Consider the following 72,089-nt stretch of genomic DNA (forward strand, 5'->3'; position numbering starts at 1 on the left):
ACGTAGGTTCACTATATACCAAGTCGTGTACACATGCAGGTTAACTATATACCAAGTCACGTATATACGCAGGTTCGCTATATACCAAGTAGTGTATACATGTAGGTTCGCTATATACAAGGGCGCGTATAATGTACACATGCACGTTCATAGAAGGAAAGGCACGTACATGTCGGAAAACTAAGTTTTGGTCTCTGGTATTTGGTGCATGGTATTTGGTTCGAAGTATTGACCCCAGGTATTGGGTCCAAGGTATTGGTCGGACTACGTGGTTTTGGACCGTGGTATAGAGAGAGGCCTAAACATATATAAGGAGAAGAAGGTCATTAGGCCAAAGTGCAAGTGTGAAAGTGATGAATATCTGATAAAGGGTGAGATCTAGTATGCAGGTTATGGGTTTGTGATGCTTTGCTTGATCTGGACCAAGGATGCACCTATGTGGTTGATGATGGATGATGGATCGGGATCATAAGGCTTGGAATGTATTATCATTATGTGGATTAACCATGGATAGACTAGATCTGAATTATTGACACATGTTTTATTGTATAAATGTTATGATCTAGGTATGACTAATGTCTGGTATAGATGTAAAGTTCTGAGTTAATATTTGCAGATGTGTACGCAAGTTCGCTTTGGTAAAAGCGCATATACACATAGGTTCGGCTCATCAGAGTCACATATATTGTTTGAAGTATGATACTTGAAGTTGCAGATTGGATCTGGTTGTTGTTGGAGAGTTCTGGGTTATGCTCTATGTTCTAGTGATTGTGTTTTGATGATAGGGTTTCATTGATTCAATATTAGGTGATTGGTTGATGCAATAGTTGTATTGCAGTGGTGATTGATTTTGAAATTCAAAGTTGTTGATGGTTCCAATATGAAAATTGGATGAAACATGGCCTTCATATTATGGTGGTGGGATGAACAAGAAGGTTGTGGCCTTCTGTAGGTCAGCACCTACGTACTAGTACATCAGCTAGTATAAGAGCGAAGGGGGTTGCAGCTCCCTTCTAGGAGAAGATGGAGAACAAGAGAAGGTAGTTGCCTTCTACAGGTAGAAGCTTGCGTACTGGTATAAGACTGCACCAATACAGAAATATTGTAAAAAGAAGTTTCTTATTAAAAGAAGATAGAGACGAATTACAACAGGTGGTTTTCATCCACATTGGGTTTCCACCTTATATCATGGTGTTCATGTGTGCTTCTTATGTGTGATGATCTATTCTATTTTACTGCACCTGTTTACTATTTATATGGTTAATAATGTTCTGATGCACTCATTAAAGATCAACTAACTAAATCATAAGTTTGCTCAATATACGCTAGTTGCATTAAACACAGTTGCATATACACACGGGTTGCCTTAACTAAAGTAGCGTATATGAATCTAAGTATAGAAAGGAAAAATATTATTGATTTGCTAATACTGATTCACCCCCCCCCCCCCCCCCCAAGTATTATTTCCAACATCCACCTCAAGATCCTAGAAGTTAGAGTTGTCATTTAATTATAATATATAGTTATCTTTGTTGATGGTTATTTAGGCACTACATGTCTTCCTTCGAGTCTATATAGTTGCCCAAAGGTAAAGTTATAGGTTCTATGGGATGTTATCCTATAAATATTACATGAAAGATATTTAATTACTTAACTATATATTTGTATAATCTAACCTTCACATGGTGTTGCATGGTATAGGAGTTGTATAGGTGTTTTCTTTTCTATATATTATTCCCCTTTACGGGTTTTGTTGTTGGTAATTTCCCTCTTACCTCTGCTACTATTTTTATGATTTTTAGATGTGAATACAGGTGTGCCAACATTAGTATGTATAGTGAACTAAAAACATTATTATTAATAGCCTAAATAAAAATGCTAGAAGTTAAAGTGATATAGAAGATATTATTGTGGAACCAGAGTTGAAACATTTTTTTAACTGTATTTTATGATGGAGGGTTGGGGATGTAGATTGGTATGTTTTTGTTATGATTAATTATGCTAATATATTTCATCGAATTATATATAGATAAAAGGCTTGGTAGCCACTTGACAAACACACCTTTCATCATGCATCTAAGAATGAACTCAAATACAGTGCTACAATACCCTAATGAATTCAGATATGGTAATGGAGACCAATGCTCTAATGAATTTAGAGATAATAATAAGAACAAAAATTTTTCAAGGTTAATCAAAACTAAGAATCAATCAAATTTATGATCGATACATACAAATCCTAAGCATTGACCAAAGATCATATTCGACCTCTAATAGGCTACTCTTGTTCTTGCATAAATAAAACATTTTCTCAGATAATGTTGTAAATCAAGGTTATCCCCAATATATTCAAATTTTTGGGGTCATTTGGTCAATATTTGACTCTCATACTCATCTGTAATAGTAATCTCAGGTTGAGAAGTCACTTCTACCTTGAAAATTTTATCGATATTCTCAAACTCGCATCATGCTCTCTCTCTTTTGTCATCACCTTCCTGGGCTTCAAGGAATTTAGGATAATTTTCTCTAAATATCTCCACACAATTAGCTATAACCTTGGATCAGTTTGTACAAAATCAATCTCCCATGGTTGTGTCATTGATTCAAGGTGTTGAACCTCTATTTTCGTGGTTTAAAAGTCATTATTTTGATTATTAAAGCCTCATCACAACACTATCCTTCAGCCCTAACATAGCCTAAATTCATCCCTATCCCATTGACAATATGCTTAAGGTAAAAGTTATCTTTTAATGTTTGTTCCCCAATTTTTTTGCTAGATTAATGGGATATTAGAGATTGATTTTACTTGTGAGAAAATATTTTTGGTTGTGTTATATTCTTTCCACGACTAGCCTACGTAATTAACCTGGGGGTTAGAAGGGGGGTGGAGCCCCCCCTTTGTTGTGCCGATTGAATAGCGGGGGAAGTCACAGGGGGTTTGAGGGCTGCAGGTAAGCCCACTCTATGGGGTCTAGGGCAACGCCCTGGAAAATTTTGTTTTTTTACCCTATATTAGGTTGGGCGGACCTACCTATGGTTTATGCATGTTTTTCACACATGATTTTGGACGCAATGGTTTTTGGTCCATGGTTTTGGACACGATGGTTTTCGGTCCATGGTATTGGATGCTTCGACATGTATAGATATGTATTGTAACATTGAAAGGAAAATAATGAAAGTCAAGCTGGTAGTCCCGACTTTAGGATCCAAGGGAAAATCTTTGTGTGTATGTGTTTTATGTGTTATGCTCTCGGATTGTTTATTTTTTGTGTTTTAGAATTCATATGCAGGTAATTTCTATACAGGGTTAAAACCTACATTTGGTATTAGAGCCAAGTTTGGCTTCAAGGGGACGCCTTTGTTGCTGAGGGGTTTTGTTCGGGCCTGTGGTAGACCATGTTTAATGGGAGATCTGGAGGATCGATTCTGGTGGTGAAAGAAGATGGCAAGTAGTGGAAAGATAGAGATCGAGAAATTTAATGGTTAGAGTTTTGAGTTATGGAAAATCAAGATGGAGGATCTGTTGGTGGATAAAGATCAGTGGATCGCGGTAGATCTGGGTACTAAACCAACGAGAGAGTCTGATGAAGAATGGAAGAAGTTGGATCAGAAGGCAAAGAGCACAATACAATTGTGTGTCTTAGATTCAATATTGTTGAATGTATCAGGGGAAGCTACGACGAAGGCTTAGTGGGAAAAGTTAGGGACTTTGTACCAATCTAAGTCTCTGGTGAATAAATTGTTCCTACGGAAAAAGCTGTATAACCTGAGGATGAAATATGGAGACTCGATGATAGAGCATCTCAATGCATTTAATACTGTGGTAAGTCAGTCATTATCTGTTGATATTAAAATTTCAGATGAAGATAAGTGCATTAGTTTGTTGTTTTCTCTACCAGATTCGTGGGATAGTCTGGTTATTGCAATACGTAGCAATGCAACTGCCTTGCAGTTTGATGAAATAGTCTCATCCTTGCTGATGGAGGAGATGAGATGGAAAAATATGAAGAGCCAAAATTGGGATGCCTTGTCTGTATGAGGACGATCCTAGAATAGAAACAAAAATATGTCATTGAGTGGGAGACCTAAATCTAGAGGGAGATTTAAATCTCTAGGAAAACTTGTAAAGGTGGTGGCTGGAAATATGGAAAGGAAGGGCACTACAAAAGGGACTGTAAATCTAAAGCTCCTAGTAAAGGAAATGGATCTAATGATGCTCCTTCTACAGAGGTGAAAACCACCTCAGATGAAGGTGGGGATGTGTACTTGGCTTCTTCAAGTACACATGTAGACCATGAGGCATGGTTGACTGACTCAGGTGCATCCTTTCACTTCACTCCCCATAGAGAGTGGTTCTGCGAGTATGAGAAATATGATGGTGGTGATGTCTTCTTAAGGGGTGATAAGAAGGCTAGAATTGTTGGTCGTGGAAAATCATAGTTGAAGTTACAAGGTGGAAGGGTTAGAACACCTCTAAGTTTTCTTCATATTCCTACATTGGCCAGAAATCTGATTTCTGTAAGCAAGCTAGATGATGTGGGTGTAAAAACAGTGTTGGAGAAGGATAACTACAAGATGGTTTGGGGAGCACTGGTATTGATGCGGGAAGTTCGGATTGGAACTGTGTACAAGCTACAAGGTAGAACTGTTGTTGATGGGTGCAACAGCTCTGTGGTTCCTGAAAGTGGAGCAGAAAATCTGTAGTCTTTGGAGAGAAGACCATTTTGTGGCATCGAAGGCTTGGACATATTGGAGAGAAGGGCCTTCGAATACTTCATAGTAAAGGTATGAGTAATAGCTCTCTGGATTTTGATTTCTATGAATATTGTGTATATGGGAAGCAGAATCGGGTGAGTTTCACCTCTGGTGGTAAGAGGGTGAAACATATATTAGAGGTTGTGCATAGTGATGTGTTTGGACCTGTGAAGTTTCCATCACTGGGTAAGTTTGTGTACTATGTATCATTTATAGATGACTTCTCAAGGAATATGTGGATATATTTCCTTAAGAATAAAGCTGAAGTCTTTGATAGGTTTAAAGAATTTAAGTCTCTAGTGGAAAACTAGACAGAGAAGAAGATAAAGGTGTTAAGGACAGATAATGGTGGAGAGTTTTGCAGTAAGGAATTTGAAGAATTCTGTAAGAAGTGTGGCATAGCATGGCAGAAGACTACTCCATATACACCTCAGCAAAATCGAGTTGCAGAAAGAATGAACAATACATTGATGGAAAGGGCAAGAAGCATGCTCAGTGGTGTCGGGTTAGGACAAGAATTCTGGGCAAAGGCGGTGGAGACTGCATGTTACCTGGTCAACAAATCACCTTCATCAACATTGGAAGATAAGACTCCACAAGAGGTATGGGCTAGTAAGAAACCTTCTCTTTCACATATGAGGGTATTTGGATGTGATGCATGTGTACATGTTCCAAAGGAGAAAAGAACCAAGTTCGATAGTAAATCTGAAAAGTGCGTCTTTATTGGGTATAAGGATGGTTTAAAGGGTTATAAGCTTTGGAACCCAGTAACAAGGAAGGTTGTTTACAGTCGAGATGTGGTGTTCCGAGAGGTGAAAGATGTTATTAAACATGAAGTCCAACCATAGGAACCTGAGAAGATAGAGTTTGAGCTAGAGGCGGAAGAATCAGACTCTACAACAGAGGAGGAATCAAAAGATGAAGATCCACAAACTCCGGGTGTGAGAAGATCAGTTCGAGAAAGAATGTAGCCAGAAAGGTATAGTCCATCTACTTTCTATTCAAATTTTTCTTTATCTATTACTGATGATGATCCCAGAACTGTGAAGGAAGTAGTAGATTCAGAGGATGGCAAACTTTGGAAAGAGGACATGGTTGATGAAATGGCATCTTTGCACAAAAATGAGGCTTGGGATCTGGTGGAGTTGCTAACTGGAAGGAAACCCATTAGTAGCAAATGGGTGTTCAAGAAGAAGACAAATTCAGAAGGAAAAGTGGAGAAATACAAAGCTCGATTGGTAGCAAAAGGTTATACCCAAGTGCCGGGAATTGATTTTGGTGATATTTTTTCTCCTATTTCCAAGGTAGCTTCAATTAGATTACTTTTATCTGTTGTTGTTGCTTTTGATTTTGAGGTAGATCAGATGGATTTGAAGACAACATTTCTTCATGGGGATCTGGAAGAGGAAATCTACATGGAGCAACCTGAAGGCTTTGCGGTGAAGAGTAAGAAAGAATTGGTATGACAGTTAAAGAAGTCTCTGTATGGGTTAAAACAGTCACCAAGGATGTGGTATAAGAAATTTGATACATTTATACAGGGACTTGGCTTCATCAGAAGCAAAGCAGATCACTGTGTGTATTTTAAATTAATTGGTGACTGTGTTATTTATCTGGTCTTGTATGTGGATGATATGTTGTTGGTTGGAAATGACAAAGAAATTATCCAGGATTTGAAGAGCCATTTGCCCTCCAAATTCGACATGAAAGATCTTGGTGTTGCAAACTATATTTTGGGCATGGAAATTAAAAGAGATCAGACAAAGAGGAAGCTCTAGTTAAACCATAGGAAGTATGTTGAGACAATATTGCATAGGTTTAATATGCAAGATAGTAAAACGGTGAAGATTCCTATTCCTGTAGGTGTAAATTTATCTGCTAAACAGTGTCCCAAGACACAAGAAGAGGAAGAGGACATGTCCCATGTTCCATATGCAAGTGTAGTCGGTAGCCTGATGTATGCGATGGTATATACTATACCAGACATTGCACATGCAGTGGAAGTTGATGAGCCCCAATTTTTGGTACAATTTGGGCTCATTTGGCCTACTTGCTCTGCTCAAACCATTCATTTTTTATTGCTTATGCATTCATTTCTTGGTTTATTCGTGTTGTTTGTAGGAAGAAGGGTAGGCATTCTATCTACGTGACTAATGCATGATGCTTTCAGGTTTTTGGCATTAAAAGGGAGAAAAGACCACGAGAAAGGAGACAAGGAGACAATGAGGTGGCACTGCTAGTTTTTAGGAGAGGATGTCCACGGTCTTGAGGACCTTCCTCGTGATTCCCACCATAGCTCCGAGCTCCAATCCATCTCCCCACCGAGCTTAGAAGCAGCCAACTGTTCTACAGGAACAACAGTTATAACTGTTCTACAGGAACAGCAGTTATAACTGCCCTACAGGATCAGCAGTTTAACCTTCAGTTGGACAGCCGAGCTCCACAAATCAAGGACACCTGTTGGATGATCATTTTGCATAAATATTGAGGTCGTAGCCTTGGATAGAAGCTTTTTGAACTTTTGTATTACTCTTGTAATTGGGAAGTACGAGCTACAGCTCAGTTTTTGTTCCTTTTGTAAGCCAATTTTGGCATGTCATCAGACTTTCGTTTATGAATAAAGGCAGGAAGATTTTGATCTCATTCTGAGTTTCTAAGGGAGCTATAGCTCTCAGGTTAGGGCCCAACCTGAGAGCAATAGATCTCCTCGGTGTTGTAATGTTATTTGCATTTCGTTCCAGCACTTTGAGTTTTTACTTTAGCATGCAATTCGAATTTACAGTCTGTTAATTTAGTCTTTTTCATGAACTTAGATAGGATTAGTTTATGGTGATTTGCTTTCAGTTGCTTAGATTCGATAGGAGGATAGTTATAAATTATTGGAGCTCCAGCAAAAGGTTGTTAAGGCTCACTGCCATCTCTGTTAGGGATTGGGGTGCAGTCCATAACCAACCACCAAAAAGAAACGCAGTTCTTCTCACTTCCATGCAAGCTGCAACATAGACATTTTCGTTGAAGATCCATCCATGCACTTTTGACAGTAAACCATACTTCTACATTTCACTTCCATGCACGAGTTTCATTTCTTGGTTTTCCATTGCTGTTCATAGGTTTCATAGCACAGTTATCATAGGTTAATGAATTTCTCGTTTTTGGGTGCATAAGTCATTTGTTTCATTTACGCTGCTCCTTATCATTCCACTTCCTTCTTCTTCTTCTTGATCTCTCCTCAATCCACCTACTCAGCCTCTGTCCAACTCATCTACCCTCCAACTCATCCATTAATCACTTAGCTCCATTTACTTACACTTTCGTTGATCCCATCCTTCCAACCATCAAACCACTGCATGCACTTCTCCTCCATCTGATTTCTCTGCTCCTGAGCCATCCCCAGCTCCATCTCCATCTCACCTATCCTCCCACACCACTCCAACACTTCACCATCTCCCAAAACTTCCACGGCCAAACATCCTGTAGAATTGCACAGACTTCCTGTAGAAACCCCTGAGTTTCCTGTAGGATCCCCTGCAGACTTCCTGTAGAAGCCTGCAAACTTGGTTGCTGAGCATCTGAACGTGGTAGACTTCTGTGGACTGATGCTAGAGACCCTCTGGGACCTCCCCTAGCCATCCTGACCTTGCCCATGCTTTCCTTCCATTCCAACCGCTCCTGCACAACCAAACCCTAATCAAAAGCATCATCACAATAAATCCAACCACTTAATGAAAAAGTACAAAAACATGTCTTTTTAGATGCAAGTAGCTTAGATGCATGTATTTCAGTTCACTGCAAGTAATGGCATTAGTGGTAGTAGTTTCATTCACAGTTTTGCATTGTAAGGGTCTAGCTAGTCAAATTAGGGTTTACTAGGGTTTTCATGCTTTATTGGCTTTCAGTTTCTTTTTGCAATTAGACTAGTCTCCTTTGAGTTAGCTTTCGTCCATCATTCATAAAGCTTCTTCTGTGAGCCTATAGAAGTTGGCTTGAGCCCTAGTGGACTTGTGCCAGCTGACCAAGTGACAGCTGCGACAAGAGCTAGTACTTGTGCATACAGCACCGTCGCTTCCAAGTTTGTACGAACTACCGGGTTGATAAAATTAGAGATAGGGAGCCCCAGGAGTTGTAGCATTATTGCTACAATACTGGAGCCCACCATCTTTTTGGCGCCGTTGCCGGGGAAGCGTCAGAGTATTAGTAATTGTTGCTTTTCTTCTACTTCCTTACTCTTGCCTTCTGCTAAGTAGTTTACTTCATTTCCATTCTGCAAAAGTAGCATAGCATTTCCTGCTTTCATAGATTAGCATTTCCTGCTTTCATAGATTAGCATTTCCTGCTTTCCTAGATTAGCATTTCCTTTCTGCAAGCGTAGACTAGCATTTCCATTCTTGCAATTTCCTTTGAGCAAAGTAGATTAGTTCTTTCCTGCTTTCAGTTTAATTTCGCATCTTTCATAGTTAGTTGTAGATCAATCTGTCTCAGTTTTGCAGGTACCAAAAGAAAAGCAAAGCAAAATCAATCAAAAGAAAAAGAAAGTCTTTTCCATTTCATGCCTCGTAGGAACCGAGATAGATCAAGCAAATTCCTACCAAACACCCCCACCACATCACTAAGTCACCCTTCTCTCTTCTTTGGTGACAGTGACCCAGAAGAACCTATAGGTGAACATCCTGAGATATCCAAAGACCCTATAGTAGAAGAAGAGTTAGAGACCACTCCATCTGAAGCTATGGCTGACAATAGAAGAGAAGATGAGAGAATAGAAGGTGCCTTCCCCATCCGAGAGACCAATGGAGAGATGAAAATGAAGAACATTAGCCCCTCCGCCTTACCTCACTTCCATGGGCTGACCACTGAAGATCCGGATACCTTCCTGTTTGAGTTTTCTGTCCTTTGTAGAACCTATGACTATACTGAAGATGAGCAAAAGTTGAAACTTTTCCCTTCCACTCTTAAGGATGCAGCACTACGCTGGTTCATGGGCTTACCTGGGAATAGTATCACCACTTGGGCTCAGATGCAGCAAGCTTTCAATACCAAGTACCGGGATTACTGTAGGTCCAAGGAAACAAAGGGGGAAATCTTTCGGATGTCCATGGGAAATGATGAGTCCTTAGAGGATTATGAGGAGAGGTTCCAACTAAGCTATAAGCGGGCCAGGTGCACACTTGACCCTGAATCCCTCAAGTTGGTCCTGCTCCGAGGAGTCCCTGAAGACCTCTTAGATACCCTTCACATGTTAGCTGGGGGGGACATTTACCAACTGCCTTATGAGGACATCAAGACTGTGTTTAGAAACCACTCCAGGGCAGCTCGGAAACGAGGTAGAGGAAACCACCTCTCAACTAGTGTCCCTTTCTCCAAACATGAGCTTGCAAATCAATTAGAAGATCTTAAGAGTGAGGTGAGACAAACCATTGCCATGCAGCTTGACACATTCAGGATTCAGCAAAAGAAAGAAGAGGCTGAGAGAGCCTTGGCTGTCTTCTGCCCTAGGTGCACAAGGAGGCACCCTAAGAACGAATGTCCATTGCATTCGGTTGAAGTGTGTTTCGTTTGTGAGGAGGACCATCCCACAAATCAGTGTCCAACCTTACCTGGGTTTAAAGCCATGTACCAAGGGACAGAAGCTCCCACAGAGCCTCTCTATTACCTCAACCAAAGGAGGCCACAGGGATCTAGACCTTATCAGCAGGGGATGCAAGGGGCATCTCAAGCTTATTACAGCCCCAACCAATCGACTCCTATGCCTTCCTGGGGTCCCCCTGCTCATCCTTCATGGTCCATGCCTCCTCCATGGTCTTATCCACCTCAGTACCCCACTCAACCTACTTCTCATTCATATCACTCACATGCCCAGCCACAGCCTCAATGGAATGCACCTCAGTCGGGGTGGAGGCCCCAATACAACACTCCTCCTGCCATCTTGCCTCCACCACCAGTTCAACCTCAGCCATTACCTCCTGCTCCTCCAAGGCAACCTCAAATGCCTGCTCAACCGAACCCGAACCCCAACAATAGACAGGCCCAGCAGGTATACACTGGGGAAACCTCATGCCCTACCTATGCTGTGGAGATCCAGGAGATCAATCTTCGATCTGGAAAGACTCTACCAGATCGCCAACCTCCTCCCCCAGAGGATGAGGAAGATAAACAGGAAAGTGAACCAAAGGCTATTCCACCCTTTCCTGAGAGACTAACAGCCACCACACAACCCAACCCAGAGGAGGATGAGCTTCTGGGTGAGCTCAAGCAGTTGTGTGTAAAAATACCACTTCTCCAAGCCATCAAGGATGTGCCAATATACAACAAGTTGGTTAAGGAGAAGTGTTTCAAACACCCAGGCAGACGGAAGAAAGATGCCTCAACTATCAATGTCATAGGACAACTGTCTGACCTTATGTTAGGACAAGTCATCTGCCCAAAGTACCTAGATCCTGGAAGTCCTGTAGTAGATGTTCACATCAATGGCACCATTATACCTCACACCTTGATTGATCTGGGGGCTGCCATTAATGTGATGACCAGGGATACCATGCTTAAGCTTAATCTTCAGGGTTCCTTGAGGAAGACCTCGACAGTACTGCAATTAGCAGATCGCTCCACCGTGACTCCCGAAGGGATTGTGGAGGATGTCTTGGTCTCTATTGACTCTTGGGAATACCCTGCAGACTTCCTGGTTCTGCAACCAAAGGCCAAGCTTACTGGATATCCTCTCATTTTGGGAAGGCCTTGGTTAGCTACTGCAGATGCTTACATAAGTTGTCGTGCAGGAAACATGACCATCAAAAATGGTCCCATGTCCAAGCAGCTAGTCCTATACCCTCCTGCCCAACCCTCCTTAGAGCATGACTTACCACTCTGGTTGGAAGAAGGAGAGGAAGACGAGGTGTACTCAGCACCTCTGTGCACCTTAGATACCACTAGAAGAGACCCCCCAACCGAGGATGACTTGATCGAGACCTTGATCCAGAATCCACCTTCCAGTGCACTACCCTTAGAGAAATTGGTGGAGGATGCCCAAGCTAGCACCCTAGTGGATCTTTGTACAACCAACCCTGTTACTCCCAGAGTCAAGAATGTGGAGTTCGGCCCTGAGAAAGCATTGAAGATCAGCTCCTCCCTATCTCCTTCCCAGGAAAAGGAGCTGTGTAGTCTGTTGGCCAATCACCTAGATGCTTTTGCTTGGAGCTATAAGGAAATGAAAGGAGTCCATCCTTCGGTCTGTACCCATCATATATACATCAAAGAGGATTGTAAACCGGTTAGGCAACCTCAGAGGAGAATGAATCCAGCCCTTAAGGACATTGTCAAGGAAGAATTGCAAAAACTGTTGGATGCCGGATTCATCTACCCCATCTCAGATAGTGAATGGGTGTCCCCTCTAGTGTTGGTTCCCAAGAAAAATGGGAAATGGAGAATCTGTGTGGACTACCGAGAACTGAACAAAGCTACCAAGAAGGACCATTTCCCTCTACCTTTCATAGATCAAGTGTTGGATGGACTGGCAGGAAAGAAGTTCTTCTCTTTCCTGGATGGGTTTAGCGGGTACAACCAAATCCAAATCAGCCCGGAAGACCAAGATAAGACCACCTTCACTTGTCCTTGGGGTACCTTTGCCTATCGAGTCCTTCCCTTTGGGCTATGCAATGCTCCTGCTACCTTTCAGAGAGCTGTCTTGAGCATCTTCTCGGAGCTGGTCCATGATGCAGTAGAAATCTATATGGATGACTTTACTCCTTATGGGGCCAACTTCCAGGAAGCATTGTCCAACCTGGGAAAAGTCCTAACCAAATGCACCGAGATGAACTTGTCCCTTAGTCCTGAAAAATGTGAATTCCTAATGACTGAAGGGACCGTGCTAGGCCATACCATTTCTTGCCAAGGATTGCAGGTGGATCCTAACAAAATTGCTCTCATCAAAGAGGGTTCCACCTCCTCAAAAGGTAAGGGATGTCCGGAGTTTCTTGGGATTAGCAGGATACTACCGGAGATTCATTAAAGATTTCAGCAAGCTAGCCTCGCCATTGTTTGGCCTGTTGGCAAAAGATGTGGAGTTTAATTGGACTGACGATTGTCAGAGGGCTTTAAATGAATTAAAGGACAAGTTGGTGTCAGCCCCAATCCTGAGAGGTCCAAACTGGGCCCTACCTTTCCACATCCACACTGATGCCTCGAACAAAGCCATAGGTGCAGCTTTAGGACAAGTTGAGCAAAAACTTCCATATGCCATTTACTTTGTTAGCAAAAACTTGTCCAAAGCTGAGCTGAATTACACTGTAACCGAGAAAGAATTCTTGGCTGTGGTCCATGCATTGAACAAGTTCCGACATTATATTACTGGTTACCAGACCTTTGTACATACTGACCATGCTGCTATTAGATATTTAATGAATAAACCAGATGTGAATGCTCGTATTATTAGATGGTTACTTTTATTGCAGCAGTTTGATTTGACCATTGTTGACAAACCAGGTAGAGAAAATGTTGTTGCTGACTTTTTATCTAGATTGGATTTGTCTGCAGATGAGGATGGAACAGTGGATGACCAGATGCCTGATGAACATCTGTTTGCTATTTCAGTACTCTCTCCATGGTTTTCTGATATAGCAAACTATCTTGTTTCAGCACAGTTCCCTCCACAACTATCTTCCAGAGAGAAGAGCAGAATCATCAGAAAAAGTGCCTCATTTACTTGGATCGGGGGCAATCTGTTCAAGCTTGGCCCCGATCAGATCTTAAGGCGTTGTGTAAGGGAGGAGGAAGTCTTTGATATCCTCCTCACTTGTCATGATGGGCCTTGTGGAGGACATTTTGCAGCAAAGAGAACTGCCTTAAAATCCTGCAGGCAGGCTACTATTGGCCCACACTTCATCAAGATGTCAGAAGATATGTCAGTCAGTGTGACCAATGCCAAAGAATGGGGAAACCGACCCAAAGGGATGAGATGCCTCTCCAACCTCAAGTGACTCTTGAGCCATTTGAGAAGTGGGGCATGGACTTTGTGGGCCCAATCAACCCCTCTTCGAGGCAAAGGACTTACATCATTGTGTGTACTGACTATTTGACAAAGTGGGCAGAGACCAAAGCAATCAAAGCAGCAACAGAAGAAAAGGTGGCCGAGTTCCTAAGAGAGAACATCTTCTATAAGTTTGGCTATCCAAGAGAGCTGGTCACCGATCAAGGGAGCCAGTTCACCTCCAACTGGTTGAAGATCTCCTAGCTCATCACAAGATCAAGCATAGGACTTCCACCCCTTATCACCCTCAAGCAAATGGGCAGGTGGAAGTCACCAATAGAGCATTAGAAGGGATCTTGACTAAGGTGGTGAGCAGCAGCAGAAAGGACTGGGCAGATCGCCTGGTTGAAGCCACATGGGCTTACAACACCACTTGGAAGACCACCACCGGCTTCACACCGTATGAGCTGGTCTATGGGAAGAGAGCTTTGCTGTCCATTGAGTTTGAATACAACACTTTGAGGATGGCAGCTCAGCTGGACCTAGATCTCAGCCATGCACAACAAGAAAGGCTACTGCAGCTGAATGGACTGGATGAGCACCGAATGCAGGCCCTCCTTCACTCAGAAGTGGTTCAACTTCAGAGAAAGGTGTGGCATGACCAACATCTCCATGACAAGCAATTTCAGCCGGGAGATTGGGCTTTGTTGTATGACTCCAGATACAAAGATTTCAAGGGGAAGTTGAGAACCAGATGGCTAGGACCATATGCAGTGGAGAAATGCCATGACAATGGATCTGTCCTCATTCGAACCATTGATGAGGAAGCCATTCCCATGCTTGTCAATGGGCATCGTTTGAAGATCTACAGGAGACCTCTCTCAAGACAAGAGTTCATCAAAACTATGGAGAAATCTGTATTGGTCATAGAGAAGGGTTCTGCCTCTGCTTTTGGCATACCCTGAGGGATATGAAAAAAAAAGAAAAAAAGAAAAGAAAAAAAAAAAAAAAAATAAAGATCCTTGGGTGAAAACCTCTCTGAGGCGCCCAAGGCAGGTAGTAGGGGTGAAAACCTCATTGAGGCGCCCCTATTGTCTTTCAAAAAAAAAAAAAAAGAGAAAAGGTGAAAAAGATCCTTGAGTGAAAACCTCTCTGAGGCGCTCAGGGCAGATGGCACGGGTGAAAACCTCTTTGAGGCGCCCCTGTTATCTTTCAAAAAAAAAAACAATAAGCAAAATATGGTAAAATTGCATGCAGGTTGCAGATGTTCTATGGAGGAGAGGAAGCCCTTCAACTCAAAGCCAAGGGTCCTTATCATGCTGTCAAGGAACCTCACCAGCACCTCCTCCAAGGGTACCCATGTTTTTTCAAGGTATGTGCAATTTTATCATGGTTTGAATCTTCTACAGGAAGATGTTGTCTTTCTACAGGAAGATGCAGTCTTTCTACAGGAAGGCGCGGATTTTCTACAGGAAAGTACAGACTTTCTACAGGAAGGCCGAACTTTCTACAGGAAGCTCTGTGTTCTACAGGAAACTTCCTGTAGGAGTTTTGGACGGCCAGAATTCATCTTAAAAGGAGATTTAGCGACTATGGATTGGTTTGGATGCATGCAAGCCTCTGTTGGCACCCTTGCACATTGCTGTCACCTTGCTCCACCATCCTTGTCGACATGCGACCAAGTCCCTGCACCAACAAACAAGATCGATGAGTTCTCGCGGAAAAGCCATTTTCAAAGTTAAACAAATGCTGGGATCTCATACCGCAGGCATCAAGAGCTCCGGGAATGTGATTGAAAGGCCAGAACCTCCGTCGTGCAGCATGCACCCAAGGAGAAAGGACTGTTACAAGACACCTCGCGGGAATCCTGTAACAGTTCAACCTGCTCGAGTGGATACCATTCACAGCACCGCCATCTGAAATGAAACGCGGGCGCATGCAAGCAAAACATCCACTCCATCGTTGGCAGCCTGTAACCACGAGCCTCCGGGTCTGTGTAAGTCGCATGCAGCAGGTAGATCCACTCACCATCGTCCAAGAACTGGAAAAATCGTGTGCAGCCACGCAGGTAAGTGTCTCAACCCTTCCTTCCATCAAATCGCATGAATTTTACTTCGAAATTGTTTGCATAGCGTAAAATTGAATGGTTGAGCGACCGTATGGCCAGTCGACTGGCCATGTCGGCTAGTTAAAGTGTAATTGGAAGTTTAGGTGGCGGCCACAACAAAGAGAATGAGCGGCACGCACGTGAGAACACTCCCGTCAGAAGCATGAGTTTAACAAGAAAAGGCGGCAACAAATCTGTGGGAATGGATGCGGCAGCAAGTGAATACGCAGGCGAATGATGGATGACGTCACCCAACGGTCCGGCGGGGACAGCTCATCCCCCGCGCCATGGATTGCGCCGATTCAAAATCTAATCGGCTAGATCATGCGCATGCATTTATCATCCAACACTTCAAACTCGGGTGGCTATTCTGATCTCCTCTGCACTTTGATAGGCGAGCTGTTGGCTACCAGAACGCCGGTGAAGCACACCTTGAACGCGGGCCAACTACAGTCCTCCCCGAGAATTGCGCACTGCTTCTACAGGAACGCAGTTCTACAGGAACGCAGTCTTCTACAGGGAAGCGGGTGCCTCACGAAAAAGGTGGCCAATTAAAGAGATAACCTTGAACTCTTCATGCAACTGGTTAGTAAAAGTGGCAAGACCATCGTCCACAGTCGGGTCATAAAGATATTGGTGGAATTGTTGTTTGCTGTGCCTATGCTGTCGTTCTATAGGATGTCAGTTTAGGTAGACCGTGTTGAATTTTGTGGGTTATATGCATGCTCCGCCTTAATAGACCAAATATCTTTTGCATTTGCCACCTTTAATTAAAACGACCGTGTTCATCATGCCGGGTGGGTTTATAAGACAGGAACCCACTCATTCAACCAAACTAAGGGAAAACCCGGCAGTGGTAGAGCTCTTCACCAGAGCACAATGGATGCCTTTTTGTGATAAGCTGCAGGGCTACGATGATGAAGTGGCCGAAGAATTCTTGCAGGCTCTGAAGCCTAAATCTTAGACAGTGGCCACAGTGAACTTTAGAGGTCTAAGCCTCAAGCTCACCCAGAACATATCAGTCGGATCACAGAACTTCCTATGGGTCTGCCGTGGGATAAAGAGGAGAGAAAGCTGAGTCAGCAGGCAAAGAAAGAATTCTTTCCACCTGAGGAAGAATTCTCGGAGGACAAAAATGGGGTGTGAAGAACGAGCCTGTTTCCACCTTGGAATGAAGTCAGTTTGCAAATCATGAAATATATTACTTTGAAGGTCGTTTCAGCATCGTGTATGCATATCACTTTTGGCTGCTCACTAAGTTGAGGCACTGAATTGACCTTCCTGTAGAACAAAAACTGAGCATCCCTTATTACCTCTTGCAGTCTCTAATGGAGTGTGCTACAAAGCTGAAAGAGGGTATACCAGATCAGATAGCCCACCATGGGTTGATCAAGCTTCTTGTGGAAGATGAATTGCACTCATATAAGGTCCCCCTCTCATGGGAATCCTTCCGGAATTTGACAAAAGATGGGGACATTTAGATGTTGATCGAAGAAACGGGCTCCTCCAGCAGTGAGGAACAAGAAGCAGTGGTCGAGAGACAGAGAGAAGAAGGCCAAGAGACCCCGAAAATAGTACAGAAGAGAGAACAAAGGAAGAAGCATGAGGAAAAGGAGGACAAAGAAAAAGGTGGCACACCAATCCTGTCAGCAAGGGAAAAGAGGATGAAGAGCAGAATGGACAAAGCTGAGGTGGTCCACGTCAGCCCAAGTACCTCAACAGCACCTGCAACCAAAGCAAAAAGTAAAACTCAGGCAGGCAAGCAAGCAGAGGTGGAGACACCTGTGTCTACAGGAAAGCAAAAACAGGCTTCTACAGGAAGCCCGAAGACAGAGACAAGGGCTTCTACAGGAAGCCCGAAATTGGAAAAAGGGCCTCCTACAGGAAGCCCGAAAGTCATTGAGAAACAGGCTCCTACAGGAAGCCTGAAGACAGAAAAAGGGCCCTCCACAGGAAGCCCGAAGACTACCAAAGCAGGGACTTCTGCAGGAAGCCCGGGAGTGGCTAAAGTCGAGTCTTCTATAGGGAGCCCAAAAGCGGGAAAGAAAGAATCTTCCACAGGAGGCTCGGAAGTGGGCAAAGCAGGGTCTTCTACAGGAAGCCCGAAATATGAAAAGGAGGGGCCCTCTACAAGGAGCTCTGAGAGAGCAAAACGCAAGAAAGAGAAGGCTGGTATTCTAGAAAAGGAGGCAGCAGCGGCGCTGGCCGCCCTCAGTACACCTCCAAAGCCAAAGGAGAAGAGAGAGAGGGAGACCCCTCTACCATCTGAAGCCAGGAGAAGCAAGAGGATAACCACGGGAAAGCCACAGCCTCCACCCGGCAGCCAAACCATTTTAGGGGATGTCCCTACTTCACCCAGTGCAAGAACCCCCTCTAAAACAGCAGCCACCCCCGAGAAAGGGAGCCCAAAAATAACTTCCTGGACACGAAAAATAGGCCAATCGCCTTCCGAAGCCCGGCTCAAGGAAATAGGAAAGGGGGAAGAAGCATCACCTTCGTCACCACCAGGGGCAGCAAAGGCAGGGCCGCCAAAAACGGGAAAGGAAGAAGCGCCACCCTCGGCAGAAAAGGCAAGGCCACCAAAAACAGGAAAGGAAAAGCATGCTCCGGGCTCTAGTTCTCGGCCAAAGACGAGGAGCCAGGGCAAAGTTGCTCAAGGATGAGCAAATAGTTTAGCTGGGGGGTGATGATGAGCCCCAATTTTTGGTACAATTTGGGCTCATTTGGCCTACTTGCTCTGCTCAAACCATTCATTTTTTATTGCTTATGCATTCATTTCTTGGTTTATTCGTGTTGTTTGTAGGAAGAAGGGTAGGCATTCTATCTACGTGACTAATGCATGATGCTTTCAGGTTTTTGGCATTAAAAGGGAGAAAAAACCACGAGAAAGGAGACAAGGAGACAATGAGGTGGCACTGCTGGTTTTTAGGAGAGGATGTCCACGGTCTTGAGGACCTTCCTCGTGATTCCCACCATAGCTCCGAGCTCCAATCCATCTCCCCACCGAGCTTAGAAGCAACCAACTGTTCTACAGGAACAACAGTTATAACTGTTCTACAGGAACAGCAGTTATAACTGCCCTACAGGATCAGCAGTTTAACCTTCAGTTGGACAGCCGAGCTCCACAAATCAAGGACACTTGTTGGATGATCATTTTGCATAAATACTGAGGCCGTAGCCTTGGATAGAAGCTTTTTGAACTTTTGTATTACTCTTGTAATTGGGAAGTACGAGCTACAGCTCGGTTTTTGTTCCTTTTGTAAGCCAATTTTGGCATGTCATCAGACTTTCGTTTATGAATAAAGGCAGGGAGATTTTGATCTCATTCTGAGTTTCTAAGGGAGCTATAGCTCTCAGGTTAGGGCCCAACCTGAGAGCAATATATCTCCTCGGTGTTGTAATGTTATTTGCATTTCGTTCCAGCACTTTGAGTTTTTACTTTAGCATGCAATTCAAATTTACAGTCTGTTAATTTAGTCTTTTTCATGAGCTTAGATAGGATTAGTTTATGGTGATTTTCTTTCAGTTGCTTAGATTCGATAGGAGGATAGTTATAAATTATTGGAGCTCCAGCAAAAGGTTGTTAAGGCTCACTGCCATCTCTGTTAGGGATTGGGGTGCAGTGCATAATAAACCACCAAAAAGAAACGCAGTTCTTCTCACTTTCATGCAAGCTGCAACATAGACATTTTCGTTGAAGATCCATCCATGCACTTTTGACAGTAAACCATCTTCTACATTTCACTTCCATGCACGAGTTTCATTTCATGGTTTTCCATTGCTGTTCATAGGTTTCATAGCACAGTTATCATAGGTTAATGAATTTCTCGTTTTTTGGTGCATAAGTCATTTGTTTCATTTACGCTGCTCCTTATCATTCCACTTCCTTCTTCTTCTTCTTGATCTCTCCTCAATCCACCTACTCAGCCTCTGTCCAACTCATCTACCCTCCAACTCATCCATTAATCACTTAGCTCCATTTACTTACACTTTCGTTGATCCCATCCTTCCAACCATCAAACCACTGCATGCACTTCTCCTCCATCTGATTTCTCTGCTCCTGAGCCATCACCAGCTCCATCTCCATCTAACTTATCCTCCCACACCACTCCAACACTTCACCATCTCCCAAAACTTCCACGGCCAAACATCTTGTAGAATTGCACAGACTTCCTGTAGAAACCCCTGAGTTTCCTGTAGGATCCCCTACAGACTTCCTGTAGAAGCCTGCAAACTCGATTGCTGAGCATCCGAACGTGGTAGACTTCTGTGGACTGATGCTAGAGACCCTCTGGGACCTCCCCTAGCCCTCCTGACCTTGCCCATGCTTTCCTTCCATTCCAACCGCTCCTGCACAACCAAACCCTAATCAAAAGCATCATCACAATAAATCCAACCACTTAATGAAAAAGTACAAAAACATGACTTTTCAGATGCAAGTAGCTTAGATGCATGTATTTCAATTCACTGCAAGTAATGGCATTAGTGGTAGTAGTTTCATTCACAGTTTTGCATTGTAAGGGTCTAGCTAGTCAAATTAGGGTTTACTAGGGTTTTCATGCTTTATTGGCTTTCAGTTTCTTTTTGCAATTAGACTAGTCTCCTTTGAGTTAGCTTTCGTCCATCATTCATAAAGCTTCTTCTGTGAGCCTATAGAAGTTGGCTTGAGCCCTAGCGGACTTGTGCCAGCTGACCAAGTGACAGCTGCGACAAGAGCTAGTACTTGTGCATACAGCACCGTCGCTTCCAAGTTTGTACGAACTACCAGGTTGATAAAATTAGAGATAGGGAGCCCCAGGAGTTGTAGCATTATTGCTACAATACTGGAGCCCACCAGAAGTATTGAGCAGGTTTATGTCAAAACCATGGAAAGAGCATTGGACAGCAGTGAAGTGGGTTTTCAAGTATTTGCGTGGCACTAGTGATTATGGTTTGTGCTACCAAGGAAGACCAGGATTGGATAGAGTGTTGGATATTCGTGGCTTTATTGATGCAAACTGGGCTAGAGATCTAGATTAGAGAGGATCTACAAGTGGGTATGTGTTTAACCTATTTGGTGGTGCATTCAGTTGTATGAGTAAGAAACAATCTATAGTGGCACTATCAACTACAGAGGAAGAATACATGACAGCCACTCATGCAAGCAAGGAGGCAGTTTGGTTGCAGAGATTCTGTTCGAGAATGGGGTTAGTACAGGGAGGTATAAGGATAGACTTTGATAGCCAAAGTGAAATTTTCTTGGCAAAGAACCCTGCATATCATTCAAAGACAAAGCACATTGATGTTTAGTATCATTTTGTGAGGGATATGATAGAAGACAAAAAGGTGTTGTTGGTAAAGGTGGACACTTTGAAGAATACTTGAGATGCATTGACAAAATCTGTGAGCTCTGAGAAGTTCTCTTGGTGTAGATAAACAATGGGCATTGCAGGGCTAGATAAATTACTAAGCTCTCTTGTGCCCCCCTGTGGAAAGAAAACAACAAGTAGGATAATGTTGGGTTGTGTTATATTCTTTCCACAACTAGTCCATGTAATTAACGAGGGGGTTAGATGGGGGGCGGAGCCCCCCCTTCGTTGCGCCGATTACATAGTGGGGGGAGTCACAGGGGGTTTGAGGGGTGCAAGCAACCACACTCTATGGGGTCTAGGATTTTTGGGCCCTATATTAGGTTGCACGGACCTACCTATGGTTTTGTGCATGTTTTTCACACATGATTTTGGACGCGATGGCTTTTAGTCCACGGTTTTGGACGCGATGGTTTTCGGTCCATGTTATTGGATGCTTCGGCATGTATAAATATGTATTGTAACATTGAAAGGAAAATAATGAAAAATCAAGTTGGTAGTCCCGGTTTTGGGATCCAGGGGAAAATCTCCTTGTGTATGTGTTTTATGTGTTATGCTCTTGCATTGTTTATTTTTTGTGTTTTAGAATTCGTATGCAGGTAATTTCTGTACAGGGTTAAAACCTACAAATATTAGCCTTTTGTATATTGTCGCCCTTTTTGGTCAATGCTTGTATTCAGGGCTTGGTCATATGGAGTCATCAAACTATAACCCAATTAGTTTGGGAAGTTGGATCGAGATCATTCCATGGAGGATTGAACTCAACAAGAATTGATACAAACAAGAACGATTTGCTAAACATGGACACCAGGATTTGAACCTCAAACTACCAAGGATGTGTATCAAGGCTTTTTTCTAGATTTTGTTTGAAATATATGTTTGGACAACTGCTTCAAAGAAAACAACGTAGTATATCACCCTTTGATCCTATAGATCAAAAGATTGATCTTATCAATTAGTTAGGATTTTCTCCTATATATTATGCATCGAACTCTGTAAAAACGAAGTGTGAGATAAAGTTATGTTGTTGTGAGACTACTATAACACAAACTCATATTATCTTCTTACTAGTATTAGTTATTTTTTCTATGTCTTTGGCATGAGAACGTAATTGTGGAATCCCTTCTTCTGGTTAATGGAAATATTTCTTTGATTGTTGGTGCACTTCATGGTGTGATTACAACTTAATAGTGTCTCTTCCTCGACTAGCAAGGGACCACCACTCCAGATTGAAAGAACCTCTTGTATCCTATCTCATTTTATTCATTTCATTGTAGTTTGTTTCTTTTTTTTAACTCATAATGATATCTCATTGGTAAATAATTAGGCTACGAATTCCTTGTGGCAGAGTATATTCCTTTGGAATTGCTATTATTATCTTTTGTTTGGATGACTAGAAATATTTGATTTTGATATATGGTGATAAATTTTCAGTTGAATGTTAATGAACTATGGTGATTTAGAATAAATGACATAAAACCCTATTGAAAATCATCAATACTCGTGACATAGCTAGAAGTTGTTCTTATATTTCCATTTGAAATCTTGGAAATCATAATTGCATTGTTCTTTGAAGTTCTAGAAGTTATAGTTGCTCATTGCATTTCTTTCTAGAACTCTGGAAGTTATAGATGTTTGTAACCTTGCTCTTTGAAGTTATAAGCATCATACTAGATTTTGGTATTGTTAATTGAAGTTTTGAAATCCATAACTATTTAAGGTTCATTGTTATTCAAAGTGGAATAGATCACTCTGCCCCTCCGCTTCTTTTACATTACTTTTTACATATCAAACTCTAGTTTCGAGAATTGAATATTGTATTTTAAATCCCTGTTACAAATTATTGGTACCTTAGTCCAACAACACATTGAAACTATGAATTAAATCAACCCTACACTAGTCATAAGCACACACACATTAGTTTAAAACATACCCTTATACTCTTGTCAATGTGTGTATTTACACATCAACATGATTAATTGATTGTATAAACTTTTATGTGACCTAGGGTTAAGATATTTTTCATGAATTAAAAATATTGTGGCATATTAAAGGCTAGAATGTTATTGTACCTTGATATCCCTTAGAAAAACAGAGAAGACATCATTATTCTTGTGTTAATCGCAACTCATACAAACTCACTAGGACTTACTATATGTGCATAGTAATTCACAGTGAATTGCTTTACCTTTGGTAACTATCTTGATGATTGGTTACAAACACAATAACATATTGTATCTTTTTTAACATTGGTGATTGGTTACACATACAATAGCACATTGAAGCTTGTTAAATATAACTCTAATTTCATGAACAATATACTAATTCATAACAATAGTCATTGGAAAAAGTAGTGAAGACATGTTTTAAGTGTAGATTTGAGCCATTCGATCCTTTTTATGAAAATATGGTTTTATTAGGGTTTTTATTTCACACTTGGGTTTGGTCACCATATAGTTAGGTTATTGCACCATTATATTAGTTCATTGCACAGTTGGAACAGGTCATTGCATCCACTAGTGAAATCACCATCTCATTTTAATTTATCTTAAACTTTAAATAATATAGGTTATGATTTGATTGTTTTTGTATGGCTATGGTTAACATGGGATTATTTTAATTGTGCAACTAAAGAAATTTGTTCTCTCAAAGGAAACAACCATTCACATTACAACAACACTTGACCAGTGTTGAGGAATCTATAGTGAGATCGGCCAAGGACAAATTTTAGGTTGGAACGAGAGCATTGTGGGAAGTTAGGAACCCCATAAGAGCTACCATTGCACATGGATTGAATTCTCCATGTGTAATAGCATTGTGCCTCCTCATTGATTTCACTTCTTACATATCATTTGTAATCACTGAATCTTGTTTCTCTTATATTTGATCCTTTTTAGATGTAATACATTGATACAGACACAGAGTAGTCTTGTAAGAAGTCAAATATGACTAAAAGAAACTCAAGTGAATTTCCCCCTTCTAGGTTTCATTTCACTTTGTCTCATCTTCTGTGCATTGCATTATCCTTTCTAGTGAGATCATGAACACTGGTTTGACCCAGTGAAAGACTACTCCAACATTACAAGTGGGAAATATATACAATAGAAGAACATCCCATAGTCAAATTTTATTTTTTTTTGGTTGTTTGATTTTGATTAATAGTTGGTTTGTGAAGTTTTGATTAGGTTATTAGGGTTTCTAGGTTTAATTTCCATCACCTAAATAGATTGTGTACACAACTCATAAGATTATGACCTGGATTGACAATAGGGCATTTTGATTCTTATTAAGTTATCCCAACACAAGTATTGCAACATAACTATGATCTTGGTGAATACAATTTATTGATTTTTATCCCTCAAACACCTATAAATCTTGCCTCAAGTGGTTTTTTTGCAAACAGATGGAGCTCGATTAACAAGGAGCATACCAGTGCAACAATTGATACTAAGAATCATTGCATTGGGAATTTTGAAACTTGAATGCTAAGCTTATTTCTAATTTTTTACAGCAAAGGCTCTCAAGGTGCAAGTCCACAAGATTTTCGGTATATAATTGACTTAATGCACAAATCCTTTGATGGAAAAACAAAGTAATCCCATGTTGTCCCTATGGAAGGCCAGTATGGAAGCAATCAATTTTCAGATTACCCATTAGTAAGGTCATATCATTAATCAATGTTTTAACCACACAGATGATGTAATATCTTCAATTCTCAATTTATTTTTTCCTTATTATGCAAATTCAACTTAACTTTGATGGCATAAATTTTAAATCATTTGTATGTCTACAAAAAGGATTTTAGTTCATGTGATCAAAATTATTGGCATTTTTTTTCATATGGTAGATATCATTTAGATTTTCTTCCTTATCTCTAGTCTTTATCGTTGTTTGGATTCTAAAATGTCCTAGAGGGGGCTAAAAATCATGTGTCCCAAGTTTATGATTTTTTAATATTCTTTTCTCTAATTAGCCTATTCTTTTTGTTATAGAGGTACTTTGACTTGCTCAGTCTCCTATCAAATTGGTAGGGACTTCATCTTTGAAAGGAGAAAAAGTTACATTTTGCAAGTACAACAAGGCACGTATGAAGAATTTCTTTGTCCTTACAGTCATAAACAACTCCTATCCACTATAAAAAATAATTTCATACTGTACAAGGCCTTAAAAGATGGTCCAAGGAAGAGCCTACTATCTTGTCTACCTCATCAGTAAAATTAACAATGGTTTAACAAGGCTGAAAAGAAAATAGTTAATTCGTATATAATCAATAGTCATATGAGGAAGATATAATGGAGAGCTATTAGAGAGAGTATCTAGGATCCTAAGGATAGGCCCTATCCTCCCTATGAACCACTGGCAACATGATTTCTTCTACAACTTCTAGACCTTTTTTTGAGAGATAGTTTGTGTTTTTGTTGTGTTCCCTATATACAAGACTTAAAGATTTAATGTTATTGAAACTAACAATGATATGATTCTAATCAAGAACTAAATAAATATAGATATCTCCCATATCTATCTACCCCTTGACCCATTAAATGCTGAATGTCCATATAACTTAAGGTTATTCCTTTCCACAACAATTTTGAACATAACATCCAATGCCTTCAATTCTTCTTAGTTATTAGAATCCCTACCAAGTCCAAATTTTGAAAGATAAATTAGTGGAATCTAAAAGAAACAATACACTTCCAGCTTAACACCTCCCAGAATTCCTTGACTTACTCCATAAAATAAACCCCATGGACTAGATTAGTCACTCTGTAATGTCCACATTGCATTTGAGGATTAATTTTAGCAGTCTTCATATATTATCATAGATATATTTAATTTCAAAAAAGCTTCTAATGATAAGAAATATTGATCCTCGAAAGGAGTGGAAATCGAGAAACCACACAATGAAGAGCCTTATGTTATGCTACAACCATTTCTTCCATTTGATGCTTCAAAAATTCAATTAGATTTGCATGGAAAGGGAGCTTATACAAAGGCTCTCACCCCAACAACTATTCCCCTTTCTCTAGTCACATGTGGCTCCCTTCTTTTAGTATCATCATTTTCCTATTTGGCTACCTTTCTTAACAAAAGTGGCCACTTCATTGATTTTCTTTACTTTTAGAACATTGTCGAGAGTTCTGTTGGGTTGATCATAGAGAATAAGAAATTATTCTTGAATGGGATGGTTGCCTTAGAATGTGAGTTTCTACAAGGAATTTTGGCTTATTTTTCTTACCCTTGAATTCTCATTATAAATTAATTTATTTTAATAAAAGTATTAATCTTATTCTAATAAATATTCTAATTCTTTCTATACATTTTTTAACCCTTGTAATATTATTAATTTTATTTAATTCCTGTAAAATTATATATTTATTTAATTAATTAATATATATAATTAAAATAAATAAAAACTAATTCCAAACAGCTAGTTTATAAATAAATATTATTTTAATAACTAATTCCTAACAACTAGTTTATAACTAAATATTATTTTAATTAATTTATTAACTAATTTACTAACAACTAATTCCTAATGGCTAGCTCTCGACCCAGATGCATCATTCATATTTATTCTTTAGGATTTATTGATTTTTTCACCTTTGTCCTAAGGATGAACCACATTAGTTTGTTCGAAACGTCGATCAAATCCTAATGATGTGATTAATTCGAAAGACATTATTATTATGTTAAAAATAACTTGATTATATTTCCTTTGAGACATTATCCAAACTTCATTTTCTTTGAGATGGCTGATATCATTTTCTTACTAGACAAGTTTCCCTTGTAATGGAGGGACCCTTCCCTATTGGCAATTACAATCAAAATTTTGATGGAAAGAAAAGGACATGATCAACTATCTATATGAAACAAAATGTTTCTTTATATTCAACTTATGCAATACAAGGCAAGGTCTTGTTCTTAGTGCAATTGTGTAGTTGAATGAATGTTCCTTGAATAGTTAACATATGTTGTATTGTTTTTTGTGTGGGTATTCCCTATCAATACTTAGGAACTCTCTCATCATGCAGGTTATACATTTGTTTGAGGTTCCCAATTGTTACCCTTTTCATGGCTTTCATTACATATTTTAATATTCATTTATTTTCATATCATTATGGGAATAGCTATAATATGTGTCTATAAGAGGTTGTTCCAATATTTCTCTGGTTTCATTTATCAAAAAAAAAAATCAATTTCCTAGTAGTTGATGTTTTGTCATTTAGACTCATCTTCATTTGTTTCATGTTTTTTTAATTGAAAATAATGTTGCAATAATAATTTCTAAAGTCAAGATGCATGTTTAGATCATTGTTGACATAATGCCTCATTATCTACATTGGAAGTTATAATAGGAGAAATCATTTAGCTAATTTTTTTTTTTGTTGGAGTCTAATGTGCTGTAACAGTTTTTTTTGTGACAGGTATTGTAATAGAACCTTCTTTTACATATGAATGTATCTCTAAGAAGTACAAAATGCTACATTGTTATACACCACTTGAAGTCCTAATATTCACATTAGGTGGTCCATGAATTTTTGGTATTTTTACTTTCTTGCCTTTTGGTGCTTCTATCACTTGAATTGAGTGTCACTCATATGAATTTTGTTGGAACGGATGAATTTTCTGGCCCTACACCAACGCCACCTTAGTAACAAATTGATAATTTCTTTCCTTTCTTGGAGTCCCTATATGAGGTATGAATTTTAGTATTGTCATCTTCTTAGGATCTATGCTCTATTTTTAATTGGGATGAATTCTTTAATTATAAAACAATGTTACTTTATTGCTCTCTATTTCTTTTTAGGACATAGAAGTGACAATTGTTTTCCTAGTTTTTTATCACAAACCCAAGTTCTAGAAACCAACAAAACTGGGCAATCTCAAGGTCATGTGCACAGGTTGTATTTTATGGGTTCCAATACTTTTAATCAACCATGTCACTTGCCTCACTCACTACCAATTGAAATTACTAAGGTTGTGTAATTTTTATGGTTCTTTCTATGCTTGGTGTGTATATTTGTTGAATTATGGATGTTTGTACGTAAGGAGGGTAGGTGTCAAAATTTTAAAAAAAAATCGCATATTATTGGACTAATCAAGTATGTGATATATTACTATATAGTATATACCATATTTTGAACTAGTCCAGGGGTTGGTTTATATGTGTAATTCCTTTCTTTTGACATATTGTACATATGCATATGCTTTTAAAAAATTTCCCTATTCATTTAAAATTTGGTGACAAGATAGCGTACTAGGATTGGATTAGGTGGGTGGTAATGAAGGTGGTATTTTAATTAAAAAATGAGATGGGTTCACATTTTTAATAGTTAAATGAATATATAATGGTTGGTTATCAAAGGGCTTGGATTCATCCTCCATCCCTGCACTATCCAAACAATGGATTTTCTTGTCCTCAACACTCTCGAATGGTGGACGCCATTGAAGGAAACCCTCAGTTTATATGAGGGAATTGTATTATGTTTGTGTATTATTATTCTGAGTGAGAAAGAGAGAGGATATTGTGTGAGAGTGAAGAGGAAATTACAGTGGATATGTTGTAGGTTGTATCTCTTCATTTCTCTACATAATATAAAAGGAAGGATTGGTTATTTCTCCATGGATGTAGCCCAAATTAGGTGAACAATGTACATATATGTCTCTCTTGTTTTATGTGTTTCTATGGTTTTTGTTTCCACAACATTTTATGTGTTCCATTACTCTGTGATGTAATTTATAACATACATCATGGAGGTAAAAGTGCAATGGAAACTTTTTTTGCCTAATGAGGCTACTTGGAAGATGGAATATGCAATGAGAGAAGCATATCCATCCCTATTTTCATTATAGACATTTTTAAATTGAAAGAACACTGAGGACATTGTTATTCCAAGGGAGAGGGATTGTAACATCCCAAGTTATCTCCTTGGAAAAAATTGTAGCTAAAAACTATGCATGAGTAATTTTATTTTCTATTATATTTATTACCATTGGTTAGATATAATATGTTATTGTAATCATTATAGGTACCTTTAATTTTGTAGTCAATAGAAATATGATGACCAGGGATAGTAGAATATGAGTACCTAAAGGGGTTGTGATATAACAAGTGGGGAAGTTAAGGGGTTCTAAGGGATTGAATTATTATTCATATAACTATCCTACCTTATCATATTCACCTTATTAAATCTATGAGTAGTGGAAAAAACCAAATTCTAGAGTTAAATCATCGCCCCAATACTTTAGTAAGATGCCTCTACTACATTTTTTAGACAAGAAGAAGTAGTGGGGGGACTTTTATTAGGTAATTATCCATGGGAAAATCAAATAGGTGGAGGGACACGGAAAAGAAGAGGAAAAGAGAAGTTATAGAGAAGAGAGATTAGAAAACAAGGGCCATAAAAATATAGACCAAACCAACCATGAAAATAAGGAAATATAGTTGTGTAAGGAGCTAGAAAACCAAGAAAAGTTGCAAGAGTTTTGTTGATATCAATTGGACATTACATTGTCTTCTTTGAAAAGAACAAGATGAAGAGACTTATGAGACATTGAAAAGTAGATAAGGACGTTCTTTTGTGTTATGAGATATCTAATGTGGGTTCTTGTAGCTATCATGTCCTTTGTGAAACTTGCTAGTGGAAGTTATCTTGGTTGAATTTCCTATAGCTTGAAATTAGAACCATATTCCAGCTTCACCCTGGTGGCATCATAGCCTAGATAGGGGTGGATTTATATAGTATAAATGCCTATGGTTGGGTGGAAATCACTCATCTTTCTCATTTTTCTAGTCATTTTCTTTAATTTAGATATGTTCCTATTTCTATCTCTATTATACATATTATATTTTGAACATTCCTTATGAAATTGTGTTTAGCCATGGAATTCTTCTAAATTGTGGTTGAAGAATAAATTATTCCAAAGCTATATTTTAAATTGATGTGCTTGTCACTCGTATATAGATATATATTTTCATAGATGAATGAAATTACCCATAAATTATTCATGAGGTTTGTTGGGAATGCACATGTGTTTTCAATAATTTACACCCATTCTTGAGACTAATTTCCTTCCTCTCACACCTTTTCATGTTATATGAGCATTGACAAGACCATGCACACATTATATAACATGCATCATGCTTATGTTTTTTTCTCCCTCTTTATATCATTTCTATCTCCCTCTCCCTCACACATCCCCTCTCTCTCTCTCTCTCTCTCTCTCCCCCACCCCCACCCCCCAAACCTATCTTTGCTCTCTTCATCCCCCCCCCCTCTCTCTCTCTCTTCATCCCTCCCTCTCTCCTCTCTCACTCTCTATCTCCACATATCTCTCTCTTCTTATAATCTTTCTCCCTATTTCTCTCCTCTCTCAATCTCCCTACCTTCCTTCTCTCTCTCCTCCCTTCATGTCTCCTTCCCACTCTTTCTTTCTATCCCCCCCCACCTGTTGAGATTGCAACAAGATGATGGAGCTTAGTGAAAAGAGTCGCCTTCATTAAGTGGGCCCGCAGGTTATTTTTGGCGCAAGTCTATTTTTAGACTATGTCTATTTTTAGACATATGGATCATGTCTATGGATTGCAGGTTGTTGTTTATGGATGATTGGTCAAGTTGGGAAAAATAGATGGACTTCTATTTTTTATCAAAGTGTGAGTGATCACAGTGTGAGTGATCAAAGTCTATTTTTAGACTACTTTCAAAAATAGAAAAGTCAAATATTATTGTCTCATAATAATATTTGGACTATAAACTTGATCTTATTCTCTTGGAGCACTTTAGTTTGAGCTACAGAGGTGGCACATGCAGCTGTTAGAAGGAAATACGTTTTTCTTATGAGTCAGTTGAGTTTTTGCATGCATGACTTCAGTTAGAACTCAATCAGTTGAGTTTGGTGGAGTTGATTGTGGAGTTGATGGAGTTGTGTTCAGTTTGACTTGGTTAAACTAGTTGTAATTAGTCTAACTGCAAATAGACTAATGATGAGTTGTTAAACTAATTATTAACTCATGATGCAACTAATGAATACATCAGTTAACTCAGTTGCATGTTAGTGCATGTTCAGTTCAACAGGGACAGGTGGTAGAGAATCAGATTGCTATCAGTTGTGACTATAGTTGTGCACCAGATCTTGCACAATCAAGGGATTGAGTATGCCAATGAGTTTGCTCACGTATTTACTCAGTATTGTAGCCTTTTCTCACGTCCAACAATGTGTGAGTGATTATTTTGAGGTGAAATACGAGTTTGGTAAGCCATTCTCATCAGTTCTTAAGCAGGTATTGAGCAGTGGAGGCAGGCAAGCAGTGGAGGCAGGCAAGCAGTGGAATAGATTTTGAGATCAGATCTGAGTTGTATTGTGTGTAACAGGTGGAGCTGGTACTGGATTGCTTGTGATAAGCATTGTAATTTGTAATGTTACATGGTCTCAATCATTAATATACAGATAGTTGGGGTTTTTAGCGAGATGCTTTCCCCGGGTTACATTGTTAATGTGTGAATGCTCTTGATGTTTTATTGTTATTGATGTTGCTATATTGATGATCAACGTAGAGGAGCTTATGTATTGTGTATGTATTCCGCAATAGTACACGATCAGGATAATCTCTATTGAATATGTGTTAAATTATTCAAAATTTCTACATGGTATCAGAGCAAGCTAGATAATTGTAGAAAAAATTTCTACATGGTATCAGAGCTGTTGATCATCAGATCTACTATTCAGGAAGTGTTTACATTATATTTCTTCAGGCAGAGTCTGTAATCGGGCCAGGTAGCCTCTGGATTCATCCTTCCTTTGGAAGGTGAGATATCCGGTGAATGCCCATACAGTCAATCTCTGTACAAGAAATATTGTGTTCTCACGAATCTTAGATCCGAGGTGGTTGAGTTGGTTGCTGGTGGAATTCGAATTTGCAACAGTGTTTTCTTGGTGACAACACAGCAATTTCTTTCAACAGATTGCGATTGGAGTATGCTCTTGAGGGCAGCTCAAACTATATTGCATGGAAGGATAGGATGGAGGCAGTATTGGATGATAACGGGCTGAAGGAGTTCATAGATACGGATATCCCAAAGCCTACTGATGCTACTCAAGATGATGCTTGGCAAAAGAAGACCGCAAAATGTCAAAGGATTCTGTTGGAGGGCGTGAAGGATCACATTGTGTCCAGCCTCCATGGAAAGGCTACTCCATATTTGATGTGGAAGTCATTAACAGAATTATTCCAAAGCAAGAGCGATCAGAGGAAGCTGGCGCTCAAAGATAAACTCAGAAACATCAAATGCGAGAAGGGTGACAGTATTCCCAAGTATCTCACGAAGTTCACTCAGTGTCGAGATGAGCTGGGAAGTGTGGGGGTTACTGTCGATGATGAGGAATTGGTGAGCTTGGCTCTCCTTGGTCTTCCGAAGAGTTGGCATTCCTATCAGGACTCTGTCAATGGTCAGGAGAAATTGCCAGGATGGGAAAGACTATGGTCAGATCTTGTGCAGGAGGAGGTCAGGCGAAGTACCAGGGACGGATCTTCGTCAAAGGGAGCTGATGAAGAGAATTGTGCTTTGGCTGCCAAAGCAAATAAATGGAAGAGCAAGAAAGCTTCTCAGTCTGGTGCGAAAGGCAAGAAGCAGGATATGTCCAAGGTGAAGTGTTTTCACTCTCACCAGCACGGACACTATGCCACTAATTCTCCGCAGAAGAAGAAGAACAAGCAGGCTGCTGGATCTTCAGTAGGAGAGGCTCTAGCCTCACAGTTTGAGCTTTATTTTTCATTGATCGCATGCTTGGTTTCAAGTGTGATGGGATCAATGTGGTTCTTGGACAGTGGTGCGTCTTTTCACATGACGGTAGATAAAGATTTGTTCTCTGATCTGGAGGACAAAGATCTTGGAGTGCCATCGATATGGGCGATGATGGTAGATACAGTGCGACCGATATCGGTACCATTTCCTTTGAGAGGGAGTCTGGTAAACCCTTTGTATTGAAGGAAGTCATGCATGTTCCAGGATTGAAGAAGAATCTCATCTCAGTGGCGATGTTAGAAGACAAGGGGTATGATGTTGTTTTCAGCAAGGGAAAGGACTTCCTGCGCAGCAAGACAACCGGTGAGACCTGGAAGATAGGGGTTCGAGTGAGGAACATTTATCAGTTGCATGTAGATGTATGCGCAGCAATGGCAAGCAAGGTAGAAGGATTGGTGAGCCGGGATGATGGTGAGTTGTGGCACAGGAGATTGGGTCACCTTCACCATGGAGCCTTGAAGATATTACAGCAGATCACTACAAGGCTTCCTAAAGGCACACTTGCACAGTCAGATCAATGCAAGGGGTGTACTTTGGGGAAGTTTGTGAAAGCCAGCTTTCACGAGAAGGATAGTCACGCCACGATGATCCTTGAGATAATTCACACAGACGTGTGTGGACATTTCTCAGTTGCTTCCACAACAAAACACAGGTATTATGTGATTTTTGTTGATGATTTCTCTCGTAAGTGCTGGATCTTCTTCATGCAGAAGAAGAGCGAGACATATTCAAAGTTCTGTGAATTCAAAGCACTAATCGAGAAGGAGTCAGGGAAGAAGGTGAAGGCTCTTAGGAGCGATAATGGTGGTGAATACATCTCGGATGAGTTCAAGGATTTCTGCAAGGCAGAAGGGATTCGTAGAGAGCTCATAGCTCCCCATAACCCACAGTAGAACGGGGTAGATGAGCAGAAGAACAGAACGATCATGGGTGCTGCACGGGCAATGTTGCATGAACAGGGCCTACCCCTTCACTTGTGGGCGGAAGCATGCAATACAGCAGTTTATGTGCAGAACCGTTGTCCTCATAGGATACTTGGCATGAGTACACCCAAGGAGGCTTATTTTGGTAAGAAGTCTGATCTTTCTCATTTGAGGATTTTTGGTGCTAACGTTACATGCATGTGACGAAGGATGCCAGGAAGAAGTTGGAGCCGACCGCAGAGGTTGGGATATTTGTGGGGTACACTGATACGCCCCACAACTATCGTGTGTATTTTCCAGATAGTGGTAAAACTGTTGTGCGACGGGATATAAAATTTCAGGAGGAGAAAGCCATGAAGTGTTCGCTTGAGAGGGAGCTACACTTGCATGTAGATGAGGAGCTATTAGTTCCTAAGGATGAGCTTCAGGATGTGGATCAGCCACAGGATGAGGTTCATGGAGTGGACGAGTCCACTCATGCAGCGCCAACCATCAGAGGGCGAAAGTGCTTGACAGAAGCTGAGCGACTGGCTCAAGATGCAAAGAAAGTTGTAGGACCACCTACAGCCCAACGCAGGCAGAGACAGTCACCTGATCGGTACACTGGATACATGGCTCTGATGAGCAAGTGTGTTGTGACTGAGCCATCCTCTTTCGAGGAAGCTGTGGAGGATCCCACATGGGTAGACGCTATGGTGGAAGAGTATGATTCTATTGTCACAAACAGTGCATGGGAGATTGTTCCTAGACTGGAAGGGAAATCAGTGGTGGGTTCGAGATGGATCTACAAAGTTGATCAGGCAGCTGACGGGAGTGTGGAGAAGTACAAGGCAAGATTTGTTGCCCGAGGCTTTTCACAGATAGAGGGGATCGATTATGAGGAGACCTTTGCACCTGTCGCAAGGTATTCTTCCATACGGACGATTCTTGCTCTCTAAGCGCAGATGGGATGGCACATTCATCAGATGGATGTGAAGACTGTGTTCCTCAATAGAGCCATTGAGGAGGAGGTGTAAATTGAGCAGCCCGAAGGCTTTGAGGTCTTCAGCAGTGAGTCGCATGTGTGCAGGCTCAAGAGAGCATTGTATGGGTTGAAGCAAGCACCACGTGCTTGGTACACACGGATAGATAGCTATTTCACAGGACTTGGATTATCCAAGAGCGAGGCGGATCCTAACCTATACCAGATTGTGGTGGAGGGTAAGTTGCCTATCATTGTACTGTATGTTGATGATTTGATTCTAACGGGTGATGAGCTGTTGATACTTTCATGCAAGAAGGATCTTGCTACAAAGTTTGAGATGAAGGACTTGGGCCTCCTTCACTATTTCCTAGGATTGGAAATATGGCAGCGCAGTGGTGGACTGTTTGTTTCTCAGGGCAAGTATGCTCAGGAGATACTGGAGAAGTTCAACATGCATGGCTGCAAGCCTGTTGATACTCCTCTTCCTGGAGGTTGGAGGAAGGAGGATGCCACTTCGGGAGAAGAAGTGGATGCCACTGTTTATCGACAGTTGGTAGGGTCGCTGATGTATTTGGTCAATACACGACCCGATATATGCTATGCAGTTAACCAGCTTTCACAAGCTATGGTTAAGCCTACCAAGCTCTTCTAGAAGGCGGGAAAGCATGTATTGCGCTACTTGAGAGGCACATCGGGATATGGTTTGTGGTACAGATAGGAGGATGAGGTGAAGCTATGTGGCTTCACGGATGCAGATTGGGCATTGAGCCCAACGGACAGAAAGAGCACATCAGGAGGGGTCTTCAGTATCGGATCGACAACAGTTTCTTGGTACAGCAGGAAGCAGAGATCCGTGGCACTCAGTTCAACGGAGGCTGAGTATATGGCAGCAAGTTTAGCTGCATGCGAGGCTATATGGATGAGGAAGATCCTGGTTGGTTTGTTCGGTTCTCATTTGGATCCTATTGTGATTTACTATGATAACCAGAGTTGCATTAAAATCTTGGCTAATCCTGTATTTCATGATAGATCTAAACATATTGACATCAGGTACCATCATATCAGTGATTGTGTGCAGCGGAGGATCATGTTGCTTTCATACATTCCAACGGAGGATCAGGATGTTGATATTCTGACGAAGGCTCTCACCAGGAGAAAATTCGAGTACCACCAAGGTAGGATAGGGGTTGCTGATAATCCATATCTTGTCGAGAGGGAGTGTTGAGATTGCAGCAAGATGATGGAGCTTAGTGAAAAGAGTCACCTTCACTAAGTGGGCCCGTAGGCTATTTTTGGCGCAAGTCTATTTTTAGACTATGTCTATTTTTAGACATATGGATCATGTCTATGGATTGCAGGTTGCTGTTTATGGAATTCTATTTTTGATCAAAGTGTGAGTGATCACAGTGTGAGTGATCAAAGTCTATTTTTAGACTCGCTGTCAAAAATAGAAAAGTCAAATATTATTGTCTCATAATAATATTTGGACTATAAACTTGATCTTATTCTCTTGGCGCACTTCAATTTGAGCTACAGAGGTGGCACATGCAGCTGTCAGAAGGAAATACGTTTTTGTTATGAGTCAGTTGAGTTGTTGCATGCATGACTTCAATTAGAACTCAATCAGTTGAGTTTGGTGGAGTTGATTGTGGAGTTGATGGAGTTGTGTTCAGTTTGACTTGGTTAAACTAGTTGTAATTAGTCTAACTGCAAATAGACTAATGATGAGTTGTTAAACTAATTATTAACTCATGATGCAACTAATGAATACATCAGTTAACTCAGTTGCATGTCAGTGCATGTTCAGTTCAACAGGGACAAGTGGTAGAGAATCAGATTGCTATCAGTTGTGACTATAGTTGTGCACCAGATCTTGCACAATCAAGGGATTGAGTATGCCAATGAGTTTGCTCACGTATTTGCCCAGTATTGTAGCCTTTTCTCACGTCCAACAAAGTGTGAGTGATTATTTTGAGGTGAAATACGAGTTTGGTAAGCCATTCTCATCAGTTCTTGAGCAGGTATTGAGCAGTGGAGGCAGGCAAGCAGTGGAATAGATTTGGAGATCAGATCTGAGCTGTATTGTGTGTAATAGGTGGAGCTGGTACTGGATTGCTTGTGATAAGCATTGTACTTTGTAATGTTACATGGTCTCAATCATTAATATACAGATAGTTGGGGTTTTTAGCGAGATGCTTTCCCCGGGTTACATATTGTGTTAATGTGTGAATGCTCTTGATGTTTTATTGTTATTGATGCTGCTATATTGATGATCAACATAGAGGAGCTTATGTATTGTGTATGTATTCCGCAATAGTACATGATCAGGATAATCTCTGTTGAATACGTGTTAAATTATTCAAAATTTCTACACCACCAACTCTCTACCTCTCTTTTTTAATTTACATGATTATATGTGTCTCTCTATCTGTTCTCCCATATCTATCTCTATCTCCCTCCCTCTCTCCCCTCCTTCTCTCTCTCCCCCGCTCCAAATCTCTCTCTCTCTCTTTTGCTCCCTCTATCTCCCCCCTTACCCCTCTCTCAATTTCCCTTCCCTCCTCTCTCTCCTCCCCATCACCTTAATTATATATATATATATATATATATATATATATAATTTCATTCACATATTTGTGCCTCTCTATCTCTCTCACTCTCTCTTTGGCCTTTCCAACCCTTCCTCTCTCATTCTCCCTGCCCCCCCAAACTCACCTCAATCACTTCCCACCAAATCATTCATCCCCGCCCTTAATCTCTCTCTATCCCTCTCTTTATTTTTTTTATTTATCTCCATTAGTCCCTCTATCCCTCCCTCTCTCACCCTTCCCACCCCCATAAACACACCTAAACCATTCCCCATGTGTTAAAGTTACTAGTTAAAGTTACAGGAACATGTGCACATTCCTAGCGCTAGAAATGTGCATGTTTTGTTAGGGAAACATAATAAACTAAACTAATAAAACAAAAATTATAAAGGGATAGAAATTGTACAGGATGCCAGAGGTAGCGTTTCCTATCGCCTTTTCTTTGAACTCTACTAAATGATGTCGTAAGATCGTTTCCTAGACTAGGAAATTTATATTCCTTATGATTCATCCTTTGAGCAAGATGAAGATTGTGGCCACATCCATGGCATCTAGACAGGGTTCTTGTGCATGGAAGTAGAAGATGGACAAGATCGTGGAGGAGTATAAGGACATCTTCACCTCACCCACAGGGGTACCCCTACACTGTCAAGTCAAGCACTCCATTGATCTGACCCCGGGGGCGCCACTACCCAATGGACCAATCTACCAATGCTCTATTCTAGAGAACAATGAAATCAAGAGGTAGATTCAGGAGTTATTACAGAAAGGTCACATCAGGCAAACTTCATCACCTCGTGGGAGCCTGATCGTGTTGGTACAGAAGAAGGATGAAACCTGAAGGCTCTTTATTCACTATTGGGAGTTGAATAAGATCACTATCCTGAATAGGTATCTAATCCCATGGATTGATCACCATTTGGACCATCTCAAGAAGGCCAAATATTTCAACGAGATTGACTTAAATTATGGTCATCACCAGGTACCAATCAAACCCTCCAATCTGTCGAAGACTGCCTTCAAATCCAAGGAGGGCCTTTTCGAATGGTCTGTCATGCCTTTCAGGTTTATGAATTCCCCCACAACCTTCATGATGTTGATGGATGACATATTACAGCCCTTCACCAAGTTAGTTGTCGTAGTGTATTTGGACGACAGCCTGATCTTCAACCAGATTTGGGAAGAGAAACTACATCATATTCGATAGGTCCTCCAAACCCTGTGACAACACAAATGTGTTCCAATTTTTAGAAATACACTTTTGGTATGACCCAAGTTCAATATTTGGTATACATCATTGATGAGTGGGGTGTGCATGTGAACCCAACCAATATAAAATTTATCCATGATTGGCCAGCCCCAACCACTCTAAGAGAGCTCCATAGCATTCTAGGTCTTGCCAATTTCTATTGCAAGTTCATATTGGGATTATCTCATATCACTTGGACTTTGATTCAAGTCAACGAGGGTGGAGAAAAATGTTAGGTCCCTATAATACTAGTGATTCCCTCATTACTATTGTCATTGTATCCCTTATTATTATTGTTGTGCCCCTATTGTCACCATATTGTTATTATTGTGCCCCATAGAAGCCCACTATTGTTATTGTTGTGCCCTTATATTATTATTGCTATGTCAGCTTTGATTATATAGTGACCCTTTAGACTCCTATATATAGAAATAAGGTTTTGTCATTTGTATCATCCAAGAGTTATTCATTTGTTCAATGTCAAGGAGGTTTCCCCCTCGAAGAGACTGATTTTGAAGTTGTTGATCTATCTTTTCTTCTATTTTTTGAGTTGGTTACATAACATTTGGTATCACAGCTTTGGATTCTAGGGTTTCACTACTCCAAACAAATCATCGTGGAATTTTTGCTATAACGTTTTTTCTACGATGTTTCAATAGTTAAAATTAAAACTAATTTGAGAATACATCTCAATGAACCTTAGGTCCGAATTTCAAATCTTTTCTCACTATATGTCCAGAGATAGGATCCAAGGAAGTTAGGGTTTTCACAGGCTCCTGAATTATATCTCAAACAAGTGACCTAGGGAAAATCGTCATAACTTTTCTATGAGCATCAGATTGCAATTGCATAAAAAGTTACAGAATAGGACAACCTATAGTTTTCTGTGTATCTGTTTTAGGTCCTAAGGTTGTGTTGTGCTCTACAACAACCCCCCATTTCTTATCATTTTATTCACAAAATTATCATATGAAATGGGTCCCTTTAGAGTTTGATTGGTATCAATATTGTATTATTTAAAAAGGTCCGAAAACCAAAGGAAAATATTATATAAAACCTTTTTGAAAAACCCATTATGATCAAATAAATCAATTCTTAATCATTGCGATAAAGCGATCACAAGATCACATATCGCAATGACATAAGGAGCATATGTAAATAACACATTGGTTTCCACCGATGCGATATTGCTATCGGCGATCGGCGATACCCTATGCACATTTTAAAGAGCACCCCCAGGTCATACCCCCGATGTGATGCGATATCGCAATCGGCGATCGGCGATACACTATCTATGCACATTGTAATGCCCATTCACCCCGATGCGATGCGATATCGTAATCGGCAAATCGACGATATGCTGTTCATGTCATATATAATCCCTATTCTCCCGAAGCGATGTGATATCGGCTATCGACGATCGGGGGTTTCAAACAGTGTCAATACAAGAGGTTAAAGCTCTCCCCGATGGCCAATTGCGATAAAGCGCAGTTTTCAAAAAAGCCGTTAAATGGAGGGATATTATGATTGAATCATATTTAAAGCTTAATCTGTTAAGCAATGATGCACCTGCGCCCAACCACCAAAACATCCATAGCACGCTTAAACGGGTCATTCGGCCGAATAATGATATAATGGGCATTTAAGATTGGCAGGTTTTAAACGGCCATTTAATGTGATCGTAAGTCCTAAAATCCTCCCATGGATTGTGTCTGCGCCCATTTTAAGAGCTAATCCCTTATTACGCATCAGTCATTATAGCTCATTACTTTGAAGTTTTCATTGCAATTCTCCGTGTTACGTTTATTTTCACCTCTGTGCAGAATTCATTCCAAGGAGAAAGCTTAGGCAAAATGGGAAAGAAATCCAAGAAGACCACATGCACTTCCGCTGCGCCAGCTGCAGGACAAGCTGCCACTGACAAAAAGAAGGGATTGATATCTAATACTACATGTTTGGGTCTCGTCAGAACTACTTGGCAGGGCACCTACAACCTGATTGAAGCCGAAGAACCAGAAGCAACAACAGTACAAGCCACTGTGGATTTAACTTGGAAATCCGAGGGTACTCTTAAGGATTTAGCTGACTCCTTCCTTCACCGGATAGCAGCTAGGGAACAAATTCTTCCATACACAGATGTAGTGCGATGGGCAATTGAAGAAATCCCAATCCTGGATAGAACCTTCAGCACCAGAGATGGGAGAATTTTCGGGTCATTCAGGGCGGATGATCTAAGGCAAATGTATCATTTGCCTGAGTCAAAGAAGATATATAATAAGGCGTTCCTGGAGAAATTCGCAAATGAAAATGAAGTTGAATCCGAACCCATCCGGGATTGGAGACAAAATTCGGCAAAGCACAAACATGAGTCGTCTGGTAAGTACTCAGTTGATTCCCTGGCTTCTCCTTATTGCTATGCTAGAATAATGATGTGTAGATTGTGGGGATTGCATGACTCTGCTAATTTTACCATAGAAATGGTTCCCCTAATGGAAGCAGCATGCAACAGTGTCATAATGGATTGGGCCACTATTCTCTCAGATAAACTAGCCTCAGCTCTTCTTGAATTTAGGAGTAAGACCCGCGTTTCTGAAAGGATAATTCCCCCATTCTATTACAGTGCCTATATCTTAGATACTTTGTGTTTTAATTCTGAATTTCTTGTGCTCGGCTGGAGGTGGAAGCCACAAGACCCCACGCCTATTCACATATACCATCAGAAATTATGGAAGTCCTCTTATAAGCACCATTTGTACCAAGTCTGCAATGGTTTTATGTTACCTGTTCATTATTCTATTTTTGATAAACCTGCTCCCAAGATTTCTTATCAAGCCGGAATTGACTTAACCTCAATAGGAAGATGGTTCGGGGAGGAAAACTTTACTTATGTAAGATTTTTCGGTAGCCAAGCCAATCCTCATGTTCTCCCTTTATACATACCAGATAAACTGTTAGCAAGAGAAATCTCTTACCAGATTATGGTTGAGAGTGTTACACAGACTCTCAAAAAGAATAAAAAGCAGGGTTAGCCCTCTTTTCCCTTGAGATGTGGTGTCTATACTCTGCATGATCTCAAACATGCAGAAAAGGAAGCCACGAAGATTAAATCATTGACTCTGGCGACTCTCCCAAATAGGCAGTTTGATCCAAACAAAGTCGCCTATACTGCACTAGAACAGGCCAAATTGACAAAATTTGATCATAAAGAAGATATGTTTGACGACCTGTTCTCTTCAGCTGAGACAATAAATTAGGTTAAAGAATTCGCCAAAGCGAAATATAATGATGAAGGTTTGACTGAATTTAATAAACTTAGAGAACAGAGGTTGCAAACTCTGCCTCTATATTTACTAGCGACAACCCCGGCGACATCGTCAAGCGAGCCTGATCGGAAACAGTCAAAGAACCTCCGGTTATAACAAAGGATCAGAAGAAGGAACAGGAGGAAAAGCAGAAGAGAGATCAGGAAGAAAAGCAGAGAAAAGAAAAAGAAGAGGAGCAATAGAAAGAGCAAGAAAAGGTGCGGAAGGAGTCCCAAGCTGAAAAGCAAAAACAAACCACCATTGATGTCAATATAGATACTCATATTGACCCTAAATTGCTCCAGGAATGGAAGCAATTTGATTCCATAATCAGTGGGTTGGAATGTTCAAAGGACACAGACACTTCCAAGACAACGGATACACAAGACATCACTTCATCACAGGTTCTGAGTGGAACCAGCGGCCCACCCATTTCTAAAGAGGTTGAGATAATACCAAAGGACCCCTCCGACCAAATTATTTTGCAGGTAGAAGATATTCCTCCCCTGGATGTCTTCTACAGCCCAAGGCATAAAGCAGTGGTTAAACGACAAAGGAAAAGAAGAAGGACTGATCAACCTTCCCTTTTCCCAGAGCAAACTATTACGGGCAATGTGGTTTGGAAGGAGGAATTTGACCCCTCCGATGACCTGACAAAACTGTCACAGTATGCGGGAGCCTATTCGACAGCGACAATTGATAAGGCATCGGAGGTAAGTCTTCTCCTGAAAACCAAGGATCAAGAGATTTTCTCATTACAGGCGCAGTTAGCTGAGACAAAGGAGAAGGCAGAGCAGGCAGAGCAGCAATTGTTGACACAGCAGCAAGTGAACAGTCAATTAACACAACAATTGCAGGCAGAAAAGCAAAGGATTGACCAAGGCGCGATCCAGAAATAGAAAGAATTATCAGAGGCATTGGCACAATTAAAGGCAGCAAATGAGAAAATGATGAAAATAAAAGATGAGAAAATTGCTCAAATGTCATCACAGCTCGAAAAAATAAAGGGCATTCCACAAGTGGCTGAATTTAGAGCGGAAGCATTGCAACTAAACACTGCATTAATATCCCAAATTAAGCTTCTATGTCAACAAATCGCCCAGGCAGAGCCACTGTGTGAATTAACGGCATCCATAAATAAGCAAGTAGAGAAGGCCAGAACTGAATTGGATCAAACCGAAGAAACCATAGCTGCATTTCTTGACTGGCAAGATTCTGATCAAGGACAAGCGGTGAATTTGCCCAGGATCCTAGAACCACATAAAGATATACTCTTCACAGAATGGCAGTCCCAGCTAATGAAAGCAGAGAGGGCAGCTTCAAGATGTAAATCAACTTCCAGCAATCTAGTTGAACTAATTAATAATACTCTTTACTTATCAAATATGATTTCCCAATGTACACCAGGAAAGTTGACAACAATGAAAGCGTTGGAGCAATCATGTTATCCAAATCTAGAAGAAAAAGGGAGATTAATCGGTGGGATTAACAGTTTAACCTGGGATACATATTGGTTCTTCTTGGTAAATCCGCATTCACAGAGAGCCGCCCTTAAGTGCCTAACAGATGCAATCGGGTATATTATTCCCGATATTCAAGATGCCACCTATGCCACCCAGCTCAGCTCACGCCTCAACAAACCACCTGAAGTAGAGCCAATGCTTGCGATAAGTCAGCTCAGATTTAAAGGCAAGCAGCCTACTTGATGAATCATGCCGCCGATTGCCAGATCGCTGAGGAAAATAGGATCAAAATTTATTGATACCAATTAAGTAGGATTTCTATTTTATAGATAGGTAGATTAGTTAAGTATTTATAGACCCTTTCATTGTTTTGGAAAGGGTCGTAAAGTTTTGTACCAGACCTAAAGACTGAAGTTTGCACTATTGTGCTTCAGTCAATATTCTTTTATGAAACTGGACCAGTTGTTCTTAATTCAACAAGGAAGCTTTTTATGCAATTGTGCACTATTGTCTTTGTTGAGAATGTTTCTACGTTGAAGGAAGAATTACAAGTAGTGATTGATATTGGGAGTGTCAAGCAGCTCATATGGTATTTCTATCTATGTCTGAATTCATTCCTTTCATATGAATTGTTATGTGATTATCCTTGCTATTATTGATTATATGCATGCGCTGTAACAGCAGATCTACATTCCTTCCACTATTGGATGTTTTATGATGTGCCTTTCTTTTAATCATGTATATGTCAATGATATAAATGATAAGTGTGGTAATATCGCTTTAATCGCTTTGCTTAACTATTTAAGCATAGTAATCATGAATGAAATAATGTCCATGTCTGTTAAATGGAGTCATCTATATGCATGTTTATAGACTCAGACCATCAAGCGCTGCACTTTAAAGTTCAATAAGTTCCCGGGATAGGTCATAGTTATTGTATTCTTGTTAATAGATTTAGTTATTCGCCCATCACTAGCTTAGTTAATAAATCATCCATTCATCCCGTTTATCCACTTTTGGGAAACTGGTCCCATTATCCCCAGTCGGAGCCACTATTCCAAACGGAAAAGGAGCTGTACTAAGGTCCAGACCAGGTGGTTATCCCCTATGTTGTTGCAGCGATTTTCGAGGCATCAACATTTTTGGCGCTAGAAGGAGGGCCTGACTGTGAATGGCACATAAACCAAAATCTATAAGCCATTCTAAGAGTAATTCTCCCTCCGAATCCCCTCGAACTTCTCATTCGCATGCTGGTTATCCAGTGTCCAAACAAGAAGAAGAGGAATCAACTACCACTGCTCAAACCCATCATACTCCAGAACAATTAAGTCTTGAATCACCTGAAGTCCAGTCCCTTATCCACAAACTTCAGAGCTTCTCGATTTCACCACAGAAATCTGAGGTATCACAAAGCAGTGCGACTTCGTAGTTCAATTTACCTCACCCTCTCACCAGACTTCAGAGCGAAAAACTCGGTATTGAACCCACTGAGTTCCCTTTACCCAAAAGTAAAAAGGCGAAGAAAAATACTGAAGGATCTGATAGTGAAGAACTTTCATCCACATCCTCCATTGCATCTTCCTCTCTGCAAAGTCAACCGTCCACTCCCCCATTACATATCGTTGTTCACCAGGGATTAGGTAGTACAACATCCCAACCTGCTCACTCCTCAACATTATTTCCTTCCCAGGCATCTGGAGTTCCAATAGTAGTACCAACCACTACTGCTATTATAATGGCAGATCCATGGACCAGACCTGGTGCAGTCAATATGCCTGCACCATTGCATCCATTACCAGATGCTCCTGAAAAATGGTTACCCAAGTTTAATCCAGATAATGGGACCCAGGCTGAGGAACACATTAATAATTTCATGTTGGCAGTCAACTTGAAAGGAGTAACAGAACAAGATGTTGTTGTTAGACTTTTTCCATATACCTTGCAAGGATCAACAGGATCCTGGTATTTTTCTTTACCCTCTGGTTCCATTACCAGTTGGAACACTTGCCAAGAGTAGTTTCTTACCAAATATGGAGATGATAGGTCTTTGGCTACCCTAATAAACTATCTCTCCAATCTGAGAATAGAGCATAGGGAACCAATTAGGGAATTTAATGCCCGTTTCAATAAACTCCTGAATAAAATCCCTACAACCTCCAAACCAAGTGAACAAATTCGAAGCGAATGGTATATGACCGCCCTACCTGCCAATATAGCCATTTTTGTAGATAGGGCTGGGAAACCTACCTTGGCCGAAAACATGAAAGAAGCACTTGCTGTGGAAAAGCGCATTAATGCTCTAGAGAAGAAGGCTGCTCTGGAAGACAGAAAAGCCAAAAAAGTCTCTTTTAAAGATGACTCAAGAAAGAAAACCCCAAAAGACCCATATGACATGGAAGGTTTGCAAAAAGTCCTAAAAACTTTATCAAATGAAATGGTTGAGATAAAGAAACAGGTAGCCGAAACCTCAACCAAAAGAACCTTTAGGACTTATAAGAGAAATGAATCAAAGCCACCAAATGTCATATCTAAAGCAGATTCAGAGCAAGAAGAAGAGGAGGAAGAGGAAACAATCTTACCAACTGATGATGAAGAAGAAGTAGTGGAATGTCATGGAATGTGGGATTTTATACTCCCCAACTCCGATACCGATAATGAAGAGGAAGCGTTCCCGGTCACTACTAGGAGTAAAAGTACTTCCGAACCTGTTCAGGTAACATCAAAGAAAAGGAGTGCTGGTGCCGCTACAACCAAAGAAAAAACACCTGCAAAGAAATCACCTGCAGCAGTTCCCCAAAACCAGCCTTCAACTTCTAAAACTCCTTCAACATCTAAAACATTAGTGGTATCAGATTCAATGGAATACAACATTGTTGATGACATGAAGAAAACTAAAGCAAACATTACTATGTTTGAACTTAGTAAATTAAAACATCAACAAAAATTGCTTCTTAAAGAATTGAATGTTGTTCCTTCTACACATCTTCCCAGTGCAAAAGCTGCTAATGATTCAGGCAAGCCTCCTCCAGGTATGGTTGAAGCTACCGATTCAGTTCTGATTGGAGATAGATCAAATTCTCATACTCCACCCTTCCTTCTAACCTATGAGATCTATAACAGAAACTTGCACAACTGTTTGATTGACTCTGGGGCATCTTCTAACATAATGCCAGCTTCAGTTTGCTCTAAACTAAACATTGAACCCCAGAAGTCTGCTATCCATATTATACAGTTGGACAGGACCAAAGTGCAGGTTGTGGGAGAAATTAATTCTGTAACTATCAAGTTGTCTGCTAATCCCAAAGTAGTACAAAGGATTGACATCCTAATAGCTGATATACCTGAATTTTACGGTTTAATTTTGAGTAGGGATTGGTCTGAAAAATTGCATGGGTATATTTCCACTGATTGGTCACATATGTGGCTTCCCTGCAAAGGTAAACCAAATCAAATAAGGGTCGATCGGGAAAAACATATGACCCATACAGTTACAGAATTCGAACAAGAAAACCAGCCAGTAGCATTCAACAACAACATTTTGGGGAATTATTCATCAGAGTCATTTTTTGGCAACTTCGTTGCTCAACCCTCTCCTTTCTCAGTCAATCATTTTTCGTCTCAGATTGAGAATTTTTCACAAACTGATAGGTCTAGATGTTTCAATGATGCTGAGAAAACTGTAAATACATTTGTTAATACCTCTTTATTTTGGTCTTTATATTTCGATGGGTCCAAGTCTAGTGAGGGCTCAGGAGCAGGATGCATTTTGATTAGTCCACAAGGAGAGAAGACAATGATGTCCTGTAGGCTAGAATTTGAATGCACTAACAATACAGCTGAATATGAAGCCTTAGTCCAGGGACTATATAAAGCAATCGGCCTTAAAGTGCAATATCTAAAAGTATTCGGCGATTCTGAAATTATTGTTAAACAGGTGAGGAATGCAATCCATTGTCTTTCAAATCACCTCAGGCATTATCAATCGCTAGTACAAGAACTTACCTCACACTTTTCCGCATTCAACATTTCCTCCATCCCTAGGTCTCAAAACTCGGCAGCTGATCTCCTAGCCAATGTAGCTTCCAAGCTCCTACCTTCTGAAGACTACAACCCAGATAGATTTTCCGTAGAATTGCTTTTTAGACCCTCAATTCCTGACAATGTCACTAATTGGAGAGTATTCAACCATGATGAGGATATTTTATAATTTTTAACTTCTGAAAAGTCCTATGATAATCAAATTATTCAGGAAGATGAGCATGACTCTCACATGAGAGAAACACCTCAAGAAAATTCAATTCCTAAGCCTGTGGTAAAGCTGGAGGATCTTTATGATATTAAAGACAGGTTTAAACATGTAACTAATGCAAAGCTCCAAAGCTCTACCCTAAGGTTTGAATTGATAAATCTAGGTACTGAGCAAGCTCCTCAAAATATTAATTTAGGATTAGGACTTTCCTTGGAAGAGAAAGAAGAATTCATTAAACTGTTAAGGAAAAATAAATAGGTTTTGCTTAGAAATATGATGATTTGAAGACTTATGATACATCCATTATCCAGCATACCATTCCAATGCTTCCCAATCAGAAACCAATTCAACAGAAGTTAAGAAAAATACATCCAAGTTTAGAGAGTCAAATAAAGACTGAACTTAACAAACTCTTGAAAGCCAAGATTATTTTTCCAGTCCGACACTCAAACTGGGTCTCCAATATGGTGCCAGTCAGAAAGAAAAATGGCGACATTCAGATTTGTATTGATTTCAGAAATTTGAACAAAGCAAGCTTGAAAGACAATTTCCCATTACCTACTATGGAGCAAATACTTCAATCAGTAGCAGGCTCTGAATTGATGTCCTTTCTAGATGGTTTCTCAGGATACAACCAAGTCCTGGTTCATCCTGATGACTAGCTTAAAACCACATTCAGAACAAAATGGGGAACATATGCATATCAGAAAATGCCTTTCGGACTTATAAATGCAGGAGCAACATTCCAAAGAGCTATGGATATAGCCTTTAAAGGGTTGATTAATAGAACAGTGGTCATCTATCTAGACGATATTACTGTATTCTCTGAAGAGAGGTCTAATCATTTGCATGACCTAAATCAAATTTTTCAACGTTGCAAAAGATATGGTATTTCTCTTAACCCTAAAAAATCTTTCTTCGCTCTTGACCAAGGAAAGCTCTTGGGTTTTATTGTGTCCAAAGATGGCATTTATATTGATCCTGATCGGATCAAAGAAATCTCTGAAATCCCTTTCCCACACAATAAAAAATCAATGCAGTCATTTTTAGGCCAGATCAATTTTGTTAAAAGATTTGTTCCAGATTTTTCTCAAATTATTTTGCCACTTCAAACAATGATTAAGAAAATTCAGTCTTTAAGTGGGGATCAACAGAAAAAGAAGCTTTTGATCTAATCAAGCAATCAATAATCAACGCCCCAGCCTTAAATACTCCAAATTTTTCTAATCATTTTACATTGTATACCATCGCATCCAACTTGTCGTATGCTGCAGTACTCACGCAACTAAATGATCACAATCTGGAAGCACCCATTTCATTTTTTAGCTCAAATCTTCAGGGTGCTGAATTGAATTACTCCGAAGTAGAAAAACAAGCCTTTGCTATATTTAAAGCAGTCAAACATTATAGACCCTTCCTTTTGAAAACCCACACAAAAGTTATAGTTCCTTTCCCTACAGTTAGGCAACTATTAATCCAAAAAGAACTGGGTGAAAAAAGGGAAAATTGGGTCACAGCGCTTCAAGAATACGACTTAGAAATTAAGCCAGCAAAGATTGTTAGGGGCCAAGGTTTTTGCAGGATATTGGCAGGAGCATCCAACATTCCAGAATCAACCGATACAGATCAAACTGAAGAAATCAACCAGATAAGTGTTACTAATTCTGAATCTCAATATGCAGATTTAATCTTTTATTTAAAGAATGGTTATGCACCTCCTAACTTGTCTTACAAAAACAAAAGGGCCATTAGGTTAAAAGCAAAGAATTTCACAATTATTGATGATGTGCTTTTTAGACAGAATTATGATTCAATCTTATTAAGATGTCTTGAGAAACCTGAAGCACAAAAGGTTTTGCAGGAGTTACATGATGAACCAGCAGGAGGACATTTTGGAGCTGACACAACAGCTCACAAAATTATTCATGCTGGATATTATTGGCCCACTTTATTTAAATATGCCCACGAGTATGTAAGGAAATGCCTCAATTGTCAAACTTCTAGTGGAAGACAACACAAGTCAGCTTTCCCTCTGCAACCAGTCAACATTGAACAACCATTTGAGCAATGGGGATTGGACATCATTGGGGAAATTACTCCACCATCTTCCAAACAGCATAAGTATACCCTTACTGCTACCGATTATTTTACTAAGTGGGTGGAGGCAATTCCTTTGAAGACAGCAAATTCTGAAGCAATCATTGAGTTCATAGATCAATTTATCATTACCAGGTTTGGTGTCCCAAATGCTCTTGTTTTTTATAATGCATCTTATTTCTCAGGTAATGCTATGTTTGATTTCGTTATTAAAAGAGGATTTAAATTGAAATATTCTACTAATTACTATCCCTAGGGTAATGGTTTAGCAGAGTCTACTAATAAGAATATGATCAAAATCATTAAACGAACTATCGAACAGAATCATAAAAACTGGCACAAATCCTTAATGTTTGCGTTATGGGCCGATAGGATAACACAGAAAGCTTCTATAGGATCTACCCCATTCAACCTTGTGTATGGAAAAGAAGCAGTACTGCCCACAAATCTTGTTCTTCCTTCTTTAGCCCTAGTACAGTTCATTGAGGAAACTCCTTCTTCTTCTATTCAGCTTAGACATGATCAAATTCTAAAATTAGAAGAAGAAAGAGAGAAAGCCAGGGTTACCCACGCCAAACATCAGCAAATCATCAAAGCAGCTTTTGATTTAGTCTCATCCGGTTCAAAACAATTCCAAGTCGGTGATTTAGTTCTGAAATGGGACAAAGCCCATGAGGACAAGGGTAAACACACCAAGTTCTAGAAGATGTGGCTTGGACCATTTCAAATCTGTGAGAAGATAGGCCATTCAACCTTCATGTTGCAAGATTTATCAGGTTTGAGAGATTCTCTCCCTGTTAATGGCCTTATCTTTAAGAAATTCTTTAATTGAGGAGGTAACCCCTTCTCCTTTCAGTTTGATAGAGTTTTGTAGTTTGTAGGATTTGTAGAAAATAAAGTTGTAAGGTATCTTCCATTGACCTTTTGCTGCGTTTGAAAAGTTGTCCCACAGAAGTAGTATGGATATTTGCCTTTAAATAATAGAGATCACAACCAAAAGAGATAATTTCTAGGAAATTAGGTATCATTGTATTCTGAAACCATATTTCAAGTTTTGTGAACCCCTCTCAAAGTTTACAAGTATTGTAAATCATTTTTGTTTTCAAATTGGTCTCAAAAGGTTATCAATATCAAGATAGAAGCTAATCCAATTTCAGCATCTTCAACTCTTACCCTGTCATCCATTTACTCTTAAGGAGAAGATTGTCCATCCCATTCACTAAAGTTTATGATTACTCAGAGTGTAATTCTAAAATATCTGATATTAAAGATAAGAGGTCTTATTACAAGCCTGCTTACCATGTTCATAGGGAAATAGTTTAACCGACATTACCAATATTGCATACCAAAACAGGGTAATGGCTTAGAATTATAAGACAAGGGGTCTCATCACGAGCCAGCTTGTTCGGTTAGATTACTACCAGTGAATGGCATTGTCAATAGCTGGCCACCAAACTAGGACAATGGCTTTTTATCTTATCAATAGCAGAAAAAGAAAATTAAATACAAAACATGAAAACATGTTTTAAATTCATTCTGTTAATCACACTCTTAATTGGATGGAACAATGGACAATAGCATGGTTAAAAGGTATCCCTGTCGAAACTATAAACGTTTGCTGGCAGCAGAGGCTCTACCTATGACAGATGAGTTCACTATAAAAGCTGATTTGGAAAGGTTTTCTGTTTTATCATTATAAACCAATAAAGGCCTATTTAAAACTTAGAATGTATCTATTTTCTTAAAAAAGAGAGGAAGTTAGCAAAATAGTTTCATTTCATTCGGAATGCATATATACCCAGTTATATTAGAATTTTCCCTTTTGATTAGAACTCTATTTTGAAAAAGTTTAAGTATTACTATACTTTTCAGAGATAATTGTTTCTTCCAGCGAATCGCCAATTGTTGTGCTCTACAACAACCCCCCATTTCTTATCATTTTATTCACAAAATTATCATATGAAATGGGTCCCTTTAGAGTTTGATTGGTATCAATATTGTATTATTTAAAAAGGTCCGAAAACCAAAGGAAAATATTATATAAAACCTTTTTGAAAAACCCATTATGATCAAATAATGCAATTCTTAATCATTGCGATAAAGCGATCGCAAGATCGCATATCGCAATGACATAAGGAGCATATGTAAATAACACATTGGTTTCCGCCGATGCGATATCGCTATCGGCGATCGGCGATACCCTATGCACATTTTAAAGAGCACCCCTAGGTCATACCCCCGATGTGATGTCATATCGCAATCGGCGATCGGTGATACACTATCTATGCACATTATAATGCCCATTCGCCCCGAGGTGATGCGATATCGCAATCGAAAAATCGGCGATATGCTGTTCATGTCACATATAATCCCTATTCTCTCGAAGCGATGCGATATCGGCTATCGGCAATCGGGGGTTTTAAACGGTGTCAATACAAGAGGTTAAAGCTCTCCCCGATGGCCGATTGCGATAAAGCGCAGTTTTCAAAAAAATCGTTAAATGGAGGGATATTATGATTGAATCATATTTAAAGCTTAATCTGTTAAGCAGTGATGCACCTGCGCCCAACCGCCAAAACATCCATAGCACGCTTAAATGGGTCGTTCGGCCGAATAATGATATAATGGGCATTTAAGATTGGCAGGTTTTAAACGGCCATTTAATGTGATCGTAAGTCCTAAAATCCTCCCATGGATTGTGTCTGCGCCCATTTTAAGAGCTAATCCCTTATTACGCATCAGTCATTATAGCTCATTACTTTTAAGTTTTCATTGCAATTCTCCGTGTTACGTTTATTTTCGCCTCTGTGCAGAATTCATTCCAAGGAGAAAGCTTAGGCAAAATGGGAAAGAAATCCAAGAAGACCACAGGCACTTCCTCTGCGCCAGCTGCAGGGCAAGCTGCCACTGACAAAAAGAAGGGATTGATATCTGATACTACATGTTTAGGTCTCGTCAGAACTAGTTGGCAGGGCACCTACAACCTGATTGAAGCCGAAGAACCAGAAGCAACAACAATACAAGCCACTGTGGATTTAACTCGGAAATCCGAGGGTACTCTTAAGGATTTAGCTTACTCCTTCCTTCACCGGATAGTAGCTAGGGAACAAATTCTCGCATACACAGATGTAGTGCGATGGGCAATTGAAGAAATCCCAATCCTAGATAGAACCTTCAGCACCAGAGATGGGAGAATTTTCGGGTCATTCAGGGCGGATGATCTAACGCAAATGTATCATTTGCCTGAGCCAGAGAAGATATATAATAAGTCGTTCCTGGAGAAATTCACAAACGAAAATGAAGTTGAATCCGAACCCATCTGGGATTGGAGACAAAATCCGGCAAAGCAGAAACATGAGTCGTCTGGTAAGTATTGAGTTGATTCCCTGGCTTCTCCTTATTGCTATGCTAGAATAATGATGTGTAGATTGTGGGGATTGCATGACTCTGCTAATTTTACCATAGAAATGGTTCCCCTAATGGAAGCAGCATGCAACAGTGTCATAATGGATTGGGCCACTATTCTCTCAGATAAACTAGCCTCAGCTCTTCTTGAATTTAGGAGTAAGACCCGCGTTTCTAAAAGGATAATTCCCCCATTCTATTACAGTGCCTATATCTCAGATACTTTATGTTTTAATTCTGAATTTCCTATGCTCGGCTAGAGGTGGAAGCCACAAGACCCCACGCCTATTCACATATACCATCAGAAATTATGGAAGTCCTCTTATAAGCACCATTTGTACCAAGTCTGCAATGGTTTTATGTTACGTGTTCATTATTCTATTTTTGATAAACCTGCTCCCAAGATTTCTTATCAAGCCGGAATTGACTTAACCTCAATAGGAAGATGGTTCGGGAAGGAAAACTTTACTTATGTAAGAGTTTTCGGTAGCCAAGCCGATCCTCATGTTCTCCCTTTATACATACCAGATAAATTGTTGGCAAGAGAAATCTCTTACCAGATTATGACTAAGAGTGTTACACAGACTCTCAAAAAGAATAAAAAGCAGGGCTAGCCCTCTTTTCCCTTGAGATGTGGTGTCTATACTCTGCATGATCTCAAACATGCAGAAAAGAAAGCCACGAAGATTAAATCATTGACTCTGGCGACTCTCCCAAATAGGCAGTTTGATCCAAACAAAGTCGCCTATACTGCACTAGAATAGGCCAAATTGACAAAATTTGATCATAAAGAAGATATGTTTGACGACATGTTCTCTTCAGCTGAGACAATAAATCAGGTTAAAGAATTCGCCAAAGCGAAATATAATGATGAAGGTTTGACTTAATTTAATAAACTTAGAGAACAGAGGTTGCAAACTCTACCTCTAGATTTACTAGCGACAACCCCGACGACATCGTCAAGCGAGCCTGATCGGCAACAATCAAAGGAACCTCCGGTTATAACAAAGGATCAGAAGAAGGAACAGGAGGAAAAGCAGAAGAGAGAGCAGGAAGAAAAGCAGAGAAAAAAAAAAGAAAAGGAGCAGAAGAAAGAGCAAGAAAAGGTGCGGAAGGAGTCCCAAGTTGAAAAGCAAAAACAAACCACCATTGATGTCAATATAGATACTCATATTGACCCTAAATGTCTCCAGGAATGGAAGCAATTTGATTCCATCATCAGTGGGTTGGAATGTTCAAAGGACACAGACACTTCCAAGACAACGGATACACAGGACATCACTTCATCACAGGTTCTGAGTGGAACCAGCGGCCCACCCATTTCTAAAGAGGTTGAGATAATACCAAAGGACCCCTCCGACCAAATCATTTTGCAGGTAGAAGATATTCCTCCCCTGGATGTCTTCTACAGCCCAAGGCATAAAGCAGTGGTTAAACGACAAAGGAAAAGAAGAAGGACTGATCAACCTTCCCTTTTCCCAGAGCAAACTATTACGGGCAATGTGGTTTGGAAGGAGGACTTTGACCCCTCCGATGACCTAACAAAACTGTCACAGTATGTGGGAGCCTATTCGGCAGCGACAATTGATAAGGCATCAGAGGTAAGTCTTCTCCTGAAAACCAAGGATCAAGAGATTTTCTCATTACAGGCGCAGTTAGCTGAGACAAAGGAGAAGGCAGAGCAGGCAGAGCAGCAATTGTTGACACAGCAGCAAGTGAACAGTCAATTAACACAACAATTGCAGGCAGAAAAGCAAAGGATCGACCAAAGCGCGATCCAGAAACAGAAAGAATTATCAGAGGAATTGGCACAATTAAAGGCAGCAAATGAGAAAATGATGAAAACAAAAGATGAGCAAATTGCTCAAATGTCATCACAACTCGAAAAAATAAAGGGCATTCCACAAGTGGCTGAATTTAGAGCAGAAGCATTGCAAATAAACACTGCATTAATATCCCAAATTAAGCTTCTATGTCAACAAATCGCCCAGGCAGAGCCACTGTGTGAATTAACGGCATCCATAAATAAGCAAGTAGAGAAGGCCAGAACTGAATTGGATCAAGCCGAAGAAACCATAGCTGCATTTCTTGACTGGCAAGATTCTGATCATGGACAAGCGGCGAATTTGCCCAGGATCCTAGAACCACATAAAGATATACTCTTCACAGAATGGCAGTCCCAGCTAATGAAAGCAGAGAGGGCAGCTTCAAGATGTAAATCAACTTCCAGCAATCTAGTTGAACTAGTTAATAATACTCTCTACTTATCAAATATCATTTCCCATTGTACACCAGGAAAGTTGACAACAATGAAAGTGTTGGAGCAATCATGTTATCCAGATCTAGAATAAAAAGGGAGATTAATCGCTGGGATTAACAGTTTAACCTGGGATACATATTGGTTCTTCCTGGTAAAGCCGCATTCACAGAGAGCCGCCCTTAAGTGCCTAACAGATGCAATCGGGTATATTATTCCCGATATTCAAGATGCCACCTATGCCGCCCAGCTCAGCTCGCGCCTCAACAAACCACCTAAAGTAGAGCCAATGCTTGCGATTAGTCAGCTCAGATTTAAAGGCAAGCAGCCTACTTGATGAATCATGCTGCCGATTTCCAGATCGCTGAGGAAAATAGGATCAAAATTTATTGATACCAATTAAGTAGGATTTTTGTTTTATAGATAGGTAGATTAGTTAAGTATTTATAGACCCTTTCGTTGTTTTGGAAAGGGTCGTAAAGTTTTGTACCAGACTTAAAGACTGAAGTTTGCACTATTGTGCTTCAGTCAATATTCTTTTATGAAACTGGACCAGTTGTTCTTAATTCGACAAGGAAGCTTTTTATGCAATTGTGCACTATTGTCTTTGTTGAGAATGTTTCTGCGTTGAAGGAAGAATTACAAGTAGCGATTGATATTTGGAGTGTCAAGCAGCTCATATGGTATTTCTATCTATGTCTGAATTCATTCCTTTCATATGAATTGTTATGTGATTATCCTTGCTATTATTGATTATATGCATGCGTTGTAACAACAGATCTACATTCCTTCCACTATTGGATGTTTTATGATGTGCCTTTCTTTTAATCATTTATATGTCAATGATATAAATGATAAGTGTGGTAATATCACTTTAATCGCTTTTCTGAACTATTTAAGCATAGTAATCATGAATGGAATAATGTCCATGTCTGTTAAATGGAGTCATCTATATGCCTGTTTATAGACTCAGACCATCAAGCGCTGCACTTTAAAGTTCAATAAGTTCCCGGGATAGGTCATAGTTATTGTATTCTTGTTAATAGATTTAGTTATTCGCCCATCACTAGCTTAGTTAATAAATCATCCATTCATCCCGTTTATCCACTTTTGGGAAACTGGTCCCATTATCCCCAGTCGGAGCCACTATTCCAAACGGAAAAGGAGCTGCACTAAGGTCCGGACCGGGTGGTTATCCCCTATGTAATTGCAGCGATTTTCGAGGCATCAACAGGTTGAAACAGTGACACGTGGCATTTCGTACAAGTTTTCTCCACTGAACCAGTCTATAATCAGGTCATTGTGGGAGATTTGGCATAATGCTTCCTTGGAGAATCAAATATTGATCAGAATTGCGGGGTTGGAAAGAGGACTCAGAGGGCTACTGTAGGATGAAATTTTAGACCTTGGAGATCCAAAATTACAGAGATAAAACATATTCAATATTGAGCTCCTACAAAGTGAAAAAAGGTGTGTTGCTTTTTTTAAATTTTGCATAAGTTTGGTTTGAAAAATTAGTTTGAAGGAATTCAAAGGGCATAGTGAAGCATTATTATCAATAATTGATGCCCCAAAGAAAGAAAATGGAAACACCTAGTAAGAAACCTGAAGTCTCTAGCATGAATCATGAACAAGAGGAAGAAAAGCAACATGATATATCAAAATTATGATACCAAGTGCAACAAAATTCACTCTCACAAAAAGTAACAATAGCTAAGATGGATAGTTTAAAGGAAGGCATGGAAGCTAAGATGGATGAAATGGTAGCTAATATGGATGGTTTAAATAAAGTCTTGGAAGCTAATATGGATGGCATAGAAGAAAAACTTAAAGGCAACATGGAAGATTTGAAGACAGATTTGACAAATTTGCTACAAGAAATGCTTACTAATGGAGAAAGGGTAGTAAAGGAAACTCATGATGAGAACAAAAGAAATGTTAATCATGATTTCATAGACTCTAACGTTGGATTGAAGACCCACCATGTTCCAAAGATCGATATGAGGAAGTTTGATGGCAAGGATACCGTAACATGGATACTACAGATAGAGCAATATTTTGATCTCCATAATGTGCAAAACACACAAAAGGTACACATTGAAACTTTATATTTGGAACCAAATAAGTTTGTATGGTATCAATGGCTTTTCTCTTGTAAACAAATTGTCACTTGGGAGATTTTAAGGATTCAATCATGGAGCACATTGAGGACTTCCAAAAATTGAATATAAGGCTAAAATATATTCCAGAGGAGCATAGGATTTATGTGTTCATAGGGAATTTAAAGGATAAAATCCAACATGAGGTTCGCCTTTGGGAACCTGATTCATTGGTGAAGGCATTCAGGTTAGCAAGGAAAATGGAAAGAAAAATTATGGCAACAAGGAAGCCTACCACTCACAACTATAAAGATGGAAGTGTTCTTTCCCCTAGCCTTCCACAACCTACAAGGTTGACACCACAACAATTGGAAGAAGAAAGAGCAAAAGGGATTTGTTACAGTTGTGATAGCAAATACACTAAAGGTAATAAGTGTGCTGAGAAGAAGTTATTTTACATAGATTGTGAAGAGGAGGAAGAAAAGGAACACGAAATGTTAAAAGAAGAAGATATACACCAGGAAGAAACCCTAGATAAAGAATAAATGAATCCGACCATATCTTGTAATGCATTGGCCAGAATTACCACTCCTCAAACTATCAAGATAGAAGGACATATCATGAAGAAAAAGGTAATAGTGTTGATTGATTCGGGCAGTACCCATAATTTTATTCATTGTAAGATAGCCAAGGAATTGAATTGCTTCCTATATCCAGCACCAGAGTGTCATGTGATGGTTGCAAGTCGAGGAACCATAAATTACTCTGGAAAGTATCATAATATCAAGCTATCCATGGGAGAATATGTATTGAATAGCCCAATGCTTTCCTTTCCAATGGGTGGTGCTAATGTTGTACTAGGAGTCCAATGGCTACAATCCTAGGGTACAATATCTTTTAATTTTCAAGAATTTTTCATGAAATGTTTCTTGGAAGGAAAGGAAGTTGAATTAAGGGGTATCGTAGGGAGACTGAGAAAGATAATCATCTCTAACGGAATGAAAATTATTCTAAAGAAATAACAACGAGGCGTAATTGCACAATTATGTTCGTCAGAGGTTCCCATATCGAAATCATCTATTTCTCCAGATCTCCAAAAATCCTTGGATAATCATTCCAAGGTATTTGAGACTCCCAAAGGCCTCCCACCTATTTTTGATCATGATCACGCTATTCATTTGATTCTAGGAAGTGTTCCTCCAAACAACAGGCCTTATAGATATCCCTATGCCCAAAATAGTGAAATTGAATGTGTGGTTAAAGAAATGCTAGAGGCTGGTATAATTTAACCTAGTCAAAGTTCTTTCTCTGCTCCAGTAGTATTGGTGCACAAGAAGGATGGGTCATGGTGCATGTGTCTAGATTATAGGGAGCTCAACAAGCTCACTATTAAAGATAAATTTTCCATTCCTGTCATTGATGAATTATTGGATGAATTGCATGGATAAATTTACTTCACCAAGTTAGATCTTCATTCAAGATATCATCAAATCAAAATGAAGACTGAAGACATTACAAAAACAACATTTAGATCTCATGAGGGTTATTATGAATTTTTGGTCATGCCTTTTGGCCTTACCAATGCACCTTCTACATTTCAAGGTTTGATGAATTCCATTTTCAAACCCTTCCTTATAAAATTTGTGTTGGTATTTTTTGATGATATACTAATCTATAGCAAGTCTTGTAAGGATCGTGGTCAACATGTTGACAGGGTGCTCAAACTATTGGAGGAGAAACAATTATATGAAAAAAGCTCCAAATGTTTCTTTGGGGTACAAGAGGTGGAATATCCGGGTCACATTGTATCTCATAAAGGTGTGAAGGTAGACCCTAGCAAAATTAAAGTCATTAAGGAATGGAAAATCCCCACATCCATAAAGCATTTGTGAGGATTTCTCAGGTTGACAGGGAGAATAGCAACACCTCTAACAACATTATTGAAGAAAGATGCATTTTCATGGACTCTAGAAGCAATGAAGGCTTTGAACATCTTAAAGAGGAAATGTTCCAAGCACCAGTCATAGCTATGCCAGACTTCACAAAAACCCTTATTGTCAAATGTGATAACTTAAGAAATGGAATTGGTGTTGTTTTAATGCAAGAAGAAAGACCCATTGCTTTCGAAAGTATTCCAATCAAAGGAAAGTATTTACACGAAGCTATTTATGAGAAGGAAATGTTTTCATTACTACATGCACTTAAGAAATGGCGACCCTACCTAACGGGAAGACACTTCAAGGTAAAAAAGGATCATGATAGTCTTAAATACTTTTTAGAACAAAGATTATATTCAAAATAGCACCAAAAAAGGGTCACAAAGATGTTGGGTTATGACTTTGAAATCATCTACAAAAAATGGAAGCAAAATGTTGTGGCAGATGCACTCTCAAGAAAGGATGAGGATGTGGAAGCATTGCTTTGCACCATTTCTATTATGCAACCGGATTGGATAAACAAATCAAGGGATGAATGGAAGAATGACGAAGAAGTGTGGGCACTCATTCAAAAGATACAACAAGATCCCAGTACATCTGATACATTTAGCTGGAAAAATGATTCGTTATGGTACAAAGATCGCTTATACCTATTTAATAATTCCCAAATCAAACAAAAGATTTTTATGGAATTGCACAACTCTCCCTTAGGAGGGAACTCATGTTTTTTTAAAAATTACCAAAGGGTTAAGAAGGAATTTTTTTGGGATGGCCTTAAATTGTATATTCAAATGTTTGTGGCAGAATATTTGGTTTTCCAACAAAATAAAGTTGACACAGTTAAAGCCCCATGTCTATTACAACCTTTATCCATTCCAAGCCAATGTTGGGAGGAGGTTTTAATGGATTTTATTACAAGTTTACCCAAGTCTGAAAGAAAGAGTGTCATCATGGTCATAGTTGATAGACTTACCAAGTATGCACACTTTTGTGCATTAGTACATCCATTTAAAGCCAGTACAATTTCTATTTCATTTATGGAAACAATTTAAAAGCTACATGGAAACCCAAAGATTATTATAAGCGATAGATATCCCATTTTCACTGGAAATTTTTGGGCATAATTATTTTCTTGTCTTGGTACTCAGTTAGCTCATAGCTCATCATATCATCCTCAATCTGATGGGAAAACTATGATAGCAAACAAATGGTTGGAAGGATATATTCATCGCTTTGTATCTGATAAACAGACACAATGGGTCAAATGGTTGCCTCTGGCTTAATTGTGGTATAACAATTCCTTCCATACTACAACAAAAATGACCCCATTTATGGCACTTTATGGATATCACCCACTATCCATCACATCATATTTAATAGAAAATTCTAAGGTTCAAGTAGTGGAAGATCACATCAAGCATCAACAACAAGTTCTCCAAATCTTAAAGGATAACCTCACTTTGGCGTAGAATAGAATGAAACAAAAGGCAGATCAACATCGTAGCGAAACAAGTTTTGATGTCGTTGACTGGGTATTCCTACAGCTACAACGATATAAAAAAATGTCCCTCAAGCAAGCTAAGGATAATAAATTATCACCAAATTATTATGGCCTGTACAAGGTGTTGCAAAAGATTGGTACTATGGCATACAAATTGGAGCTTCCTGCAGCTTCCCGAGTGCACCTAGTTTTTCATGTTTCATGCTTAAAGAAGGTTATAGGTGACGAACTCCCAGTTCAAACAATATTGCTAGAACTTGATGAGGAAGGAAAAATCATATTGGAACCTGAAGAAGTCATAGAAACAAGAACTTGACAACTACAAAATCGATCAATTTCAGAGTATCTCATCAAGTGGAAAAACTTACCCACTGAAGATTCCACATGGGAGCATCAGAATTTTATATAGAAGCATCTAGAACTACTCAAGTGTTGAGAAAAACACTTTTTTTAAGGAGAGGGGCATGTTAGGTCCCTATACGACTAATGATTCCCCCATTACTATTGTCATTGTAGCCCTTATTATTATTATTGTGCCCCTATTGTTCCCATATTGTTATTATTGTGCCCCATAGAATCCCATTGTTGTTATTGTTGTGCCCTTATATTATTATTGTATGTCGGCTATGATTATATTGTGACCCCTTAGACTCCTATACATAGAAAGGAGGTTTTCCCATTTGTATCATCCAACAATTGCTCATTTGTGTAATGTAAAGGTCCAGGTTGTCCCCTCGAAGACGTTGATTTTGAAGTCATTGATCTATCTTTTCTTCTATTTTGTGAGCTGGTTACATAACAAAAAACAAAAGTTCCTTTGGTTTGAATCCCAACAGAAGGTGTTTTCCAAGTCGAAGCATCACATCTTCTCTGCACTAGTCCTCACATTACCGGATCTGCAACAACCATTTGAAATTGAGATAGATGCCTCTGACTATGTTATTGGTGCAGTTCTTACTTAGCAGGGGCATCCAGTGGCATATCACAGTGAAACACTTTCAGATACAGTCCAAAAGTATCCCACCTATGGAAAATAGATGTATCCCACTACCTAGGCTTGTTGACAATGGAAGCATTACATTCTAGGGAAGGAAATGGTCATCCACACAGACCACCAACCCTTGCAGTTCATACAGACACAAGGAAAGTTATAGAATGATCTCCATCAAAAATGATCCACATATATGCAACAATTCCATTTGAACATCAAGTACAAAAAGGGAAGCACCAACAATGTTGCAGTCTTCCTTAGTTGACTGCTAGTTATGGCGTTGACCACTATGCTCGACTATTATGGACAGGAGACTTTGGGATGGCCACATATTTACAAGAGTGATCCAAAATTCGGTGCCACATACCAGATGCTCCTGAAAGGCAAGCAAGTCTAAAACTTTCACCTCCAGGATGTACTTTTATGCCACCTAGAACACCTATGTGTTCCTTCAAGCAAGTGTGCCAAGATGATTCAGGAAGCACACTACAATCGAGTTACTAGACATTTTGGGGTAGAGAAAATAGTGGCAGTGTTGCAGAAGTATTTTTATTGGTCTAACCTTCGACAAGATGTTGGGAATTGAATTAGATCCTACACTTCCTATGCCATTTCCAAACCTAAAATCAAGAAGCAAGGCTTGTATACTCCTCTGCCTACTCCTAGCCAGCCCTGGGAATCCATCTCCATGGATTACATGTCAGGTTTTCCTTGTACCAAGCATGGCAATGAATGTGTTTTCATGGTCATCAACATATTCTTTAAGATGGTCATTATGGCGCCCTAAAAGAAGAGTATCACAGTAGAAGCTACTGCCGAAATCTTCTTTGAATGAGTGTGGTTACATTTTTGGATCCCATGGTCCATTATGTTAGATCGGGACAGTAGGTTCCTAAGTACATTTTGGTCAAGCCTTTGGTTGTTGTTGGATACCAAGCTTACTAATTCCACAATCTTCCACCCCCAAACAAATGGCCAAGCAAATGTCGTCAATAGGATGATTGTGCACATCCTGTGCATGTACATCTCAAATCATCCACACACATGGGATGAAAGCCTCCCTTGTGTCCAACACAACAACAACAGAGCTATCCATAGACCAACTAGACACATCTCCTTTTAGGTGGGGTTGGGATTCCAGCCACTATGTCCCATTGATGTTTCCATACCACTTGCAGCTACTCAGGCAAATTTGGATCATGTTCAGTCTGAGGCTAAGAGAGCTACCAACTTCATTGAATGCATTAAACACATCTGCCAACAGGTCCATGACATATTGGACAAAGAAAATGCTAAGTACAAATAGTGTCATCATCAACATTGGGTGCCACACAAGTTCTAGGTGGGCAACAAAGTTTGGTTACATTTGCAGAAGGAGTGCATTGTTGGGGCCCATTGTAAGCTTCGCCCACTCTGATTGGGCCTTACACCATTACTAAGGTTTTAGGAGACAATGTTTTCGAGATCAGCATTCCACTTTTCCTTAACCTGAACCCGGTATTCAATTTTGATCGGTTGTAGCCATAGTTTCCCATATTGTTGGACACATCATATATTTTTGAGCAGCTAACACCAACAAAGCTTGACCCAACCGGTATCAAACATGCCACGATTAATAGGATCATGGACACATGGATCAAGGACACTCACTAGCAGAGGATCCAACTATATTGAGTTTTCAAAGTAGGCCAACTCCTTCAGTAGGGAAAGTGGCTCACTAGGGACCCGGTTCAACATAAATTTCCTCACCTCATGGAGACTCTGAACGCAATTAGGACCATTGCTTCTTAAGGGGGGAGGATTGATCCAAGTGGACCCACCTATTAGGACCATTGATTCCTAAGGGGGGAGGATTGATCCAAGTGGACCCGCCTATTGGTGGTCACCTGCCTATTCCACCTAGACCTCCAACTTGTTTTTTTAGTTTCCTTCATTATAGCACAATTTACTATTTTAAGCATTTTTTCGAGTCCTAAACTTCAAGAGTGTTTTTTACCCTTAAACCATGTTTTCTTTTCTAGGTTTGTAGTAGGCCTATAGCCATAGCAAAAGGGCCTGCTGCAAATATTGTAGTTCTCAGAGATACCTTTCTAACAATGTATGGTACATGCCAAATGGATATCATATGACCAAGTTATGACCTTGAGAATTTGGTTATCTAACTAACCCCAACACGGCCCACAAACTCTTGGCATTCCATCTCCTAAGGTTAGGGTTTTGGTTGTTTAGGGTTTCCCTTTGTTGTTTAATAATAAAAAGGCCCTTGAGCCTCATTGTAACATAGTTTAGAGGAATGTAGCCGCCACATCTCTTCTCAGAGATAAGGTACCATTGCTTGAGCTAGTTTATTTCCATTCTGCATGTAAACAATTTTTAGTACTTTTTTATTAATGATTTGAAGTTTTTTTTTCACCATATATTTTTGCTTATGTTTATATCTATATTTCGTTCGTTCCTTCATAAATTTGGATCACATTAAGGCCTGCAACCTAAATGAAGAAAGAATGTTTTATAATGGTAAAACACTCATAGGTTGCATTAACTAAATGCTTTGTAATTTCAAGGATATAATGGCTTTCATAATTTTCATATATATATGTATGTATGTATGTATGTATGTTGGAAAAATAGTTGTGCGCAAGAACAATCTATTCTCTACATCTCCACAAGTTTTTGTAGCAAGATTTCGTCATTTAGATACTCAAAGGTTGCACTAAAAAAACATATGCATTATATTTTACATTATAAGTAACATATTAATGTTAGGAAAACTCAAAATCCACATAATTAGACATAATTTCTATAAATAAAATTACATATTCAAAAATCCAACCCATGTTCATGCATTTCATATTTTACACCATCTTCAAATTCATTGCATAAGTACCTATAATTATCCCTCGAGTTAACAATTTTTGGTTTTTCCAAATTTTCAATTCCGCTAATGCATCATAAGAGAACATCATTATCTTGCACCCACCCTAAAGCATACCCAAAACACATTTTCATAGCTTGATTCCACACTAAATGAATCATTTCCTTAATTCCTTAGAACTTGGCTCAGTGTATTTCAATTTACACTTATTTGGTTGTTTTTCCCTCTATCCCTAAACTAAACCAAATGTTTTCATGTTTTTTGGGCATCTATTATTTTCCCATAAACCTTAGAAAACAAATTTATTGTTGCTCATTATTTTTTTTCTTTTCCCTTGAGTCATACTCAACATTTTTCTTCATTATTGGTCACCTAATTTGTACTATGGGAATTTTTATCCTTCAATGGCCACCTAATTCATCATATGAGTGTTTCTCTTAGTTATTGGTCACCCAATTTGTTCTAAGAGCATTTTATTTCATTGTTGGATGACTAAATCCTTCAATTAAGCATATTTCTTCATTACTAAGTTGTATAAGAGAGTTTTTGGTCAAGTGGTGTGATTTTAGATGAATAATCTCTCTCCCATTTCCATCATTTTAAATATCATTTCACCTCAATCTTGTCAACATGTCCATTTTGATACAAAAGTAATCTTGCAACATTCAACCATTTTTTATTATACAACATGCACTAAATCATTACAAGTCGATGCTATGACCCAAAAAAAAAAAATTAATATTTTCCATCTCAATATTGACTATGCACCTTCTCAAGATGGCACAATGGCCAAAAATGGATCTTATTAAGTTAATATTTCCAAGGTTTAATCTAGTGATCATTAGTTATTTTTATCCCACTACTTCATTGATAGAAAGGGATTGTTTACATAGAAGTTATCTCTTAAAAGAGCTCCACTATTTCACTTATAAATAAAGTCACTCGTTGCAAGGTTGTGATTCCATAATATTGCACCCTAACTTCATTATTTCTACCTCCCTCGAGATAGTTTTGGAATCAACACTACTATAAATATAAATTTTTGAAATGCTAACTTTTAATTATTTGATTACATTAACCGTATATTTTCATTTTTTTTTGTTAAATACATATTATTCTTTAATATCTTTGATTCAACACTACAATTCTCTTTTAAAATATTTATTCAATCTATTACTTAATACACACAACTCTTAAGTGGACTCTTTTGATGCTTCATACTAAGAAGTAGATGCTTTTGGTGCTTCATACTAACAAATTAGGATCAACATCTGTGGCCAATTTTATACATTTTACAAAGATTTAATAAAAGGGTTCATGTCACTATTACTCACATGTCATTAACGGGAAATGAGATTAATACTATAAATGTTATACAAAATTTATTTTTAGTACTATTTGAATTGATATGCAACAAAGGTGTGTTTGAGACGAGATAATCGTAGCTAGTTCAATAACATATTCACTACATCATAGCGCAAGCAATTATGGGTATGTCGTGAAAAATTAATTGAGTTTGTTTCTAGTGAGTATCAATTGAAAGCATGATGTTAAATATGTTATAATATTTAACTAAATAATATTTTATAATAAATATAATTTATTATTTATTTATTTTATAATAAAAAATATAATTTAATAGTAAAAGATATGAATGATATATGAAATGCATAAATTTATAAAAGTATTGGGAAATTTCGATGTAAAAAGTATTTTATTTTAAAATTTGTTATAAGTTTCAATTATTCAAATTTATGAACCTATCAGGTGTAGATTAGACAGTGATGGGGTGTATTGTTAAGTCACTTCGTGATGTGAAAGTCATCAGTTCGAAACTATGTAGGAAAAAATATAGTGATGTTAAGGGTTGGTGTGGTCCAGGCCAGGTGCAATCCTCGAGTGATTTTGATGGCTTGAATGCCCCTCGGTCGCAGTTTCTCAAGCCAAAGGTTAAGCCTATTGACATCTCTGGAGGACAATAGACAACTTGACAAACAAACAAAAAATTATGAATTCTACACCAATGAATCCATTAATCACACAAAAATAAAATATGTATTTATTATATCTACCAAAGGAAGTTTATATTGTTTTTTTATTTTCGTCAAGAAGCTTTGACTTTCAATTAGTTTTGACAATTTTAAATGAATCCTACAAGGTTATTCAAGTTTCGAAAAAAATAAATATTAAACTAAATATTTTGAAAATTATATATATATATATATATATATATATATTTAAATATAAATTGTAAATTGTTTTTGGTCTAATTGGTTGATGACTCTTTTTATGTGGTTTTAAATTGAATTGTCAGATATATTAATTGTAGGAATTTATAGGGTAAGTTCCTCAGATAGAACACCAAAGGACATCGCTCACAAACAGATCACAAATCAATACACCAGTATTCTTGATGTGATCAAAATCTCCAAAGAGGGAAACAGTCCACGGGCTAAGCCAATGCGGCCAGTTTAGATAATTTATTAATGTAAAAGAAATAAAATTTACATAAGATTCTCTCATGAACAACCACCTAACAAATGACCCTCCATGCTCTCTAAATAGAGATCATGAACCAATCAAGTCTTAATCCATGGATCAAGTGTCGGTAATACCAAGGAGAAAATGAACCATCATATCACTTCATGTCTAGAACATATCATGACCATGATATTGTAAGTTACAAAAAGCACATACTAAAGAAACACACTTTACCTGACTATACACTAGACCAAATTATACTTAATTATTTCCTATGTGTCGGAATATCCTAACACCCCCCTTAAGAACAAATTGGGATAGGATTGAAGGATGTATAAACATGACACAATAGGAGAAGGAAGGAGGTATTAGAGCATATCCCGCCTTAATGACAACTTCTTGAACTCCAACCATAAATAAAAGTTTAGTAAACTTCGCCTCTATGAGAGCCTTTGTAAAGATGGCTGCAACTTGATCATCGGTTGAACAATAGTGCAATTCAAGAACATGGTCATGAATGAGCTTTCTGATGAAGTGCATGTGTAGTTCAATGTGTTTGTTACGTTGATGTTGGACAGGATCTTTGCATAGTTGAATGGCACTTTGATTATCACACCAAAGTATAGTCGGATGGTGTTGTTGAAAACCAAATTCTGACAGGATCTGACGAAGCCACAGGGATTCCTTACTAGCTTCAACGACGCCATGATAATTTGCTTCTGCTGAAGAAAGAGAAATGGCACTTTGTTTCTTGTAAGCCCATGTAATAGGTCCAGAACCAAGAGTGAAGATATAACCTGCAGTAGACTTCTGATCATCAGGGTCACCAGCCTAATCAAAAATAGTGAAACAAACCAATGGAGGAGATGCTTATGCACTGTAATGAATCCAAAACTAAACTATACCTCAAACATAATGAAGTATTCTTTTAGCTACTTTCCAATGACCCTCATCTGGGTTTTTCATAAATCAAGCTACAAGGCCAACAACAAAGGAAAGGCCAGGACGAGTATGGGTCAAATATAAAATTTTTCCAACAAGCTAATGGTATAAGGTTGCATCAACTTCAGGGGAAGTACAAGTGACTGGAAGTTTGGCTCCAGACTGAAAGGGAGAAGGGGCTAGCTTACAATCTTCCATGTGAAAGTGGCGTAGAAGATCAGAGTCACACTTGGACTGGGAAAGGAAAATACCTTCTTTTGATTGCAAGCTTGAATACGAAGAAAATAATGCAAGTGTCCTAAGTTTTTCATTTCAAACTGATTTTTAAGGATGGACTTCACATGGTTTATAAGGTTGGGATCACTACCAATAAGGGTAAGATCATCAACATAAATAACAATAATGATAAGAGACTTACCCACTTTCTTGGTGTAGGCAGTATTGTCAGAATGACACCTAGAAAAGCGAGTATCTAAAAGAAAGCTATCCATTTTGGCGTACTAAGCCTGAGGAGCTTGCTTGAGACTATAAAGGGATTTCTTAAGCTGATATACAAGGCTAGAGGACCTGTTTGTATAAAGCTAGGAGGTTGTTCCATATAGATTTCTTCATGAAAGCCCCCATGCAAGAAGGCGGATTTAACATCCATCTGATGTAATTCCCATTTGAAAGAGGTAGCAAGGGAAAGAACAAGGCAGAGAGAGTTCATTTTGGAAATAGGGGAGAAGGTTCCAATATAATCAATGCCTTTAACTTGTGAAAAACCCTTAGCAACAAGATGAGCTTTATGTTTATCAACTTTTCCACATGGTCCAAACTTGATACTGTAAGCCTATTTGCATCTAACAAGATTTTGTCCCTTTCGAAGAGGAACAAGGACCCATGTATCATTTGTTAATAATGAATGATATTCATCATTCATAGCTGCGTCCCAATTTGGATGGCCTGAAGCTTTTGCAAAGGTGTTAGGATCATAATTCGTTGAAGCTTGAGCTAGTAAAGAAGAGGCTCTATCAAACTGAGAACGTGTACGACACTGATTTGTAGGATCACCTGCAAGTCTAACACATGCTACATCCCGAGTAGCACGGACCCATTTTGGAAGTTGAGGAGCTGAAGGAGGATCCCGAGAAGGTGGGGGAGGATTTTCATCCTCGCTGTCGTCATCTGAATAAGGAATATTTTCAGAAGTAAAAGGGATAGAGAGAGGTGGCACATCCACTGAACTAAGCGCGCGGGCCGATATATTTTCAGCAAACTTTACATCTCTTCTAATGATAACATTTTTGGATTTAGGTTCAAGAAGTCTATATCCTTTGACTTCTTCAAAATATCCAGCAAAATACATTTTTCACTCTTAAGTTCTAAGGCTTTATGTTTCTCATCTAGAATATGGGCCCATGCTTCACTTCCAAACACACGAAAGTGACTTACATCTGGTTTAATTGAGTTCCATGCTTCTTCTAGAGTGATATTCTTTAAAACCTTAATAGGAGTGTGATTTACTATGTAATTTGCACAGTTAATTGCTTCTGCCCAAATATTAAGACTAAGTCCTTTAAATTGAAGCATACAATTAGAAATTTCCTTTAAGGTCTGATTCTTCCTTTCAGCTACACCATTTTGTTGTCGAGTATATGGAACAGTATGTTGCAATTGAATTCCATGCTCAATGAAAAAGTTGATGAATTTGTTATTAACATATTCTCTGCCATTATCAGATCTTAGCTTAGGAATTTGATGTCCAAATTGTTTCTCAACAAAGGCCTTAAAGGCTAAGAACATGTTAAAGACTTCAATCTTGATTTTTAAGAAGTATACCTAAGTGCGTCTGGAGAAATCATCAATGAAATTTAAGAAAAACTTGTAGCCAGAGAATGAAACAACTGGAAGTGGACCACATAAATCACTATGCACAAGCTGTAAAGGGGCCGAGGCATGCCAAGATGCACATTTTTCAAAACTATCCTGATGATGTTTTTTGAGTACACATCCGAAACAAAGACCATCTCTACAAGATACCATAGGAAGACCTGTCACCATATTTTCTTTACATAGATTTTGAAGGGAGAAATAGTTTAAGTGACCAAATCTCTCATGCCAAAGTTTGCTTATTTCATCATTATGAGCAACAAATACTGAGGGAAGAGTTGATGACCCAAATTTTTTAAACTTATACAACCTTGTAGAATCATCAACAATTTCAGTAGCTAAAATCTGTCTAGGATCTCTTAGGTCCTTAATTACAACATCATGAGCTGAAAATTCAATAGTTTTACCTTCACGTGAATGAGTTATCTAATATACAGATAGAAGGTTGTTGGATAAGGTAGGAACACATAATACATCATTAAATTGGCGATTGTCTAGATGAATAGTTTCAGTCCTGACAACACTAAGAGATCTATCATCACCAACATAAATATTTTTGGTGTTACAATCATTTAAAGAAGAAAGCATGGCTTTGATTTTGGCCATGTGATAAGAAGCTCCAGAATCAATGAGCCACTCATGAGAATGAGAAGAAGAAGATACATTTAGGGCATAACTAGACCGAGATGCTTGACAACCACAGGCAAAAAGTGTTATTCCTAAAGATGAAGTTGAAGTTGAAGAGTGATCCAAATGGATGTTATGATTCTCCATGGATGCTTCCAAGGCTTCCATATTCTTAAAGTATTTGGATTCTAAGTGGCCATCATGATTACAAAAGTTTTAATGTCTATTAGTCTTCTTCCCTTCGTTTTTATTTGCCTTATCATTTTGTTGAATTCATTTTTCATTTTGAGACTGAAATTGCTTAGGACCCTTGTTTGGTTTAGGACCATTATTTTTAGGATGTTTCTTCTCAAGATTCCTTGAATTAGATTATTGTTGGGATGCTAAGGCTTTCTTAGAATAATTTACAGTATTAAGAAGACCAAGATGTAATATTTTTTCTTGTTATCTTATTAAAGAATCACAAAAAGCATCAAAAGAGGGGGACTTGTAGTCTTATCCTTGAGAAATAAAGACTTATTTAGTAGAATGGAAGGTGGAAACAAACATAGAGTAGGTTGGTCCTAACTTGCTAAGAATGGAATAGATAAGGCTACCATCTTCTTTCTTAACCTTAACACCTTCCAAGAGAAGTCTAAAGGTTTTGAACTTGGACAAAAAATATTCAATGGAAGAAAAATTATTGGGGTCCAATGTAAGCAACTCATTTTCAAGTTGATGGGCTCTAATTTCATTTTTAATTCCAAAAACTTTATTGAGTTGTTTCATTGCTTCATCGGAGGTATCAATTTCTGCAATATGGAATCTAAGGTCTAGAGAAATTGACATCCTTATCAACCCACGTGCTTGATCTTGCTTATTTTCCCATTTGGCTTGCTTATCTTTGTCTTTAGGTTTAGACTCTTGGCCTCAGGCTATTCTATAAAGACTTGTACTTCTAAGTAGATCCACATTGTAGGATAGTCATTGGAAGTAGTTGTTGATGTCAAGAATAACTAGGCATGGAATTTCCATTTTAAAATAAACTAAAGTTGTAGATGTTGAAACTAAGTTTCCCAATGGAAAGATCTCAAAAAATTAGACTGATTAAAAAAATGGTTCTGAAAACGACTTCCGGATAAGGAAGTTATGGATTTTTGAAGAAAAATTGTTGAAGATTCCAACGAACTACGTGAATGTTAGGAAGTGAATTATAATGTTATATTTAAAAAAAACTCCCCATTTCCAAACTTAATTTAATTAACTCACTTTTAAAAACAAATACTTTACTGACCCACTTTTATAAATAAGTGAAAAT

At 39.1% G+C, this 72,089-nt stretch overlaps 1 pseudogene; it reads left to right on the plus strand.

Annotated features, from left to right (window-relative positions):
- The first annotated feature begins 1,998 nt into the window (after positions 1 to 1,998).
- On the plus strand, positions 1,999 to 24,852 carry LOC149151804 (uncharacterized; annotated as a pseudogene).
- Positions 24,853 to 72,089: the final 47,237 nt, after the last annotated feature.

This window comes from Pinus tabuliformis, chromosome 9 (genome assembly GCF_031772625.1).
Source record: "Pinus tabuliformis cultivar Carrire ecotype Pingquan chromosome 9, CPIR1, whole genome shotgun sequence".
NCBI classification, from domain to species: Eukaryota; Viridiplantae; Streptophyta; class Pinopsida; order Pinales; family Pinaceae; genus Pinus; species Pinus tabuliformis.